Raw genomic sequence first — 69,893 nt, 5'->3', positions numbered from 1 at the left:
TGACAGACCTGTTTGGTTTTAGTTGCTGTTACTGTTTTTTTATGCATATAATATATATTATTTATTAATATACACGAGTACATTTTTTTCTGTTGTTCTTGTTATACGTGGTTACCATGTTCCTTCACATCTGTTCGGATTCCTTCCACTTCTGCTGGGGCATCAACCTTCTCTCTTTCTCCTGGAGCCCACATAAAGTATGTATCTGGGTGTGAGGTGACCCTCTCATAGCCTCTGTGTGATATCTCTGTATCTGAGGCAAAGGAGGTGTCTTCTGTCTCTGTGGAGGCAGTGGGGATGCAGCAGGCACAGGCAAGGGAGACTGCAGGGGGATTCATGTTGTCTTCAGGCATATCTGAACACACCTAGTGCCTTTGGAAATGCTCCATAATCCTTCCAAGCACCTTGCATATCTAAAGACCCCTGGGGAAGGAGTTTTGGCAGCACTCGTTCCCATCCATCTGGGTTTTCTCTCCACCCTGACCAGCATGGCCAGAACAGAGTCAACCAGGAGCACTCAAAAAGATCAGAGGAGGGATGGGGACTGATACGGTGATATGGGCTTTAAATTGCCTTGGAGAGGCAAGCATGACCCAGGAGCCTTATCAGTCTGCTGCTGTTCCTCAGTCCCTGTCCCTAGCACATGTCCTTGAGACAATCTCCACACCCTGAGTGCTTGCCAGTACCCCAAACATAACCCTTGGGCAAGGCTGGAGGCACTGGGGTGAATCTGGAGGGCCATGGTCCAGTTGTGACCACGGGCAGGACAAGCCCTCTTCTGGATCCTCTGCAGGGCTGGCAGCCTCTGTGAGGCCCACGAGAGGAGGGAGCAGACAGAGGAGGTCCTGGGGCCCTGCAGACCATCCTCATGCCCAAGGGGCTCTCAAGCAGCATACCTCAAGGCAGAGATCGTAGAATCACAGAATCATCGAACAGCTTGGGTTGGAAGAGACCTTAAAGACCATCTAGTTCCAACCCTCCTGCCACGGGCAGGGATGCCGCCAACTAGATCAGGTTGCCAGAGCCTCGTCCAACCTGGCCTTCAACACCTCCAGGGATAGGGCATCCACAACTTCTCTGGGCAACCTGTTCCAGTGCCTCACCACCCTCTGAGTGAAGCATTTCCTCCTAATCTCTAATCTAAATCTCCTCTCTTTTCCTTTAAAAACAATCTCCCTTGTCCTGTCATTATCCTTTGCTTATGCAGCCCAGGATGCAGTTGGCCTTCTGCGTTGCAAGCACAAACTGCTGGCTCATGTCGAGCTTTTCATCCACTGGAACTCCCGAGTCTTTCTCTGCAGGGCTGCTCTCAATGAGTTCTTCACCCAGTCTGTCCTCATGCCTGGGATTGCCCTGACCCAGGTGCAGCACCTTGCACTTAGTCTTGTTGAACCTCATTAGGTTCACATGGGCCCACTTGTCTAGCTTGTCCAGGTCCCTTGGATGGCATCCCTTCCTTCTGGTGTATCGCTGCATCACTCAGCTTAGTGTCATCTGCACACTTGCTGAGGGTGCACTCGATCCCACTATGTCGTTGATATTGATATTAAACAGCACCAGACCCAAGACAGACCCTTGAGGAACACCACTCGCCACTGGCCTCCACCTGGACATGGAGCCAACACTTCTGGGCACAGCCTTCAAGCCAATTCATTATTGACTGAATGCTCCACCCTTCAAATCCACCGCTCTCCAACTTGGAGATCAGGATGTCATGTGGGACCGTGTCAAAGGCTTTGTAGAAGTCCAGGTAGGTGCCATCTTCCCTTGTCAGCTGATGCAATCACTCCATTAGAGAAGGCCACCAGATTGGTCAGACATGATTTGCTGTGCTTCTTGTAGCAGGAAAAAAGGAGAAACTGCCCAAGAAAGCTACCACCAGCCCCAGCCCCTCATGCCAGTAGTTCCCAGCACCAGCCTTCCACCACGGTTTGGGGAGGGCCGACTGCTGAAATGTGAGCACCTCCATCCTCCTGCTGGGCTCAGGGCCTGTACCGGGGGAACGGCCAGCCCAGCCTGGTCCCTCTCCGGGCCCAGAGCCCAGCCAGCCCCAGGGCAGGGCTGTCTGCGAACCCCTGTGTGGGACATGCTGGGGCTGGGACAAGGCTGGGTGAAGGGGGGAGGCTGCTAAAGCAGGAGGGCAGTGGGGGCTGGGGCAGTGAGGGCTGGCAGGGGGCTGTGCTGGGGGAATATTTCCTTACCTCTGCACGCATGCTGCCCCATGTGGTGACTGCAGAGAGGTCCCAGGGGGCTGCAGGTGGGACAGTGGGGCTTGGTTGTTCTGCAGAGGGGAATGCGCATAAAGGCATAATAGTACAGGAAGCTTCCACAGTGCCAGGACCCCCAATTTACCCCAAAACTCAATGCCCAGCTTCGGTGCGTTAACCTTGGCTGTCTCCCAGGTGCCCACCACGCTGCTCTCTCAACACCCCTCCTCAGCAGGATACAGGGAGAAAATACAAATAAATAACTCATGGGCTGAGGTAAGGACCAAGAAATGGCTCACAACTACTGTTGCAGACAGGACAGACTTGGGGAAGATTAACGTCATTTATTGCCAGCACATAACAGTGTAGAGCAGTGCCAAGTAAAGACAACTAGAAACAACTTTATCACCACTCCACTTCTTCTACCTCCTCCCAGCAAGAGGTGCAGGGTGATAAGGAATGGGGGCATCAGTCCATGGTGCTTCGTCTCTGCTGCTCCTTCCAGGTTACTCTCTTCCCTTCTCCAGTGTGGGGTCACTCCCATGGGATGCTGTCCTGGTTCCAGTTAGGACAGAGTTAAGTAGCTCATAGTAGCTGGTAGGGTGCTATGTTTTGGATTAGGATGAGAAGAGCGCTGATAACATGCTGATGTTTTAATTGTTGCAGAGCAGTGTTTACACCGGGCCAAGGACTTTTCGGCTTCTTGCTCTGTCCTGCCAGCGAGCAGGCTGGGGGTGCAGCAGGAGCTGGGAGGGGACAGACCCAGGACAGCTGACCCAAACTGGCCAAAGGGGTATTCCATACCATCTGACGTCATGCTAAACAATATATAGGGGTGGCTGGCCGGGGTGGGGGGCCGGCTGCTCGGGAATAGGCTGGGCATCGGTCAGCGGGTGGTGAGCAATTGCATTGTGCATCACTTGTTTTCTTACACATTATTATTGTTAATACTATTACCATTATCACTATTATTATTATTATTGTTATTATTATTTTCCTGTCTTAATAAACTGTCTTTATCTCAACTCACAGGCTTCACTTTCCCGTTTCTCTCCCCCATCCCAGAGAGGGAGGGGGGAGGGTGAGCGAACGGCTGTGTGGTGTTTAGCTGCCAGCCGGGTTAAACCACAACAGTCTTTTTTGGCGCCCAACGTGGGGCCCGAAGGGTTGAGATATCGACAAATCTGACCAGAGTGTGTTAAACTAAAATTGGTATAAGTATTGGACCTGCTTAATAGTTGCTAGTCACGATGTTGATTGCCTTAATCTCCAGTCTGCTGTACCTGTATTCCAAATTGAGTTTTATGGTGCGTTACTTTCTGTATGTGCTCCCTGTTGCACTGTTTATCCTTTCCGGGCCCTGGTTTAAGATTGTTATGGTACTGTGCGGTGTAGCAATGGCTTATGAAATGATGAGATATCTGGTCATGACTTTAACCTGGTATTTGTACTCAGCACTGACATCGACTCTATACTTTGGAACCCATATCTCGGAAACTATTAGCAATTACACCTATTGCCTGTTTTCGTTAGGGAGCCAATCTGTGAAGGGGACAGGGGAAGACATGTTTCCCTACCTGTTCACTCTCCCTTTCTCCTTCACCACCACCCTCTTATCCCCCGAGTTAGTTACGGTGGTTCTCCGAGATGTTGAATATCCTTGGGATACTCAGACCAGCCTGCTCTTGTTGTTATGTCTCCTGAATGCGCTTCAGATTTTGTGGAGGGTTAAACAACTACTTAGGAATCTCATCCGGAGATCTGTCTTGAGGCGGGATAGTTGCGAGTGGCAGGGAGTGTGGGAGGATATGGGCAGGTTTCTAGAGCAGTGGTCACCTCCAGTGTTTTGGACATTCACCCCTGAACAACTGCAAAATCCTAAAAAGCTGGCAGAATGCTTGAAAAAAAGGTGTCATGACTCTGGCAGTTCCAAAGTGACACAAATCACTGTAGCTTGCTGGGGTCTGGCTTGTGCCTATCGAGCTGCAATTGATGCTATTAGCAACCTAGCTCCTGCAGCCGCTCCAGCTCCAGCTCCTGCAGCCGCTCCAGCTCCTGCAGCCGCTCCAGTTCCAGCTCCTGCAGCCGCTCCAGTTCCAGCTCCTGCAGCTACTCCAGCTCCAGCTCCTGCAGCCGTTCCAGTTCCAGCTCCTGCAGCCGCTCCAGCTCCTGCAGCCGCTCCAGTTCCAGCTCCTGCAGCTACTCCAGCTCCAGCTCCTGCAGCCGCTCCAGCTCCTGCAGCCGCTCCAGCTCCTGCAGCCGTTCTGGCTCCTGCAGCCGCTCCAGCTCCAGCCCCTGCAGCCGCTCCAGCTCCAGCTCCTGCAGCCGTTCTGGCTCCTGCAGCCGCTCCAGCTCCAGCCCCTGCAGCCGCTCCAGCTCCAGCTCCTGCAGCCGCTCCAGCTCCTGCAGCCGCTCCAGTTCCAGCTCCTGCAGCTACTCCAGCTCCAGCTCCTGCAGCCGCTCCAGCTCCTGCAGCCGCTCCAGCCCCTGCAGCCACTCCAGCTCCAGCTCCTGCAGCCGCTCCAGCTCCAGCTCCTGCAGCCGTTCCGGCTCCTGCAGCCGCTCCAGCTCCAGCCCCTGCAGCCGCTCCAGCTCCAGCCCCTGCAGCTGCCCCAGCTCCTGCAGCTGCCCCAGCTTGTGCAGCTGCTCCCACTCCTGTGGCTGGGTCAGAGAAACGAGCTGTAGCAGTGCAAGTTGACCCCGCAGAGGGTATTCCAACCCCTGTGGCAGACCCTGCGTCTGGGTCAGAGAAACGAGCTGTAGCAGTGCAAGTTGACCCCGCAGAGGGTATTCCAACCCCTGTGGCAGACCCTGTGGCTGGGTCAGAGAAACGAGCTGTAGCAGTGCAAGTTGCCCCTGTAGACAAGGTGAAAAAATGGTATAGAGGCTCAGGTCGTTTAAAACGCAGACAGTCTTCTGCTAAGTCTGGGCGTAGTGAAGACGAGGCTGGGCCATTAAAGGTGCAGGAGACTGAAGATGAGGATGAGGATGGCGAAAAATCAACAGTAACTACCCGGACTCCATACCAGCCATCAAAGGTGCAGGAGACTGAAGATGAGGATGAGGATGTCGGAAAATCAACAGTAACTACCCGGACTCTACACCGGCCATCAAAGGTGCAGAAGACTGAAGATGAGGATGAGGATGTCGAAAAATCAACAGTAATTACCCGGACTCTATACCAGCGTGAGCTACGAGATGTGCGAAAAGATTTTGGTCGCTGTATAGGCGAGCAGCTTGTCACCTGGCTGCTCCGGTGCTGGGACACGGGAGCCAATTATGTGGAATTGGAGGGCAAGGAAGCCAGGCGGCTGGGATCCCTTGCTAGGGACGCATGCATTGACAAAGCAATTGGAGATGGAGCACAATCTCGCAGCCTCTGGAGGCGTCTCCTGTCAGCTGTGAAGGAAAGGTATCTCTTCAAGGAAGAACTTGTATGTTTACCAAGCAAATGGACCACCATGGAGAAGGGAATTCAGTACCTGAGGGAATTGGCCGTACGGGAAGTAATTTATAAGGACCTAGACAACGCACAAACATCCGCAGATCCAGATGCAGTCCGGTGTACACTACCCATGTGGCGGAAGTTTGTACAGAGTTCCCCATCATCATATGCCAACTCATTGGCAATACTAGCCTGGAAAACGGAGGAGAATCCCACAGTGAATGAAGTGACTAAAATACTCCGGCAGTACGAAGGAAATCTCTCCTCTTCCCTAAAGGCCTGTGTCTCAGCTGTGGAGAAACTCTCTGAAGAGGTCCACCAACTTAAAGAGAATTTATCTTCCCCTCCACCTGAACGAACCAGTGTCCACCAGCTAAAAGAGAAGGCTTTAGAGAAACTTTCTGAAAAGATCCACCAACTTGAAGAAAGATTATCTTCCCCTTCACCTGAACGAACCAGTGTCCACCAGCTAAAAGAGAATGCTTTGGAGAAACTTTCTGAAAAGATCCACCAACTTGAAGAAAGATTATCTTCCCCTTCACCTGAACGAACCAGTGTCCACCAGCTAAAAGAGAATGCTTTGGAGAAACTTTCTGAAAAGATCCACCAACTTGAAGAAAGATTATCTTCCCCTTCACCTGAACGAACCAGTGTCCACCAGCTAAAAGAGAATACCTTGGAGAAACTTTCTGAAAAGATCCACCAACTTGAAGAGAGATTATTTTCCTCCCCACCTGTACAAACCAGTGTCTCAGCTATTAGGGGTAAACGTTCATCTATGCAAGGAAGACAATATGGTGGGCACACACACCGTGCCACCCTGTGGTTTTACCTACGTGACCATGGAGAGGACATGAGAAAATGGGATGGAAAATCTACTGCGACCCTAGAGGCACGGGTACGTGAATTGCAAAGGAAAACAATTGGGAAAAAGGAGTTCTCTGAAAGGTTTGCTGCTCCAACTTCCAGCAGGCAGTCCTTTAAACACAGAAATGAAGATTCTGACCAGGACTAGAGGGGCCCTGCCTCCAGCCAGGGGGAGGAAAGGGACAATCGAGTTTATTGGACTGTGTGGATTCGATGGCCTGGCACGTCAGACGCACAGAAGTATAAGGCTTTGGTAGACACCGGTGCACAATGTACTCTAATGCCATCAAGCTATAAAGGGCCAGAGCCCATCTGTATTTATGGTGTGACGGGGGGATCCCAGCAGTTAACTGTATTGGAGGCTGAAGTGAGTCTAACCGGTAATGAGTGGCAAAAGCACCGTATTGTGACTGGCCCAGATGCTCCGTGCATCCTTGGCATAGACTATCTTAGAAGAGGATATTTCAAGGACCCAAAAGGGTTCCGCTGGGCTTTTGGCATAGCTGCTTTGGAGACAGAGGACATTAAACAGTTGTCTACCTTGCCTGGTCTCTCAGAGGACCCTTCTGTTGTGGGGTTGCTGAGGGTTGAAGAACAGCAAGTGCCGATCGCTACCACAACTGTGCACCGGCGGCAATATCGCACCAACCGAGACTCCCTGAGTCCCATCCATAAGCTAATTCGTCAACTGGAGAGCCAAGGAGTGATCAGCAAGACTCATTCACCTTTTAATAGTCCCATATGGCCAGTGCGAAAGTCTAATGGTGAGTGGAGACTAACAGTGGACTATCGTGGCCTGAACAAAGTCACGCCACCACTGAGTGCTGCAGTGCCGGACATGCTAGAACTCCAGTATGAACTGGAATCAAAGGCAGCCAAGTGGTATGCCACAATTGATATCGCTAATGCATTTTTCTCCATCCCTCTAGCAGCACAGTGCAGGCCACAGTTTGCTTTCACTTGGAGGGGAGTCCAATATACTTGGAATCGGCTGCCCCAGGGGTGGAAACACAGCCCTACCATTTGCCATGGACTGATCCAGTCTGCGCTGGAGCAGGGGGAAGCTCCTGAACACCTGCAGTACATCGATGACATCATTGTGTGGGGTGACACTGCAGAAGAAGTTTTCGAGAAAGGGAAGAAAATAGTCCAAATCCTTCTGAAGGCCGGTTTTGCCATAAAACAGAATAAAGTTAAAGGACCTGCACGAGAGATCCAGTTTTTAGGAATTAAATGGCAAGATGGACGTCGTCAAATCCCAATGGATGTGATCAACAAGATAACAGCTATGTCTCCACCAACTAGCAAAAAAGAAACACAAACTTTCCTAGGTGTCGTGGGGTTTTGGAGAATGCATATTCCAAATTACAGTCTGATTGTAAACCCGCTCTACCAAGTAACCCGTAAGAAGAATGCTTTTGAATGGGGCCCTGAGCAACGACAAGCCTTTGAACAAATTAAGCAGGAAATAGTTCATGCAGTAGCCCTCGGGCCAGTCCGAACAGGACCAGATGTAAAGAATGTGCTCTACACCGCAGCCGGAGAGAATGGTCCCACCTGGAGCCTCTGGCAGAAAGAACCTGGGGAAACTCGAGGTCGACCCCTGGGGTTTTGGAGTCGGGGATACAGAGGATCTGAAGCCCGCTATACTCCAACTGAAAAGGAGATATTGGCAGCATATGAAGGAGTTCGATCTGCTTCGGAAGTGGTCGGTACTGAAGCGCAGCTCCTCCTGGCACCCCGACTGCCGGTACTAGGCTGGATGTTCAAAGGAAGGGTCCCCTCCACGCATCATGCAACTGATGCTACATGGAGCAAGTGGGTTGCACTGATTACTCAGCGGGCTCGAATAGGAAACCCCAGTCGCCCAGGAATCTTGGAGGTGATTATGGACTGGCCAGAAGGCAAATACTTTGGGATATCATCAGAGGAGGAGGTGGTTCGTGCTGAAGAAGCCCCCCTGTACAACAAGCTACCGGAAAATGAGAAGAAATATGCCTTGTTCACTGACGGGTCCTGTCGTATTGTGGGAAAGCATCGGAGATGGAAAGCTGCTGTATGGAGTCCTACACGACGAGTTGCAGAAGCTGCTGAGGGAGAAGGTGAATCGAGTCAGTTTGCAGAAGTAAAAGCCATTCAGCTGGCTTTAGATATTGCTGAACGAGAAAAGTGGCCAGTTCTCTATCTCTATACTGATTCATGGATGGTAGCAAATGCCCTGTGGGGGTGGTTACAGCAATGGAAGCAGAACAACTGGCAGCGCAGGGGCAAGCCCATTTGGGCTGCGGCATTGTGGCAAGATATTGCTGCCCGGGTAGAGAACCTGGTTGTAAAGGTACGCCATGTAGATGCTCATGTGCCCAAGAATCGGGCTACTGAAGAACACCAAAACAACCAGCAGGTGGATCAGGCTGCTAAGATTGAAGTGGCTCAGGTGGACCTGGACTGGCAACATAAAGGTGAATTATTTATAGCCCGATGGGCCCATGACACCTCAGGCCATCAAGGTAGAGATGCAACCTACAGATGGGCTCGTGATCGAGGGGTGGACCTGACCATGGACACTATAGCACAGGTTATTCATGACTGTGAAACATGTGCTGCAATCAAGCAAGCCAAACGGTCAAAACCTCTTTGGTATGGAGGACGATGGCTGAAATATAAATATGGAGAGGCCTGGCAGATTGATTACATCACACTCCCTCAAACCCGCAACGGCAAGCGCCACGTACTTACAATGGTGGAAGCAACCACTGGATGGCTGGAAACATATCCTGTGCCCCATGCCACCGCCCGGAACACTATCCTGGGCCTTGAAAAGCAAGTCTTATGGCGACATGGCACCCCAGAGAGAATTGAGTCAGACAACGGGACTCATTTCCGAAACAACCTTATAGACACTTGGGCCAAAGAACATGGTATTGAGTGGGTGTATCACATCCCCTATCATGCACCAGCCTCTGGAAAAGTTGAACGATACAATGGACTGTTGAAGACTACACTGAAAGCAATGGGTGCTGGGACATTCAAAAATTGGGATACACATTTGGCAAAGGCCACCTGGTTAGTCAATACCAGGGGATCTGCCAACCGAGCTGGACCTGCCCAATCAAACCTGTTACGCACTGTAGAAGGGGATGAAGTTCCTGTAGTGCACGTAAGAAACATGCTGGGTAAAACAGTCTGGGCTACTCCTGCCTCAGGAAAAGGCAAACCCATTCGTGGAATTGCTTTTGCTCAGGGACCTGGATGCACTTGGTGGGTAATGCAAAAGAATGGGGAGGTCCGGTGTGTACCTCAAGGGGATTTGATACTGGGTGAGAATAGCCCATGAGTTGAATTGTAGTATGTTAATTATTATATAATAATGTATGTCATCACTACCATGATTGCTATATATCATAGATGAAAATGGTGATTAATTAGAATGTATTGGACAGAGTGTAACCTGAGCATGACATAAATGGTATGGAATAAGGGGTGGATATCTGTCCTGGTTCCAGTTAGGACAGAGTTAAGTAGCTCATAGTAGCTGGTAGGGTGCTATGTTTTGGATTAGGATGAGAAGAGCGCTGATAACATGCTGATGTTTTAATTGTCGCAGAGCAGTGTTTACACCAGGCCAAGGACTTTTCGGCTTCTTGCTCTGTCCTGCCAGCGAGCAGGCTGGGGGTGCAGCAGGAGCTGGGAGGGGACAGACCCAGGACAGCTGACCCAAACTGGCCAAAGGGGTATTCCATACCATCTGACGTCATGCTAAACAATATATAGGGGTGGCTGGCCGGGGTGGGGGGGCCGGCTGCTCGGGGATAGGCTGGGCATCGGTCAGCGGGTGGTGAGCAATTGCATTGTGCATCACTTGTTTTCTTACACATTATTATTGTTAATACTATTACCATTATCACTATTATTATTATTATTGTTATTATTATTTTCCTGTCTTAATAAACTGTCTTTATCTCAACTCACAGGCTTCACTTTCCCGTTTCTCTCCCCCATCCCAGAGAGGGAGGGGGGAGGGTGAGCGAACGGCTGTGTGGTGTTTAGCTGCCAGCCGGGTTAAACCACAACAATGGTCTTTTTTTAGTTCGCTTTTAGTTTCTCACTGTTCCAGTCTTCTAGTAACACTCAATAAATTATCTTAATCTCCTTACGCTAAGTACGCTTTGCCCATGACTGCAATTGGTGAGTGATCTGCCTGTCCCTTAAATCAACACTGCAGCCCTTTTCCATTCTATTTTCTCCATCTGTGCCTTTGAGGATGGGTGGTGAAAGTGGCACTATGGAGTACAGCTGAACATCATTGTGAAACCACCACACCACTTGGCCTTGTTACTGGCACCAGCTTTGAAAAAGGAGAGACAGTTTCAAGCAATTTATAGGGGTGATCATGTTTTATTAAACAGATGGTAAGAAAGAGTCAATCCTGACATACAGACGAACAAAATAACACTTTGTTGTTTTATTCCTCAAAGTACACTAGATAAATATTTTTTTTCTAAGAAACTAATAAAAAGAAATGACACTGAAGATAAAAGTAAGAATATATAATGATAATGAAACAAATACTCAGGAAATCACTTGTGGAGAAAAAGGGGAAATTATCAATTTTCAGAAACAGCCATGAAATCTTTTTCCTAACAGCACCCTTGAGCTCCTGGTTCCTCATGCTGTAGATGAGGGGGTTCACTGCTGGAGGTACCGCTGAGTATAGAACAGCCACCACCAGATATAGGCATAGGGAGAAGATGGAGGGGGGCTTCAGGTAGGCAAATCTGCCAGCGCTGATAAACAGGGAGACTACAGCCAGGTGAGAGAGGCACATGGAAAAGACTTTGTTCCATCTCTGCTCAGAGGAGATCTTCAGCACAACCCTAAAGATCTTCACATAAGACAGTATGATGAATACAAAACACCCCCAAACCAGAAAACAATGAAATCAGAGAACCAGAAAACAACCACAGAACAATGAAAACAAAACATTCAAACACCAACAAGGAACAAACTATGAGAAGCCCAGCTTCCCTGAGGTAGGAGTGTGAGCAGCAGAGCTTGAGGATCAAGGGGATTTCACAGAAGAACTGGTCCACAGCATTGCCTTGGCAGAGGGGCAGGGAAAATGTATTGGCAGTGAGCAGGACAGCATGGAGAAAGCAACTGCCCCAGACAGCTGCTGCCATCTGGGCACAAGCTCTGCTGCCCAGGAGGCTCCCGTAGTGCAGGGGCTTGCAGATGGCAACGTAGCAGTTGTAGAACATAATGGCGAGAAGAGAATATTCTGCTGATATCAAGAAGACAAACAGAAAAACCTATGCAGCACATCCTGCATAGGAAATGGCCTGGTGTCCCACAGGGAATAGGTCATGGCTTTGGGGACAGTGGCAAAGATGTATCCCAGGTCTAGGAACAGCAGAAGCACAAAAAATACAAAAAATAATAATTACAAAAAAAGTATGTTAATATAAAACAATGAAACACAAGGCTAGAATGGGATATATTGAGAGTCACTTTGGGAGAGAGATGGGAACTTCACGATTACTGAAAAATATTTGTAATAACACATTCCAAATGGCATTCTTTAGCTCCTGGTTCCTCATGCTGTAGATGAGAGGGTTCACTGCTGGGGGCATCACTGAGTACAAAACTGTAATCACTAGATCCAGAGATGGTGAGGAGATGGAAGGGGACTTGAAGCCGGCAAATGCAGCAGTGCTTATAAAAACGGAGACCACAACCAGGTGAGGGAGGCACGTGGAGAAGGCTTTGTGCTGTCCCTGCTCAGAGGGCATCCTCAGCACGGCCCTGAAGATCTGCAAATAGGAAAAAAGAATGAAAACAAAACACCCCCAAAATACAAAACCACTAAATGTGAGAAGCCCAACTTCCCTGAGGTAGGAGTCAGAGCAGGAGAGCTTGAGGATCTGGGGGATTTCACAGAAGAACTGCTCCACAGCATTGCCTTGGCAGAAGGGCAGGGAAAATGTATTGGCAGTGAGCAGCAGAGCATGGAGAACCCCACTGCCCCAGGCAGCTGCTGCCATCTGGGCACAAGCTCTGCTGCCCAGGAGGCTCCCGTAGTGCAGGGGCTTGCAGATGGCAACGTAGCGGTCATAGGCCATGACAGTGAGAAGAAAATACTCTGCTGATATCAAAAAGACAAACAGAAAGACCTGTGCAACACATCCTGCATAGGAGATGGCCCTGGTGTCCCAGAGGGAATTGGCCATGGCTTTGGGGAGAGTGGTGGAGATGCAGCCCACGTCGAGGAGGGCGAGGTTGAGGAGGAAGAAGCACATGGGGGTGTGGAGGCGGTGGTCGCAGGCTACGGCGGTGAGGATGAGGCCGTTGCCCAGGAGGGCAGCCAGGTAGATGCCCAGGAAGAGCGCGAAGTGCAGGAGCTGCAGCTCCCGCGTGTCTGCGAATGCCAGCAGGAGAAACTCGGTGATGGAGCTGTTGTTGGACATCTGATGCCTCTTGGCCTTGAAACCTATCCAAAGACAAAAGGACATGGACTGGCTACCTAGGAAAGGCCGTGACACGTTCTGAAACCCATAGTTTAGTTCACATGCAGTGTACCTGTAGTACAGAGGGGTTGTTCAACATCTTCCAGCAGGAGAACCTCAGGGACATTGCTGGATTATGTTAAATCAGTGACTTCAACAGAGCCAGCTCATTTCCCAGCCCTATGCACTGCAGTGCCCAGAGCCATATTGGCTAGAACAGCTTGAGCACTTTGCTCCCAGTGACATACCTACAGAGCAGGACTCGTTATTCTGATGTTTGAGCATTGGCTTTAATCCCACTGCCCAGAGAGACTGAGGGGAAACCAAGGGCAGGATGGCTGGGAGGAGAAACAGAGAGAAATGCCCCAGTGCTCCTGCTTCCAGGGACAGGAATGGGACTGAGAGATTGGCACTTGGGGGGTTCTCTTTTTCTGAGGGTCCTGCTGCTAAAGGGACAACAGTCAGAGACCCCATGGTTTTGGGGCAGAGGCTTTGCTGGATTTGAGCAGAGACCACGTGGTTGCTCTGGGTAAGGTGTCTGCACTGCATGGATGTCAGGGAGGTGCCCAAATCGCCCCTACCACGGAGTTTCTGGGAGCAGCTCCCGCTCACTCCCTGCCCATGGCTCTGCTGCCTGCAGCTGTCCCTGCCTGCAGCTGGGTCTCTGTCCCCACGCCTCCTGCCTGCAGGTCACAGCCCCCATCCCACCCGCTGGGTGCTCAGCTCTGCCCTGCAGACAACTCCTGGCAGCAGGGCTCTGCCCAGGGGCAGCTCGCTGGGGGCATGTCCTAGAGACCAGGTCACACAGACCCTGCTGACACTGCACGTGTGGTGGTGGAGCTTTCTATGGGCAGGAAAGAGACTTCCTACGGTCCTTGGAATGCTCCTTATTAGGGCTTAGGAATGTCAGCCTTTTCTTAAAAATAACAGCCTCTATTTCTATTTCCACAGGGACAAAGAAGAGAAAACTGAAAGCAGAGGCTCAGGAAAGCGGAGATGCAAGCATCTAACCCCTGATTGGCTTCTTGCCTTGGATACAACCTGGGAGTGCTTTGGAGCTGTGAGCAGGCTGCCCCAGGCAGCAGCCTCCCGCCAGCAGCAGGACCCTGCCCTGCCGGGGGGGCTCCTTCCACCCGCAGCTTCTCCCCGCAGCGCCCTGGGCAGCTCCCCGGGCAGGCTGAGTGCTGAGCCTGGCAGGCGGCAGAGGCCCTGCCCCGGCACACAGCCCCTGGGGCACAGCAGGGACCCTGCTCTGCACCACAGCCCTGGGCACCCCTGCCTGCACGCGCGGCTTCTCCTTCCTCCAGGAGCTGCGGCTGCATTGCCCTCCAGCCAGAGACTTACCGGGGTCAGGGCTGGCAAGTGTTCTCCCCCAGCGAGCTCTGTGCATCCTGCCACTTCTGCCTGCCTTTACCCACTCTGTCTCTGCAGGCAGTGCCCCCAGCCCTGCTGCGCTGGGCAGAGGAGCTGCTCCTGGGCAGAGCTGGCTCTCTGCAGCGCTGCGCGCTTGCCAGGAGCTCCCCTTGGGCCCAGGAGCCCGGCCCAGCTCAGCAGCACAGGCCCAGCCCAAGGCCTCCCTTGCTCTGCCCCCCACCAGGCTCCCTGCCCATGGCCCTGGGGCTGCAGGGGAACCTGCTGGGAAACAGCCTGAAGGGATCCCTGGGCTTCCCTCCCTCCCCTGGTCAAACACACTTCTTGACAGCAGGATCATTTCTCCTTTTAGGCTATAAATCGTCTTTCTTTATTCTGTTTCTTTGTCCTGTTTACAGGCAGGACACACAGTCCAGATGTGCCACAATGCCCTCAGCCTGGGGCACAGGCAGGAGGAGATGGATCCCAATCTCCTGTCACAGGGCTGTGACATTGAAAGAAGGGCTGATGAGGTGTTGGGGGACAGGTCCCTCAGCTTGGGGCGCTGTGCTGGATAGGGACATATGGATGGGGGGCCGAATAACAGGGTATTGTCCTCCATTTGAAGGAGCTACTCCTCTATGGGATGGGCAGCAGGTTGGGGGAGCCCTTGTGGGTGAAGCTCAGAGGAGAGCCAGTCAGGGTGACAGTGTGGTCGTGCTGGGTGGGTGCAGATTCTTCAGAAGAGACAAGTGGGGACGATCAACAGGGGGTTGCCCTCCATGTGAAGGATCTGTCTGGATGCATGGAGCTCCTCTATGGGATGGGCAGCAGACTGGGAGGATCCTTGTGGGTGAGGGTCAGAGCAGAGCCAGTTAGGGTGACAGTGTGGTCGGAGGTAAATGCCTGCAGTCAGGCTGAAGAAGTGGACAAAGTCTTGTGGAAGCCATTGGACTAAGCTGAGTTCACTGACTCCATGTCACCCTGGGGGCCTTTAATCACTCGGACGGTCACAGGAAAGGGACACTGCTGGGTGCAAACATTCCCAAGGTTTCTGTGGGTTCTTGGAGACAGCTTCTGTGCAGAGCTGCCAGATGGGCCAACCTAGGTGATGTTCACCGGGATCTGGGACTTGCAAACAGGAAAACTTGTGTCTTGACACTTCTCTTGCCAAATACATGCTGTAGTCCAGCTGCTTTTCAGCACATGGAAAGAGATGAGGTTTCGGGGCCCAGCCCTACATCCAGCACTGCACATTCTCACTCTTGTCTTTCCCTGCAGCCCACTTGACGTGGTGAAGCTGACACGGGACCAGGTACATAGGTGTGCAGTACAGTCAGGGGCAGTAGTCCTGCCTTCAGCATGCATCAGGTCTCCTGAAATGAGAGACTTGGTCAAGTTCTGAGAGAGAACCCAGAGTAGATCCTAAATCGGGATGGGTTCCTACTTCATTGTGGACACAAAGACACAAGTGGTCTCCTGCAGAAAGATCTGGCAGCCCAGCTGCAAGGGGCAGGCCGCCTCTCCACCTCAACCTCTTCATGGGCGCCTTCTCCTAGAGGCTCATGGCCATGGCCAACGCGTAGCAGCCTTGAGGAGTGCACCACGTCTGTCACAGACCATTTTCCCCACTCTCCTCTCCATCTGTAGTGCTGCCATACTCTTCTCCCTCACAATGATGTGCTGAGGGTATGTTTGCCATTCCCTTGTGTACCACCTCTGCCTCCTGCATGGCAGACCAGGGGATGATGCTGAGGCCATCTCTAAGTACAGAGCCCCATGGGCTGTCCCAGAAGGAGGATCCCAGCGTGTGCTGCAGTTCCCTCCATATAACACATCCTACTTCTACAAGTGAGGGACATGCAGTGAAGAGGAGTTCAGGCACACTGAGGGGATGCTCCATCCCAGGTGCCTTCGCTCCTGTCTTTTGAGAAAATCCCAGCCCCAGGACAAGCCTCAAACCCAACCCTCCTGGGAAGGCTCTCAAGAGCAGAGGCGTGTTGGTGCAGGAACACAGCGGTGACTTCTCCAGCGCTCCACTTCTTATATCCAATGGCCTTTGTCACCATTTGGAGATGTTTCTGGTGGACTTGTCAGGAAATGCTGGAAAGGAACTGGGCAGAAGGGAGGTGACAGTTTCTCAGGACAAGAAAGGAAATCTCTCGTCTCTCTCCCGAGCTGTGCCATCTCCATGCTGCTGACCTCACAGGCCTTCAAATGACACATGCTGATGTCACAGGGGGATGGATGCACTGCATCACCAGGATATCGTCACTGGAGCAGCGGCAGTGCCGGCACTTCCCTGCAAGGCCTGGTCCCTGCTGGGCACTGCTTGGGTGCTCCCCACCGCTGTCCTTCTGTGGCCAGGAGTGGGGGCAGCAGGCAGCAAGGTTGCACTGGGTGACCCTCGCTGACGGGCGGAGGAGCAGGGGCACCTTGCAGAGGAGCTGTGGTTGAGGAGCCAGGGCGGGCATCCCTTGTCGTGAGCTGAGGGCCAGCAGCAAGTGAGATGGAGGGCTGCTGGAGGGCGACCATCACCTCCAACCTGACTTCCCTCTTTTCAGTGCTCCTGCAGCTCTCCTCCAAAGGTGAGGGTGTCAGGAGCCCCTTCCCGACGGGTTGCCCAGGGGCTGTCAGCTGTCCAGAGCTCCAAGTCCAGGGCTTTGGGAGGAGACTGAATAGGGCTGATGGCTGCTGCAAGAGCCCTGCCTGAGGGTCCCGCTGGGCTCAGGAGATGATGTAGCAGCCAGGACCCCTGGGTCCTGATGCCAGGGCTGTCCTGAGGCCCAGGGCTCCTCTGGCCATGGCTCAGAATTCTCCTGATGGGGACAGTCCAGGGCCAGGTTTCCCTGGGAACTGGTGCCTCTTTGGGATCTGGCTCTGGGAGGAAAGATGTCCGGTGTCCCAAAGACTGGTGTGGCCTGCAGCTCCCACAGGTCTCTCAGGAATGTTCCAGCAATGCCTGTGTTGGAAATCAAGCCTTCCTCTTCTACTGCTGTCCTTCAGGGGAACCTCTCTTCATTCCTGTTTGTGTGGCCAAGCTGGCAGAGCATGTCCTGGATGCTGAGATGCCATCTCCGGAATGCCGCAGCCCTAGGTCTGAACACTTCCCATACCCCTACATGATGGATTTACCCTGCTACGCAAGTGACCTCCTCCACCCCACTCCATCACAACCCCTCCCCAGAGGAAAAGGGGAAGTAAATATTTTTTGTGTGGTCTTTTGGGGTCCCAGGAGTTGGAGTCTTGTTCAGCGGTATCTCTCCATGGGCCGCAGCTTCCTCCAGGCCAAATCCACCTGCTCCACTGGGGGTTCCTCCATGGGCTGCAGCGTGGAGATCTGCTCTGCTGTGGGACCCATGGGCTGCAGGGGGACAGCCTGCTTCTCCATGGGCCTATCCATGGACTGCAGGGGAACTTCTGGTGTCTGGAGCACCTCCTGACCTTGGTGTCTGCAGGACTGGTTCTCACTCCTCTCCCTCCCAGCTGCTGTTTCCCAGCATGTTTATTCCTTTTTAAATCTGCTCTCACAGAGGTGCAACCAGCATCACTCATTGGCTCGGCTCCGACCAGCAGCTGCTCTGGCCTGGAGCGGGCTGGACATTGGTCAGCAGGTGGTGAGCAATTCCACTGTGCATCACTTGCTTTGTGCATTCTACTATCATCATCATCAACAACAACAACAGCAATAACATCTTTATTATTATTATTTCCCTTCATTTTCTCTCTTATTAAACAGTCTTTATCTCAATTCATGAGATTTTATCTTTTTTCCCCTCTCGATTCTCTCCCCGTCTCAATGATAGGGTGTGGAGTAAACGGCTATGTGGTGCTGAGCTGCCTGCAAGGTTAATCCACAACACTCCCTTTGGCACATAACATAGGGTCCAAAGGGTAGAGATAATGACAGATCTGACCAGAGCATGTTAAAATAAAATTGTTATAAGCTTATTATTTGCTGAAAATAATGTTGATTTTTTGGGGGGATCTCAGGGTTGTAGTTGTGTTTGGTCTCTGAATTACGTTGGATAGTACATTACCAACTGTGTGTTCCTTGCAGTGCTGTTTATCACTTCTGGGGGCTGGTTTAAGGTTTTTATTTTGCTGTAATGTGTAACACTGGCTTATGGTATGATAAAATTTTTGGAAGTGAGACTGATCTGGTAGTTGTACTCAGCATTGCTGTCACCACTGTACTTCAGGAACCATCTATCAGAAACTATTCTGATCTTGTGAAGCCCCACTTGGAGTACTGCATCCACGTCTGGGGTCCCCTGTACAAGAAGGATGTCGATCTGTTAGAATGGGTCCAGCGGAGAGCCACAAAGTTGGTCAAAAGGCTGGAGAACCTCTCCTATGATGTAAGGCTAAGAGGGCAGGAAATGGTCAGCCTGAAGAAGGGAAGGCTCAGGGGTGACTTCATTGCAGCTTTTCAAATTTTAAAGGGAGCTTATAAAAAAGATGGAGAGTGACTTTCTCCTTGGGCAGACAATAAGAGGACAAAGGGGGATGATTTTAAACTAAAAGAGGGGAGATTTGAAGTGGAGAGTAGGAGGAAATTCTTCATGGTGAGGCACTGGAACAGGTTGCCCAGAGAAGCTGTGGATGCCTCATCCCTGGAGGTGTTCCAGACCAGGTTGGATGACACCCTGAGCAACCTGTTCTAGTAGGTGGCATCCCTGCCCATGTCGGGGGGTTGGAACTAGATGATCTTTAAGGTCCCTTCCAAGCCAGGCCATTCTATGATTCTGTGATTCTCTTCTGGGACTTCCTGTGGTCACAGTTTCCCTTCAGTTCTCCAGGTGGACCTGAGCTGAAGAACCTTGTCTGGGGGTGATCTTTGGGGTAAGGGCCAGCACATGGGTTGGGAGAGACTGTCTCAGGGATATGTGCTGCATGTCTACATGCAGACATGCATATGTGCTGCATGCTACATGGATGTGTACAGCAGGAGAGCAGGAAGCTCACATGGCTGCTGGGTCATGCTTCCATCAATGCAAACCTTGACACGGGATCCCAGCCTTGCTTTCCAAGACACCCTTCACAAAGGGCAATGGCATTAAGAGATTGGCAGGTTAGGGCACCAGTCCTCCTTCAGTTACTCCTCATGTCAGGTGGTGCACCAGGAAACCATAGACTTGTGGTTCTGCATGATGAGCATGAGTTAGGGTACACACAGTCCAGACCTTGTCTTGGATGAGATGAACACCAGTATTTGAGGCAACTTCTAGTCAAGGTCAGCTCCCATCTGATCTCTCCTCATGCCTCCTCTCTCCTCTCCAGCTCTTCCTGGCCACCTCCCCATGCTCCCCATGTGGCCCTGAGCTGGTGGTGCTATGAGCAGACCAAGCATGCTGTGGTGCCCAAGAGGTGACGGCACACTGGCTGTGCTGCACACGGTGGGAAGTAGACCTATCTGTATTGGGATCACTGCTGCTAAACTCTCACTCTGGATTCAACATCTGTGGCAGATGCTCAGGAAGGCTAGGGAATATTTCCAAGGACTCTAGGGGTTTCCAGGTATTTTATAGATCCAGGCAGCTGTACTTCCCTGAGGATGAGGGGAACCCCTCTCCAACCTTCCTTCTTTGAGCATGCTGGTCCCTCACTGAATCCCACAGGCACTGAGTTCTTGTTTGCCTGGGGACATCAAAATTTGGCACTGTTCCTATGGGTGACTCCCCCTTGGGCAATCTCTCACTTTGTAGGGCTCCAGGCACTGCCCACCCCTGGGACATGCTCCCTAGGGAGAACCCCTGAGCTTCCCAGGCAGCTCCACATTAATCTCCTAGAGGATGTTCTCTGCCCTGCCCCATGTGGGACAGACACGGGGATGTACCTCAGTGACCATTCACCACTTTCACTGTCATCAGACACCAACAGGTTACTCCTAAATCCTACCCCTGATTTCTCACAACTCATATGATGGTGATGAGCTTTTTGTCTCCCAAATGCACAGAGTTACAGGCCTTCTGAGGTGCAGCAGCTTGTATTGGGCTTACGTGTCACTGTTTTGGTAGCAGGGGGGATCTAGGGCTGGACCCTGTGAGCAGAGTCCAGAAGCTGCCCCATGTTAAAGAAGAGCCAGTTACAGATGGCTCCAGAAGTGACCCATTGCTGGCCAGAGCCGAGGCAATGGGCGATGCTGGGTTGGCCTCTGTGAGAACAGATTTAAGGAAGGGGAAAAAAAATCTGCTCTGAAGCTGCAGCTGGGAGAGAGGAGTGAGAAAATGTAGTGAGAAGCAGTCCTTGGTACAGACACCAAGGTCAGTGCAGAAGGAGGGCAGGAGGCGCTCCATGCACCAGAGCAGAAGTTCCCCTGCGGCCTGTGGACAGGCCCCTGGTGGAGCAGGCTGTCCCCCTGTAGCCCATGGGTCCCACATGGAGCAGATCTCCACGCTGCAGCCCGTGGAGAAGCCCCCGGTGGAGCAGGTGGATGTGGCCTGGAGGAGGCTGTGGCCCATGGAGGACCCCTGCCGGAGCAGACTCCAGACTGCACTGTATCCCATGGAGAGGAACCCACGCAGGAGCTGGGGGCCTGGGGGGATCAGTTCGGGAAGGATGGCATCCATGGGAGGCACCCCAGACTGGAGCAGGGGCAGAGGGTGACCATGAAGGAGCGGCAGACACAAAGTGTTATAGACTGACTGCAGCCCCCATTCCCCGTTCCGCTGCACCACTGGGGGGAGGAGGTAGAAGACAGTGGATTGGGGTGAAGGTGTTTTTATGGCCTTTAGTTTCTCACTGCTCTCGTCTGTTAGTAATGCTCAATAACTTACCTGAATCTCTCTACAAAGTCTGTTAAGACCATGACTGAAATATATCAGTCATTTGCCTCTCCCTTAAATCAACCCTGGAGTCCTTTTCCGCTCTTTTTTCTCCAGCTTTTCCTTTAGAGGGGGGTGAAAGAGCAGTGTGGAGGACTTCAGCTGCCCATCTATGTGAAACCACCACACTGCTCAGCCATGTTATTGGCAACATCTTTGAAAGAAGAGACAGGATTTCAGGCAGTGCACTGGGGAGATTCCATTTTATTAAGCAGATGCTAAGAGAGAGTACTGGCATCCAGGTAGACAAAAAATGTCCAGAGAAAAAAAAAATAGCAATTTCATAGCTCGGGAGAAGTGGGGTGAATAAAATACTTTTTTCTACGAAAGTAATACATGGAAATGACACTGAAGATAAATATAACATCATGGTAATGAAAGTAAGTACCAAGCCTCCAAGAAAAACCAAAGGAAGTCACTTGTGGAGAAAGAGGAGAAATGTATCAATCTGAGGAAAAATCCACGTAATCACTTTCCTGATAGCACGCTTGAGCTCCTTGTTTCTCATGCTGTAGATGAAAGGATTGAATATCAGGGGCACCACTGAGTACAGAACTGCCACCACCAGATCCAGGGATGGGGAGGAGATGGACGGGGGCTGCAGGTATGCGAAAAAGCCAGTGCTGAGGAACAGGGAGACCACAAACAGGTGAGGGAGGCACGTGGAAAAGGCTTTGTGCCGCCCCTGATCAGAGGGCATCCTCGGCATGGCCCTGAAGATCTGCAAATAGGAGAGCACAATGGAAGCAAAACACCCCAAAAACAGAACACTACTGAATGTGAGAAGCCCAGCTTCCCTGAGGTAGGAGTTAGTGCAGGAGAGCTTGAGAATCTGGGGGATTTCACAGAAGAACTGGTCAATAGCATTGCCTTGGCAGAGGGGCAGGGAAAATGTACTGGCCGTGTGCATCAGAGCATAGAGAACCCCACTGCCCCAGGCAGCTGCTGCCATCTGGGCACAAGCTCTGCTGCCCAGGAGGCTCCCGTATTGCAGGGGCTTGCAGATGGCAACGTAGAGGTCGTAGGACATGATGGTGAGAAGAGAATACTATGCTGAAAACAAGAAGACAATCAGAAAGACCTGTGCAGCACAAACTGCATAGGAGATGGCCCTGGTGTCCCAGAGGGAATTGGCCATGGCTTTGGGGAGAGTGGTGGAGATGCAGCCCAGGTCGAGGAGGGCGAGGTTGAGGAGGAAGAAGTACATGGGGGTGTGGAGGCGGTGGTCGCAGGCTACGGCGGTGAGGATGAGGCCGTTGCCCAGGAGGGCAGCCAGGTAGATGGCCAGGAAGAGCGCGAAGTGCAGGAGCTGCAGCTCCCGCGTGTCTGCGAATGCCAGGAGGAGGAACTCGGTGATGGAGCTGCTGTTGAACATCTGATCCTCCTGGGAATTGGGATCTGCTGCTCTGGATAGGGAGGCCTGTCCAAGGAGGAAAGAGAATTAAATTGTTAGGGTAGACCTCTGTGAGGAAAACCTAGCCTATTTTATTATTATTATCTTTTTTTTTTTTGAAACCATAAAAAACTGCCTCTTCACTTCTGGGAGGACTGGTCCTCTGCTTGATGTCAAAGTGGTGCTGCCTGAGGGTGCTACTGGGGGCAAGTGACTCTGCAGGAGACAGTGCTGACCTATAGCAAGAAGTAAATGGGACATGGGGTGGTCTCAGATGAACTGTGTTTGATGTAACAAGGAGTTTTGGAGTACACTTTCTCAAAATTCACCCAACTGCAGAGCAGGGCTTTATGCACAATGCTTTGGTTTGTTACTTTATACGCATCCCCCTACACCTGAGGAGTGCATTTAAGGCACAAATCCTTGGCACATTTACTGCCCACCAAGTGAAACCTTGGCCTCCTGGGAGGCAAAGGGACCGTCCCTCAGGGCAGAGTGAGGACAGCTGGTGTGTCCATCCATCCTGGTCTCAGCTGCCCTGTGCAGGCACCTCTGGAGGATGGTCGCACTCAGGTGTTCCCCTGAAAAGAACCTGGATGCTGCTGAGAGCAGAGGAATCCAGGTTCAAAGTGCAGATCCCCAAACCCCTCACCCATCTCATCGTACCTGAGGAGGATCTCAGCTCTCTGCTCTTCTCCAGGGGCAGGGAGGGATCATAACAGCTGCCAATATACAGCCATCCACCAGCATTTCTATCGCCTTAGGACTGAAGTTTCTTCTCCATGGGGATGCTAGATAACACAGGGCTGCTAGGGAAGAGCTGTGCCCTTGTGCAAGGCAGCCTGCAGCCCAGCAAAAGCCCCAGTGACATTAGGGCTGGAAGTCTATGGTGTGAGAAAAAGGAGAGTGGACAGTGGCTCCAGGGGAGGCATCTGCAGTACAGGGATGGCAGGGAAGTGCTCAAATCTCCCCTACCATGGAGTTTCTGGGAGCAGCTCCCGCTCACTCCCTGCCCATGGCTCTGCTGCCTGCAGCTGTCCCTGCCTGCAGCTGGGTCTCTGTCCCCACGCCTCCTGCCTGCAGGTCACAGCCCCCATCCCACCCGCTGGGTGCTCAGCTCTGCCCTGCAGACACCTCCTGGCAGCAGGGCTCTGCCCAGGGGCAGCTCGCTGGGGGCATGTCCTAGAGACCAGGTCACACAGACCCTGCTGACACTGCATGTGTGGTGGTGGAGTTTTCTATGGGCTGAGGGGAAGGAAAAGGACGTGGTACAGTCCTTCTAATACTTGTTGTGAAGGCTTAGGAGAGTCTGACTTCTCTTGGAAATAACGGCATCTATTGCTATTCCCACTGAGCCAAAGAAGACAAAATGGAAAGCTCAGCAGGCTCAGGAACACTGGGACTGTAGCTGAAATCCCGTGCCTGATCCCTTCTCTTGCAATGTCCCCTTGAATACATCAAGGTTGTGCTGTGGATCTGTGAGGAGCCTGCCTGAGGCAGCAGCCACCCTAGGTGCCTGGGTGCCTGTATATCTCTGCAGGTAGAAAAGGACCTGTGAGAAAGCTCTGACAGGTTCAGCAAAGTTGATGCTGTTGCTTTTGATAGGAAGAGCAGAGGTTGCAGGCATTCTCAGGGCTTGCTCACAAACATACTGATCATAAAAGTTACAGTTCAGGAGTCTCGGCAATATGCTCATAATTGCTCACAACTGACAAAATTGCTCAGGTCTCCTTTTCCATTTCTCCCTGTTCCCACCCCTCCCGTCCCTCCCCTGGTCAAGTAGAGTAGGTAACTGAAAATACTGTAGAAAATCCCTGTTTTGACCTTTCTTCTGAAAAAAATGCTTGGGAAATGCCCTTGCAGTGCTGTGGAGCCATGAGCAGGCTGCCCCAGGCAGCAGCCTCCCACCAGCAGCAGGACCCTGCCCTGCCGGGGGGGCTCCTTCCACCCGCAGCTTCTCCCCGCAGCGCCCTGGGCAGCTCCCCGGGCAGGCTGAGTGCTGAGCCTGGCAGGCGGCAGAGGCCCTGCCCCGGCACACAGCCCCTGGGGCACAGCAGGGACCCTGCTCTGCACCACAGCCCCGGGCACCCCTGCCTGCACCCGCGCCTTCTCCTTCCTCCAGGAGCTGCGGCTGCATTGCCCTCCAGCCAGAGACTTACCGGGGTCAGGGCTGGCAAGTGTTCTCCCCCAGCGAGCTCTGTGCATCCTGCCACTTCTGCCTGCCTTTACCCACTCTGTCTCTGCAGGCAGTGCCCCCAGCCCTGCTGTGCTGGGCAGAGGAGCTGCTCCTGGGCAGAGCTGGCTCTCTGCAGCGCTGCGCGCTTGCCAGGAGCTCCCCTTGGGCCCAGGAGCCCGGCCCAGCTCAGCAGCACAGGCCCAGCCCAAGGCCTCCCTTGCTCTGCCCCCCACCAGGCTCCCTGCCCATGGCCCTGGGGCTGCAGGGGAACCTGCTGGGAAACAGCCTGAAGGGATCCCTGGGGTTCCCTCCCTCCCCTGGGCACACACACTTAACAACAGAGTCATTTCTCCTAGCAAAAAATGAATTAGCTGTAACAATAAATTCTTTATGTCCCAGTATCAGTTTGGACATGAAGTCATGGTGGGGGACATTTCTTCTTCCTCGTGGCCACTTCCAACCTTCCGAGATGCACTTTGAGCAGTGTTTTTTGCTTTTTTTTTTTTTCCTCTTGCTGTTCCCTACTACCAAAGAAAGCTCCATCAAGGTTGAAACCTCTTCTAAAGTAGGCATCCCAACATATCAGCATACTTGCTGCCTGTCAACCAGCCAGACAGGAGTCACCTCACCAGCATCTTCCAAGAAATGGGGCTGTTGCTGTCCTTGCACTTCTTGGCTGGACACACCCAAGCCTTGTGCCTCCTGCTGTCCAGTCATGGACTCAAGCAGAAGGGACAGCACAACCCATATGCAGGCCTTCTTTCTGTCTGGGTCCTCCTGGGTATGGAGGCAGAGGGGATCCCACAGTCAGCATGCCAACCAGGTGCCTTCTGCTGGCCTACCAGGGCCACTGGCAGATGCCAGCCAAAAAGTACAGATCCCAGGGAGAAGTCAAGGGTGACCTGTCAGCTACTTCAGACAGAAGTGACCTCACAGTCCCTTTCCGTGACATGTTCCTGCTGATGCCCTATCATCTGCAGAGACAGAAGTGACCTCACAGTCACTGCCACCGTCACATTCCTCCTGCTGGGGCAGGAGATCCTGAGGCAGAGCTGAGCTCATCAGAGCATTCCCACCCATCTCCTCCTTGTGTTTGACGAGCTGATCAGATCCACGGCCCCTCACATTCATCTTTGAATGCCATGTGACTGCACAGCAACCTCACGGCTCCTGCCCTGCGCCAAGGGGGTAAGCGCCTAAAGTTAAGGGTCAGGAGAGGGGTTGAAGGTGAGGAGGTTAATGCACAGGAATGGGGGCTTTGGGGTGTTAGTTGTTCATGTATGGCATTAGTGACTAGAGCTCACTTTTCTGGGTTAGAGATGAAGCAAAATCTAGTGGAAGTGTTTGGTGTTCTGCTTGTGGTGTCAGGTCTGTGGTTAGGGTATGGTCAAGCTCTGTGGTTTAGGGTTTTATTTAGGTCTGCAAGAAGACTAGGGTTAACTAGAGCATTTTAATGCTAGTGTTAAGGGCAGGGATCAGGGTGAGCAAGAGTGTAAGGGTAATGGAAAAAGGCTATGGACTAAGTTTGGCTTCAAGGGATATTGTGGTCAAACATTAGAGAAGTGGATTCCTGTCAGGGTGTGGAGAAGCATTTAGGTTTAGGGATTAATGGATATGTCCAGACCTTGTCTTGGATGAGGTGAACACCAGTATTTGAGGCAACTTCTAGTCAAGGTCAGCTCCCATCTGATCTCTCCTCATGCCTCCTCTCTCCTCTCCAGCTCTTCCTGGCCACCTCCCCGTGTTCCCCATGTGGCCCTGAGCTGGTGGTGCTAGGAGCAGACCAAGCATGCTGTGGTGCCCAAGAGGTGACAGCACACTGGCTGTGCTGCACACGGTGGGAAGTAGACCTATCTGTATTGGGATCACTGCTGCTAAACTCTCACTCTGGATTCAATATCTGTGGCAGATGCTCAGGAAGACTAGGGAATATTTCCAAGGACTCTAGGGGTTTCCAGGTATTTTATAGATCCAGGCAGCTGTACTTCCCTGAGGATGAGGGGAACCCCTCTCCAACCTTCCTTCTTTGAGCATGCTGGTCCCTCACTGAATCCCACAGGCACTGAGTTCTTGTTTGCCTGGGGACATCAAAATTTGGCACTGTTCCTATGGGTGACTCCCCCTTGGGCAATCTCTCACTCTGTAGGGCTCCAGTCACTGCCCACCCCTGGGACATGCTCCCTAGGGAGAACCCCTGAGCTTCCCAGGCAGCTCCACATTAATCTCCTAGAGGATGTTCTCTGCCCTGCCCCATGTGGGACAGACATGGGGATGTACCTCAGTGACCATTCACCACTTTCACTGTCATCAGACACCAACAGGTTACTCCTAAATCCTACCCCTGATTTCTCACAACTCATATGATGGTGATGAGCTTTTTGTCTCCCAAACGCATGGAGTTACAGGCCTTCTGAGGTGCAGCAGCTTGTATTGGGCTTACGTGTCACTGTTTTGGTAGCAGGGGGGATCTAGGGCTGGACCCTGTGAACAGAGTCCAGAAGCTGCCCCATGTTAAAGAAGAGCCAGTTACAGATGGCTCCAGAAGTGACCATTGCTGGCCATAGCTGAGCCAATGGGCGATGCTGGGTTGGCCTCTGTGAGAACAGATAAAAGGAAGGGGAAAAAAAACCTGCTCTGAAGCTGCAGCTGGGAGAGAGGAGTGAGAAAATGTAGTGAGAAGCAGTCCTTGGTACAGACACCAAGGTCAGTGCAGAAGGAGGGCAGGAGGTGCTCCATGCACCAGAGCAGAAGTTCCCCTGCGGCCTGTGGACAGGCCCCTGGTGGAGCAGGCTGTCCCCCTGCAGCCCATGGGTCCCACACGGAGCAGATCTCCACGCTGCAGCCCATGGAGAAGCCCCCGGTGGAACAGGTGGATGTGGCCTGGAGGAGGCTGTGGCCCATGGAGGACCCCTGCCGGAGCAGACTCCAGGCTGGACTGTATCCCATGGAGAGGAGCCCACGCAGGAGCTGGGGGCCTGGGGGGATCAGTTCGGGAAGGATGGCATCCATGGGAGGGACCCCATACTGGAGCAGGGGCAGAGGGTGACCATGAAGGAGCGGCAGACACAAAGTGTTATAGACTGACTGCAGCCCCCATTCCCCGTTCCACTGCACCACTGGGGGGAGGAGGTAGAAGACGGTGGATTGGGGTGAAGGTGTTTTTAGGCCTTTAGTTTCTCACTGCTCTCATCTGTTAGTAATGCTCAATAACTTACCTGAATCTCTCTACAAAGTCTGTTAAGACCATGACTGAAATATATCAGTCATTTGCCTCTCCCTTAAATCAACCCTGGAGTCCTTTTCCACTCTTTTTTCTCCAGCTTTTCCTTTAGAGGGGGGTGAAAGAGCAGTGTGGAGGACTTCAGCTGCCCATCGATGTGAAACCACCACACTGCTCAGCCATGTTATTGGCAACATCTTTGAAAGAAGAGACAGGATTTCAGGCAGTGCACTGGGGAGATTCCATTTTATTAAGCAGATGCTAAGAGAGAGTACTGGCATCCAGGTAGACAAAAAATGTCCAGAGAAAAAAAAATAGCAATTTCATAGCTCGGGAGAAGTGGGGTGAATAAAATACTTTTTTCTACGAAAGTAATACATGGAAATGACACTGAAGATAAATATAACATCATGGTAATGAAAGTAAGTACCAAGCCTCCAAGGGAAAACAAAGGAAGTCACTTGTGGAGAAAGAGGAGAAATGTATCAATCTTAAGAAAAATCCATGTAATCACTTTCCTGATAGCACGCTTGAACTCCTTGTTTCTCATGCTGTAGATGAAAGGGTTGAATATCGGGGGCACCACTGAGTACAGAGCTGCCACCACCAGATCCAGGGAAGGGGAGGAGGTGGAGGGAGGCTTCAGGTAGGCAAACATGCCAGTGCTGAGAAACAGAAAGACCACAAGCAGGTGAGGGAGGCACGTGGAAAAGGCTTTGTGCCGCCCCTGCTAAGAGGGCATCCTCAGCACGGCCCTAAAGATCTGCAAATAGGCGAGTACAATGGAAGCATAACACACCAAAAACAGAACACTACTGAATGTGAGAAGCCCAGCTTCCCTGAGGTAGGAGTTAGTGCAGGAGAGCTTGAGGATCTGGGGGATTTCACAGAAGAACTGGTCAATAGCATTGCCTTGGCAGAGGGGCAGGGAAAATGTATTGGCAGTGTGCAGCAGAGCATAGAGAAAGCCACTGCCCCAGGCTGCTGCTGCCATCTGCGCACAAGCTCTGCTGCCCAGGAGGCTCCCGTATTGCAGGGGCTTGCAGATGGCAACGTAGCAGTCTTAGGCCATGATGGTGAGAAGAAACAAATCTGCTGACATCAGAGAGGGAAAGAAAAAGACTTGCGCAGCACATCCCGCATAGGAAATGGCCCTGGTATCATGAAGGGCATTGGCCATGGCTTTGGGGAGAGTGGTGGAGATGCAGCCCAGGTCGAGGAGGGCGAGGTTGAGGAGGAAGAAGTACATGGGGGTGTGGAGGCGGTGGTCGCAGGCTACGGCGGTGAGGATGAGGCCGTTGCCCAGGAGGGCAGCCAGGTAGATGGCCAGGAAGAGCGCGAAGTGCAGGAGCTGCAGCTCCCACGTGTCTGCGAATGCCAGCAGGAGGAACTCGCTCACTGAGCTGCTGTTGGCCATTTGCTGTTTTTGGTCATTTGGTCCTGCTCAAGGAAGAAAAAGCACTGCCAAGTTACCGCAGACTTATCTGAGAAGTTATGGCAGACTTAGTGAGAAAAACTCATTCTATTTCTCAGCTTAAACCCCCCAGAATTCTTGTTCCCTTCCAGGCAGACAATTGGCAGGTGCCTTTCAGGAGTTCTGATTCTTGCTGCCTGAGGGTATCCCTGGGAGAAGGGGACTCTGCTGTAGGCAACAGAGGAGTAAGTCCTGCCCTATAGCAAGAGGCAAAGAGGAACATGGGGTAATCTCAGATAAAATTTAGTGATGATATCAAAGAGTCTTACCCCTTTATTGCTCACAGTTCCACCAATTGCCGAGCAGGACTTTGGGGATTTATTTTTTTGTATTTTTTGTTATTGATACCTCCCCAGCGTTTTAGTTCTTTTTCTGAGGCAGAAATCCTGGGCATTTGTACTGCACTCCAAGTAAAATCCTGTGGATCCTCAGAGGTAAAGGGACTGTCCCCTTAGTGCAGAGTGTCCTTCAGGGAGGACAGCCAGTCTGTCCATCAGTGCTGGTCTGAGCTGCCCTGTGCTGGTATTTCTTTGAGCTGCAGGACAACTGCAATCAGAGTTTCACCTTAGCAGGACCTGAACACTGCTGAGAGCAGAGCAATCCAGGCTCAAATTGCACATCTCCAGACCCCCCCACCCTGTCCCCATACTCTCCTTCCCCCATGCACACCGAGGGCTCACTCCATGGGCATGTGAAACCCCCATCCCCAGCCAGCCTGGAAACAAGAACAGCAGCAGCACGGCCAGGTGGAGAAGCCAGGAGGAATGGCAGCGTGCTGCTGCCAGGGGAGGCAAGGCCAGGGAGGGACAGACAGACACTCAGCAGACCCTCCTCTGCTGCAGCTCTGCCTGCAGAGGAGACTGCTCATGCTCGTTGCAAATACTGTGTGTTCTGTTCTGGCAGGAAGACACAAAGGCAGGGCCCTGGGCATCAGAGGGTTTCCAGCTCCTAAAGATCAGCTAGGATAAAACAGGAGAGGACCACAAAGATAGTGTTGGTGCAGCCTGTGGGCTGAGGTGTGGAAAGGGACTTCATGAAGTCCATCTCTGACACATTATCTCCCATTGCAATGCTCTAGGTGTCTCAGTCTCCTGTACAATCCCAACAACCCATTACCATGAAACCTGCCTGCCTTCCACTGCAAGAATCTGCAAGCACAGACTGCAGAAAAATTCTTACCCTTTGGTTAGCCCCTGCTTTGGTCTTTCTCTTGAAAAATCCAATCACCGATGCCATTCTCTACAGCATCTTCTACTCTGTGCTGGAGAAACAAAAAGAGCCGCCCTGAGAGATGCTATCAGCGATCAGATGTGCCAGCTGTAGAAGACCCCTTTGGCAACCCCATCTGCATTGCCCTGCTGCCAGAGACTCATGGTGTCAAGAGGCTGCAGATCTGTCCTGCCACACGCTGCCCTCTGTTGTTGTGCTCCTCGCTGCCTCCAACACCTCTCTCCTTCTCTCCTCTCCCCGTGCCACCTGTGGTCAGAGCCCCCAGCCCTGCTGCACTGTGCAGAGGAGCTGCTCCTGGGCAGAGCTGGCTCTCTGCAGCGCTGCCCACTTGCCAGGAGCTCCCATTGGGCCCAGGAGCCCGGCCCAGCTCAGCAGCACAGCACACAGCACCCGATGATGGCATCGCTTGCTCTGTGCCATTGGGCTCCCTCGAGGTGTCTCCAAGGCCTCAGGGCTGACAGCTCCTGAAGGCAGCAGGGTCTCTCCTGGGGTATGGTGTTTGGAGCAGACTGAAGTCATCACCAACTGCTCCTCACTGAACACAGAAGAGACTGATTTTAGAAGTGTGATTTGTGCTGTTGATGTGCAGTTGTCAAACATGACGTTGTGGTTTAACCCAGCCGGCAGCTCAGCACCACACAGCTGTTAGCTCACTGCCCCTGCAGCTCCACACCTGTAAAGCTCATGGGTTGAGATAAAGACAGTTTAAAAGGACAGAAAAGGAAGAGATTAATAATAACAACAACAATAACAACAGTAATAATTAGGTGTACAAAGCAATGATGTACAAAGCAATTGCTCACCACCCAACGATCGATGCCCAGCCCATCCCCGAGCAGCGGTCCCCCCGACCCTGGCCAGCCTGCATCAGGATCCAGTGTTGCGGTCCCTTGACATTTGTTTGAGGGTAAAACCAGCTTTCAGAAGGATTTGGTTATTTCTTTCCCTTTCTCAAATACTTCTGCTCAGTTGCCCCACATGACAATGTCACCAAGGTATTGCAGGTGTTCAGGAGCTTCCCCCATTCCAGGGCAGTCTGGGTCAGTCCATGGTAAATGGTAGAGCCAATTGCTTTGTCAGTCACCCCTTCCCTAGAGGGGGATCCCAGCTGCTTGGCTTCCCTGCCCTCTAATTCCAGGCTATTGGCCCTGTTCTCCCAGCACTGGAGCAGCCAAGTGACAGTGTGCTCACCTAGATGATGACTGAAATTTTTTCATAAATCTCATAGCTCGCCCTGGGATAAGGGTCTTGTAGGTTACTGATGCCATTCTGATCTCTTCCTCTTTGCCCTCCTTCCTTGGTGGCCCAACTTTGTTGAAGCATTCCTTGTCTTCTTCCTCCTTTCTTGTCTGCATAGGAGTTTCTTTCCTTTCTAAGAAAAAAATAAATAAATGTTTTTTACATCCATAATTGTCTCTTGCATATAGGAGCAACCAATAGTGGCACAGGTTGGTTCTCTGGCACAGCAATGGGGCCCATCAGAGAGGCTGGAGTGGCTGCAGGGCCTGTCACAGGGGTTGGAGTGGCTGCAGGGCCCATCCCAGGAGTTGTTGTGGCTGCGGGGCCTTTCAGAGGAGTTGGAGTGGCTGCAGGGACCGTCACACAGGTTGGAGTGGCGGCCTGTCACTGGACTTGGAGTAGCATTGACTGTGTCTTCTATACTTAGGAAAAGCCCCAGCATGTTGCAGTGATTTGTGTCTTTTCACAAGACTTTTTCATGCATTTCATCAATTTTTTAGGATTTTGCACTTGCTCAGGGGTGAAGTTCCAAAGCATTGGATGTGCCCACTGCTCTAGGGGCCTGCCAGTGTCCTCCCATGCTCCTAGCCCCTACTAAATCTCCTGCCTCGGGGCAGACTTCTGGATGGCATTCTCAAGTACTTGTTTAACCTTAAACAAAAGCTGAAACACATTCAGGAGACATCACAATAGGAACAGGCTGGTTTCACCATCCTAGGGATATTCAAAGCTTTGAAGAGCTATTGTAACTAGCCTGGAAGAGAAAGGGGAGGTGAAGGAGAAAGGGAGAGTGAAGAAGTTGTGAAAAGTGTCACCCTTTTGTCAGCTCCCTGTCCCTATCTACCAGCTCAAGGGCTGAGTACCAGGGGAACAACTGGTCTTGCTGCTAAAGGCTGAGGCAAAGAAGGCATTAAATACCTCAGTCTTTTCCTCATCTCTTCTCAAAATGTTTCCCTCCACATCCAATAAAGTATGAAGATTCTCCTTAATCCTCCCCTTCTCGTGTATTTCTAAAAACATTTTTATTGTCTTTGATGGTAACAGCCAGACTGATCTCCAGTTAGGCTTTGACCCTTCTAATTTTGTCCCTGCAAAGCCTTGCAACATTTAGGACAAAGCTCCAAACAAAATGACAGAAGGCATGAGAAGGAAGCACAGAAAAGGTGCCTTCCATGCTCTAGCCTTCTGTGAGTCTGTGCTGCAATTCCGTTCAACTAGTTACTCCTGTATTGTCCAAACTCTCCTGCAACTTCTGATGCTGCTATCTTGTGAGAGACAGCACAATCAGGGGGAGCCCTCTGCCTACAGACATTAACAGCTGACACAACGGAGCATCTGTCCAGGGGAACCTTGAGAAACAGTAGGATGTTGCCTACAGAAACCTCTTGACATTTAGAAAGAGAAAAGCCTAGTCCTGCAACAGAAGAGGAAGAACCCCATGCATCATGGTAGACTGGGACCCTGCTGAGTGAGCAGTGCCCAGGAGGAGGAGGGCCTGGGCACCACGAGGGATGCCATACGAGCAGTGGTGCCTGCTCACCAGGAACCAGGCCGGCTTCCTACAGAGCTGCCTTACAAGGACCATGGCCACCAAGAAAATCTGAGTCATCTTACTCAGCTCAGATCTGGTGTGACATGACACGGACAAAGGTCTACAGCCAGCAGGGAAAGAGGTGCAGGTGTGGGAGCTCCTAGGAAAGTCTGGTGTGGAGAGGAGCAAGGGCTGTGGCAAGGCTGAAAGTCCCAACAGGACCCACGCCTTTGTGTCCATGGCTATGGCTGTGGTCTCTGCCACTGAGGCCTATGAGGAGACAGCTTATCGTTAAAGCACCAGGGCCTCATTGCCTCCTCGCCCCCACCCATGAACCAGGCAGGGACTGTACTATTCTCCTGCACTTGGCCATGCACATCCCCATCTCCTACTGCCCCAGGAAGAGCCCTGAGCAAGGTGTGAAGGGAAAGGATCTCCCATTTCCAGGGGCCGGGGATCAAGGCTCAGCCCCTGTGCTTGGTGAAACACATCCAGGTTGTCTACACATCAGTGTCACCTTCACATTGCCTTTATCTCCTTGTCCTCACTGCCTCCAATGTTCTGCTCTAACGAGCTCCAAGGGAGGCTGTGTCAGTGCTGGCCCTCGGGGGACACTGCAGGAAACTTGCATCTGACTTGGACCTCTTGAGAGATTTCTTCAGTTTGCTCTCAGTGCCAGAGGTTCATGGGTTCATCACCAAAGCCCCCAGAGGGGTGATTCCAATGCCTTGGGCTGGGCCTCTGGTGCTGAGCTGGGCCAGGCTCCTGGGACAGAGAGCTCCTGGCAAGAGGGCCCTGGTGCAGAGAGACAGCTCTGCCCAGGAGCAGCTCCTCTGCACAGCGAAGCGGGGCTGGGGGCTCTGACCGCAGGTAACACACGGAGAGAAGAGAAGGAGAGGGGTTGGAGGCAGTTGGGAGTGGGAGGATGCTGAGAGCTGACTGCAGGAGAAATCTGCACAGCCCTTGACAAGGTAAGTGTCTGGCTGCACGGCCATGCAGCTGCATGTCCTGGAAGGGTCTCCTCCTGGGTCTTGTTTCTGGGAGGGCAGGGGGCAATGCAGTGGGCTTTGAGAGTCCTGCTGGATTGCACTGCGAGGTGAGGAAGTCTGGAGGAAGCCCTTTGCAGTGCCCTAGCCCAGGTGCTCCCAGTCAGCCCAGGACACCCTGCCCTGGCTGGCCATGCCGGGCTCTCTGTCAGCTGCCCTGTAGCTCCTGCAGCCATGGAGGTGCCCCTTGGCAGTGCCCTGTTGGGTGGCAGGGTGCTGCAGGGCAGCACTGAGCACAGCCGCGTGGGATGGGGTCTGTGAGCACGGGCGGGGGAAAGAAGAGGTGGGCGCAGAGCAGCAGCTCCCAGCAGGGACAGCTGCAGGCAGCAGAGAGAGGGGCAGGCGGTCAGAAGGAGCTGTTGCCAGAAACGCCGTGGCAGGGGGGATTCGGGCACCTCGTGGCCATGCCCTGCAGTACAGTCCCCTTCCCCTGGAGCAGCCCCTCCCTGGCCTCCTCTCCCCCCTGCAGCCCATGGGCTGTGGGGCAGGCATGGCCAGCACAGCAGGCAGAGCCCAGATGAAGAGAAGCTCCCAACCTCAGTCTGCCTCAGAGCTTCACCCAGAGACAAGGTGAGGATGCTGTCCAGCTGCACTGGGACTGGGGCTTCTCTGCTCTCAGCTGTCTCCAGTTTTGTCTCAGGGAAACACCTGAGTGGGATGCTCCTGCAGCTCACAGAGGGGTGACAAAGGGCAGCTGTGAACAGGACTGCTGGGCAGAGCTGCTCTGCTCAGTCTTCACCAAGGGACAGTCCCTTTGACTACTGGCACCCACAGGATTTCACCAGGACTGCACAGGAAATCTCAGGGAGTTCAACCACCCGATACGTCTCCTAAGGATTATAGGGGCAAATGGAATAAAACACAGCAAACAAACCCCCTGAAGCTTTGCCTCTGCATTCACATGAGCTTTTTGTAACAGCTATGCAAATCTCATGGATCTGACAAGTGGACCGAAATTGAGTTTTCCCCGTGTTCCTTTTTCCCTCCTGATGCACAGCAGGAAGTACTCCACAGCAGCCCCTACTCCCAGTGCCACTCTCAGCTAGCATCATCTTGAGCTCAAGAGAGCTGCATAAAGGTTCTTTGCAAAGAGAGGCTCAGGCTGGGGGTGATCTAAGACTTCCAATAGGTTTTCCTCAGAGAAGTCTGTTCTGACTTTGTTCTGCCTTCTCCTTTTTAACAGGCAACGATTTCCATTGTCAGCAAATGTCCAACAGCAGCTCCATCACCGAGTTCCTCCTGCCATTCGCAGACACGCGGGAGCTGCAGCTCCTGCACTTCGCGCTCTTCCTGGGCATCTACCTGGCTGCCCTCTTGGGCAACGGCCTCATCCTCACCGCCGTAGCCTGCGACCACCGTCTCCACACCCCCATGTACTTCTTCCTCCTCAACCTCGCCCTCCTCGACGTGGGCTGCATCTCCACCACTCTCCCCAAAGCCATGGCCAATTCCCTCTGGGACACCAGAGCCATCTATCAAGGGTGTGTTGCACAGGTCTTTTTCTTTCTCTTCTTCATATCAGCAGAAATTTCTGTCCTTACTATCATGTCCTACGACCACTACGTTGCCATCTGCAAGCCCCAAGCAAGTTCTTTCAGCGTCTCGGTCGTTCAAAAAGCACCTCTGTGAAGCATGCAGAGACCTCTCTGGAGTACCCTAACTTCTCCCTGGGGTAGGAGAGGTAGATCCCCAGGATCCCCAAGCATCACTCTGTGTCACCCATCACAGCCTTGGTACGCACAAGCACCTCCCCTTGCTGCACAAGCAATTTGCTGAGGCAGCCAAAGATCTCCCCAGAGCACCCGGTCACCTGCGTGGGGTATTCAAGAACCTCCCTGGAGCACCCAAGTCTCTCAGCAAGCCACCCTGGTGTCTCTTGGAGCATGCAAACATCTCTGTGCAGCACCCAAGCGTCTGCCCCAGGCATACTTGGACATCCTAGAGCATTTTCCTGGAAACACAAGCGCCTCCCTGGGAGCACCCAAGCATATCCCCAGGCCACCCAGACACCTTCCTGAAACACCCAAGCATCTTCCTGTGGCACCCAGGCGTCTCCCTGGGGAAACCAAGCACGTACTTGGAGAGCCCAAGCATCGTTGTGAGTCTCCATCTTTTGTGCGTGAGCAAACCAAGGGGCACCAAAGGATCACCTGGGGGCACCCAAGCATCTCCATGGGGCACCCAGGATCATCCTTGGAACACCCAAGCACCTGCACACAGCAGCCATGCACCTCCCTGGAGAAAGCATGCGTCTCCCTGGGGCACAGAAGCGTCGTCTTGGAGCTCCAGAACATCTCCCTGCATTGTTCAAGCATGTCTCTGGAGCACACAAGCAGCTTCCCACATCCCCAAGCATTTGAGCAGGTCACTCAAGCACCTCCCTGGATCCCACAGGCATCTTCCGCAGGTAGCCAGGCGTTTCCCAGGCATCTCCCAGAGCACTCCAGCATCTCCACAGGACACTGAAGCACTTCCCTGGTGAAGCTAAGCACTTCCGTGGAGCACCCAGGCATCACCCCAGGGTACCCAAGCACCTCTCTTAAGTTGCCAAGCATAGCCACAGGGCACTAAAAAGATCTCCTTGGATGACACAAGCATTTCCTCAGAGCAAACCAGCATCTCCCTGGAGTGCCCAAGAGCCTCTGGAGTGCCCATCCATCGCCCCAGGACCCCAACTCTTCCCCTGGTGCTCGCAAGTAATTCCCTTTGCACCCAAGGAGAAAGTCAGGGGAAAAAAGGGAAAGCGTCCCAGGGCACCCAAGCACATAACCCTAGAACGCAAGCTCTCACTTTGAGCACTGAAGCATCTCCCCATGCCATGCAAGCCCCATTCTGGAGCACTCAAGCATCTTCTAGGAGACGGTCTTAAACTACCAGAGCATTCATTTCCATTAGATATTAGGCATGTTCGTGGAGCACCCAGGCATGTCCCAGGGCAACCAAGGTTGAAATGGAGATTCCAGGGTGCTCCAGGGAGGTGCTTGAGTGCCCTGGGAAGAGCCTGGTGTGCCCAGGGAGCTTCTTGTCTCCTCCAAGGCTCTGCAGGGCTGATCCCGGGAGGTGCTTGTGTGCGCCAAGGCCATGCTCGGTTTCCAAAAGGAGGAAATTGCATGTTGCAGAGGGATTATGTCGAGTTCAGGGCGGCAATGTAGAGATTCAATCCAATGACAATTCAGGCAACTGTGGGGCTGGGACATACTGGCTGATAGAGTTCCAATAGGGTGAGGCTTTGGAAGAAGCCTGATGTGTCGTGGGGAAACCAAAGGTATTGGGAAATCCTCAGGAAAACACAGGTTTGTGTTTGAAGCCAAAGCTAGTAAGGATGGAGAGAAATTAGGAGAGCTTTGGCAATCATGGGGTCAGAGGGAGGTGGGAATGTGAGTGTGTGGTAAAAGTCTGCAGGGATGCAAGCACAGATACAGGAAAATGTACGACATGATGTGGAGGGGCATGGCGGAGGGACACTGTGGGGCTGGAGGCCCCCAATGGAACCGGTGTCTTTAGGGCTACAGCTGCAGCCTCTTCCACTGAGGCCCAGCAGAGGACACCGGTCCCTTACAGCCCCTGGGCCTTGTTACCTCCTCAACCCCACAGAGCCTGGCAAGTGTCCTACCAATGTCCTGCACTCGGAATTGCACACCCCCACATCACACTGCCCCTGCCAGAGCCCCGAGCAGCCCAGGAAGTGCAGGATGCCCCTTTCCAGGGGATGCGCTCAGGCCTTGGCCATCCCCCTTGGTGAAACACATCAAGGGCTTTCAGAGCCACATCCCCACTTGATTTTCCACCTGTAACCAGTGCCTCTGATTTCCTCCTTCACCATCTCCCAGGGACAGGCACCTTGTCCACTTGTTCCCATCGTGGTCTCTTCAGGGATGGCCCTCAGTGGAGCTGGCCAACACCCTCAAACAGTTGGAGGCTTGCTCGTCTTTTACTTCTTCAGAGGCTTGCTCCAGCTTTCTGGTTCTGCAGTTCAGGAACTTGGCAGCAGAAGGCCAATCAACATGCAAAACTCCCTCAGAAGCCAAGACTCTGGGCATAACTCTCCTGAAGTCTTCAATTCTTATGGGTTAATTAGGGAGATGCCAGGAGTCTTCTTAAAGGGAAAGAATTTAATAATAATAATAATAATAATAACAATAAAAAACCTTCTAGGAAAGAATCTCTTCTTTCTGCCTTTTTTTTTTTTTTTAGTTGTCCGCCTACAGATAAAATGATATCAGCGACCTCCAACTGATATTAATTCTGAATGTCTTCTAAGGGACTCTGAAAATGTTTTTTTAAAGACAGAAGGTCCTGTGTTATATATCATAGCCCCAAATGGGTGCTTCAGCTATTCCAGGGTATCCTTGAGGCAGCAGCAACGTCTTTGTGGGCAACTGAATCAAGCCCTGAAGGACATTGTAGGCCAAACTGAAATGTATGTGGAAAATTCCTTAATGTAATAAATTTGTAAGAAGACTTCAATTTCAGAATTTTTTATGCTTGTCTACAAGTTATCATCATTTTTTTAGAAGGTGATGTACATGAAGCAGTGAGTTATGACACTTTCTCCCCCTTTGTGTAAAGAAAAAAAAAATGCAACTCTCTCCAAAAATATGTTTCTTCCCAACACTTGAAAGGGAGATTATGTTCCCAGGACATGCGCATATTGGCACATTTCACCTTTACATCTCAGGTCTAAGCAGAGCAGAGAGCAATGAAGGTTAGAGAGGTTGGACACATCCTGCTTTTATCTCTTTGCTGTCAAGCAGCGGCCACACCTGTGCTAGGAATTCCCTCACACATCCTTCCTGTTTATGAACCAGCCAAATCTTTGTGACAAACTCCAACACCCAGAAGCCCAGAGCACAGAATTATCAGCAAATCACAGAATCATTTAGGTTGGAAACGACCTCTAAGATTATCCAGTCCAACCTTCGACCTAGCACTGCCATGTCCACCATTAAAACATGTCACAAAGCCCTACATTTTCATGTTTTTTAAAGACCTCCAAGGATGATTACTCAACTACTTCCCTTGGCAGCCTGTTCCAATACTTCATAACTCTTTCAGAGAAGAAATTATTCTGAATATCAAACCTAAACCTCTCCTGGCACAACTTAAGGCTATTTCCTCTTGTCTTATCACTTGGTACTTTGAGAAGAGACTGATCCCCACTTCACTATAGTCTTTTCAAGGTGATTGTAGAGCACCATAAGGTCTCCCCTGAGACTCCTTTTTAAGGCCCAGGGCACAGCTGAGGAAAGCAAATGTGACTCCTGTCTTAAAGGAATGCAAGATGGAAGACCCAGGAAACTATAGGCCAGACAGCCTTTCCTCAGTTCCTGGGAATCGGATGGGGTAGCTAAACATGGAAAACATTTCCAAGCACACGGAGGATAACAAAGTGATCAGGAGTCAGCATGGATTCACCAAGAGTTTCTTGAGACTTACCAGCTTGACAGCCAGTGATATCCCTTTTGGGAAACTGGAATTCCTGGGCATCTCCCTGAAGTGCCAGGGCACTGATGTGTATAGTGCGTAGAACAAGAGGAAGAACCAGAGGTGTGTGTGTGGTTACAGAGGTCTCATTTTGGATAGCAGAGATGGTGTGACAGCCCACAACAGGGGTGCATCCAGGGGTGGAGAGGATTGTAAGGCATGGAGGGAGAGCAGACCTTTCAGGGGGAGAGCAGCGGCAACGTAAGGAGCTTTGCCGTGGTTTTGGTGATGAGAACCATCTGGGTCTGGATTAGACGGCACATGAACATGGGTGACCTTGTCGTTGGTGTCACCTAGAGACCTTCTGTAAGGAAGAAGCAGCAGGTATGGCCTTCCTCAGACAACTGGAAAATGCCTCAAGTTTGCAGGGAATGGTCCTCACGGGGGAAGTTGAAACACCCAGATTTCTGCTAGAATACCAGTACAACAGAGCACAAGCCATCTAACGGGTTTCTGGAGGGCATCGATGCTAAATTGATGAGCATGCAGAGATATTGTTAGGACAACCAAAGCCCTCCTGGAGTTGAATCTGGCAAAGGACATGAAGAATAACATGGACATGTTAGGATAATGAAGAATAACAAGAAGGACTTCTACAAGGACATCAGCATTGAATGGAAGGCTGGATAAAATGCAGACTCACTGCTAATTACAGAGAAGGCCCAGGTGGCAGAGGACAGAGAGAGGGCTGAGGCACTGCTCACTGTCCTCTTTGCTGCATTCTTTCCAACCTTGGCTTCTGGAACGGCAAGTCCTTGAGATCAGAACAAAAAAAGCCTGAAGCAAGGAAGTCGTACTTTGTGAGGTGGAGGACCTTGTTAGGGAACCCTTGGGCAAACCGGATTCCAAAGAAGTGGTGGTTAAGAACATGACTGGGAGGAGTAAGTAGGAATTTATAAAGCGGAAAATGTGTTTAACAAACCTGACTGCCTTCCACTAAAAGATGTCCTCAGATCGTGGAGGCTTGTGGTTGCTCAGGGAAGTTGTGGAGCCTCCATCCCTGGAGGTATTCAGAACCCATTTGGACATGGACCTGGGCAACCTGCTCAGGCTGATCCTGTTTGAGCAAAGGGGTTGGCCTAGGCAATCTCCAGAGCTCCCTTCCAACCTTCAACATTCTGTCGTTCTGTGATACCTGGCAGTGTTTCTGAGAACTTTTCCGTGGTACCTCAAACCAGTCTGAGTCCTGGTGTCCATAGAACAGAGTTTGCTTTTAGGATGACCTCACTCACTAGGTAACCCTGATGAGCAGAGATTACAAAAGCAGGCAGAGTCTCAACCCACAGTAGTATTCCCAGGTCCAGACTCCACTGACCAGCTCCTTCTTCCTTGAGGATTATGAATTGGAAGAACCTTTGGAGGCCTGTACCTTGGCCTGCCCTCATCTGGGATAACTTGGCAGCTAGATCACATTGGTCAGTGCTTGGTTCACCTCTCATGCTCAGAGGTGATTTTTTTTCCCTCTTTTATTTGATATCTCTCTTTCTGCTTTTTCTATCTTCTCTGCCCCAACTTGTGCCCCTGCCAGATCACCACACCTACTCAGACCAAGGGCAATCCCAGCCTGCTCTTGAAGCACAGCCTCACCAGGATCCCCTGGGACTCTGCAAGCAGGCTGTGAGGGCCTGCTCCAGGAAGAGATGCACTGCATGAGACCAGAGGAGGGCACGTGAGAAACCCAACAGCCAGTGCAGAGGGACAGTGGCAGTAATTGTGAGCTGATGTGGGGCCAGAGCCAGGGGCTGCAGAGATCACCAGTGAAGCCCTCCAGCAGCTCCTTTCCACACCCATGCAGGGAATAACACACCCAGCGGTGCTCCTGAGAGAGGTCAGGACACGGGACAGGAGGCACTGTGAGCTGTGGTGCCAGGCACTGACGCTCAGCCCTGGCTCTGGGGTCTCCCAGCAGGTGCTGCCAGTGCCTGCAGCCCCCAGAGCCCCTGGCCCTGTGGGCAGCACTGAGGCCCGTCCTGACCTTTGGGAGCTGCTCTGGCTGCAGAGGGGCTGCCAGGAGCGCTGGGGCTGGTGCTGCCCACCCACACATCCTGCCCCAGGTGTCTCCTGGTCCCTGCAGCCACGGCTCTGACTGAGGGGAGAGGCCGGCCTGGCTGGGGCCTGGGGCTTGGCAGTAGTTTGGGGGTGGTGGCCGTGTGAGAACTTGCTGCAGTGCTGTGGCTCCTGTCCACAGGCCTGTCTCTGGGCTGGCCCAGCATCACTGCCCCACTCACAGCCACGGATCCCAACAGGAGGAAGGAGTCAGACATTTCCAAGACCAGCTCCCACCTGGGATTTTGTACTTTCCCTTTGGTTGATGCCACGAATAGTGAGCTTTAAACTAAAAGCTCAGCCATCAGGAAGTGAAAAAGTCCCACTTAATTTATATACAGCTATTACTTTGCTACGAGAAAGTCCACATTGATACACACTTTTAAACAGGCTTGGACAGGCTTCATCTGACACAATGCATGTTCATTCCTCAATGGCAATGGTAGGAGTGAAAATATTGGGGGGGATGAAAAGCAGAAGCACAAACAGTTAAAAACAATGAAATATGAAAACAAGACAAAATATAATAATGGAAAAGAAGGAAACACAAGGTTTGAATAGGATATACAGGGCGTCACCTGTGGAGAGATATGGGACATTTATGATTCCTGAAAAATGTCCATAAAAGCACTTTCACAATAGCATCCTTTAGTGCTTGCATCCTCATGCTGTAGATGAGGGGGTTCAGTGCTGGGGGAACCACAGAGTAAAGAACTGCCACCACCAGGTCCAGGGCTGGGGAAAAGATAGAGGGGGGCTTCAGGTAGGCAAACATGCCAGTGACGATTAACAAAGAGACCACGACCAAATGAGGGACACATGTGGAAAAGGCTTTGTGCCGTCCCTGTTCAGAGGGCATCCTCAGCACAGCCTTGAAGATCTGAACGTAGGAGAGAACAGTGAAAATAAAACAACCCAAAAACAGAAGACTACTAAATGCGAGAAGTCTAAGATCCCTATGGTAGGAATGTGAGCAGGAGAGCTTGAGGATCTGGGGGATTTCACGGAAGAACTGGTCCACAGCATTGCCTTGGCAGAGGGGCAGGGAAAATGTATTGGCAGTGTGCAGGACAGCGTTGAGAAAGCCACTGCCCCAGGCGGCTGCTGCCATCTGGGCACAAGCTCTGCTGCCCAGGAGGCTCCCATAGTGCAGGGGCTTGCAGATGGCAAAATAGCGGTCGTAGGCCATGACTGTGAGAAGGGAAAAATCTGTACCAGCCAAGAAGGCAAAGAAAAAGACCTGTGCAGCACATCCTTGATAGGAGATGGCCCTGGTGTCCCAAAGGGTATTGACCATGGCTTTAGGGAGAGTGGTGGAGATGGATCCCAGGTCGAGGAGGGCGAGGTTGAGGAGGAAGAAGTACATGGGGGTGTGGAGGCGGTGGTCGCAGGCTACGGCGGTGAGGATGAAGCCGTTGCCCAGGAGGGCAGCCAGGTAGATGGCCAGGAAGAGCGCGAAGTGCAGGAGCTGCAGCTCCCGCGTGTCTGCGAATGGCAGGAGGAGGAACTCGGTGATGGAGGTGCTTTTGGACATCTGATGCCTGTTTTGTATGGAGATCTGTACATGTAGTAAAAGGCAATGAAAAGTTAGGACAGGTTTCTCTGAGTGAACCCTGTGCCATTCCTTGTAGACCTCCCCCTGCCATACTCAAATGCTTTTTGTTTCTCTGCTGGAATCTTTCATTTAGCTCCATGACATGAGCTTCGTTTTTAAGGTTCAGTGTGCAATGAGGAGCAGGGGCCTCTGCTGCTGGTCTCGCGAGGGAATCAGTCCTGACCCAGTGCAGGGAGTACACAGGAACATAGCAGGAGGCCAAGGTTTTATTTTCAGATTTTGTCAGATGAAATCCCTTCTTACACAAAAGAGCATAGAATCACAGAATGGCTCGGGTTGGAAGAGACCTTACAGATAATCCATTTCCAAACACCTTGCCATGGGCAGGGATGCTACCCACTAGGTCAGGATGCCCAGGACCTCATCCAGCCTGGTCCTGAACACTTCTAGGAATAGGACATTCACAGCCTATCTGGGCAATATGTTTCAGTACCTCGCCTCCCTCTGAGTGAAGAATTTCCTCCTAATCTCTAATCTAAATCTCACCTCTTTTAGTTTAAAAACATTCCCCGATCCTGTCATTATCTGATCGATCAAAAAGTAGCTCTCCACCTTTTTTATAAGACCCCTTTAAATACGGAAAAGCTGCAGTGAGGTCACCCTGCTCAGCCCCAACTCTCTCAGCCTTTCTTCGAAGGAGAGTTGCTCCAGCATGCTGATCATCTTCATGTCAGCATGTTAATATCTGCATTCCGGTGCTACATAATGTAGTTGGCAGAAAGGAGTTTTAGGGGCAATTTTTTATACACATTCTCTTCCCCCTCTTCATGCCCAAACAGTGTTCTCTGAAGTCAGAAATCCTGAGCATTTCTGCTGCACTCACAGGGAATGGTTGTGAGACCTGAGAGGCAAAAGGATTCCCTGTGGCTCAGAGCGGAGTGAGGGAGCTGGCTGGACTTGTCCCCAGCTGCCTGAGCTTTTGTAGATGGAGGGCAATCACATTTATGTTACCCTGAAAAGAAGCCAGATGCTGCTGAGACCAGATGAATCCACTGCCAATCTGTCAATGCCCAGCCTTTCTCAAGGTGCTGAGACCTTGTTCAGGTACCTCTAGTCCACACCTCTAGTCCAGGACACCTATCATTCGTTTCACCAACCCAACAGTTGCATGTAGCATCTCTCTGCTTCTTCCCTGGGTTTCACATAACACAGAGATGCTATGGAAAAGATTTGCATCCTGCAGGACAGCTCACAGATTGAAAGGACACCCCAAGGAGATAACCAAATGGCCTAGTGATGGTCTGTCGTGAAGGGAAAGTCAACTCTCTCCCCAGCCTCAAAAACTGCATTGCCCACGACCCCCAGGCAGCTGACCCCCTCTGCAGTTGTAGCACAGGTGGAAATGGGCGCATGGCTGGAGAGATGCACCTCTGCTCTGCTGGAGCTCTGGCTGCAGAAGACATGCCCCATGCCTTGGACCCATGGGCATGAGGGCAGAGGGTTTTCTGGGTGGGAGAGGAGGCAAGGGGGCATGTTCAGAGGAAGGGGTCTGCACTGAATGGAAAAAATATGGAGTTTTCTGATGAATTCTCCCTCTGACAAGATTTCTGATTAACTTTCCCCTCATTCCTTGATCATATCCCTGATGCCTGAAGGTTTTATTTCTGGGAGTTGTTTCCCTGTCTCATGTCTTATTCCTGTTTCTGCTCACAGCCTCAACCAAATCTGTGTGCAGTAATCTTTGCCCTTCAGAAACCTGCCTGTATGCAAGAGACTGCCTAGGTGCATGTGCATCTTTGCAGGTGGAAAAGGACCTGTCAGAAAGCCCTGCTGGGTTCAGCAAAGTTGATGCTGTCGCTTTCAATATGAAGAGGAGAGGCTGAAGGTACATTTGGGGCAGCTCACAAACATACTGATCCTCAGAGTTACAGTTCAGGAGTCTCAGCAATGTGCTCAAACTTACAGCTCCTCTTCCACTTCTTCCTGCTTCCTCTCCTATCCAGTAGAGTAGGCAATTGAAAAGAGGGCAGAAAATCCCTATTTTGACCTTTTTGCTTAGAAAAAATTGCTTGGGAAATGCTCTTATCGTACAATGGAGCTGTGAGCAGGCTGCCCCAGGCAGTAGCCTCCTGCCAGCAGCAGGACCCTGCCCTGCCGGGGGGGCTCCTTCCACCCGCAGCTTCTCCCCGCAGCGCCCTGGGCAGCTCCCCGTGCAGGCTGAGTGCTGAGCCTGGCAGGCGGCAGAGGCCCTGCCCCGGCACACAGCCCCTGGGGCACAGCAGGGACCCTGCTCTGCACCACAGCCCTGGGCACCCTTGCCTGCACCCGCGGCTTCTCCTTCCTCCAGGAGCTGCGGCTGCATTGCCCTCCAGCCAGAGACTTACCGGGGTCAGGGCTGGCAAGTGTTCTCCCCCAGCGAGCTCTGTGCATCCTGCCACTTCTGCCTGCCTTTACCCACTCTGTCTCTGCAGGCAGAGCCCCCAGCCCTGCTGCGCTGGGCAGAGGAGCTGCTCCTGGGCAGAGCTGGCTCTCTGCAGCGCTGCCCGCTTGCCAGGAGCTCCCCTTGGGCCCAGGAGCCCGGCCCAGCTCAGCAGCACAGGCCCAGCCCAAGGCCTCCCTTGCTCTGCCCCCCACCAGGCTCCCTGCCCATGGCCCTGGGGCTGCAGGGGAACCTGCTGGGAAACAGCCTGAAGGGATCCCTGGGCTTCCCTCCCTCCCCTGGGCACACACACTTCTTCACACCAGGCTCATTTCGCCTAGCAGAAAACCAATTAAGTGGAACAATCTCATCTTGTTGTCCCAGTATCAGTTTGGACATGAAGTCATGGTCAGGGACTGATCTCCTTCATCCCCACTTGAGGAAGGAATTCAGCAGAGTCAGTCGAGGCATCTCATGCTGCTTGTTATTCCTGGGGCTGGAAGAGGGTCTCAGCTCCCTCCCATGTCTGCCACAGACCCACAGGACCCTGGATTCCTCTGGCCTCAGTTCAGGTGTCCACAACATAGGCAGCTTAATGCGAATTACTGAGCCACAATAGTTCCTTAGTGGAGATGGAGGACAGGCAGGAGCTGTTCAGATGCAAACATCTGGAGAAATTTGTGGCTGATGCTCTGCGAGTAAGGTGCAGGCATATGTCCTTTGGGTAACTGAAATGGCAGCAGATGCCACATGTAGGACAACTGAAGTGTCCCTACTCCTTATGTGCTGGGCAGCCTGCAGAGGCTGTCAGCAGAGCAAGAGGAGTCATGTGTCACAGGGAGAGCTAAACCTATTCTGTTCTCTTCTACATGACCCTTGGCTGTAATGGCTGTTGTGTCTCAGACATCTCCACAGGGCCTCAGCTCTCACCACCAAGGTCTCCCTGCCCTTTGTGCCTTGAGGCAGGACTCTGCAGGGGTACAACAGCTGGTGGGTGGGGACAAAATCAGTGGTTACTTTGCAAAGTCCACCCTTAACAGTTCATGGGACCTTAGGGCGTGCATCCACGGGTACAGGGAGAGTGTTCTGGCCTGGAGGTACTGGTTCCTTATGATCCCAGGAAGGGATCATTTAACTGCTCTTAGAGCTAAGACTGTAAGGAGAGAAGACTATAGATGACCTACTGAATTTGGTGTGACTTCATTCTAGACACAGTACTCCACTGTTAGTTGCAGCTCTCCATTAGACATTTGCACTGACCCTATGGGATTATTAAAGGGTGAGCGAGTTTTGCTGATCAGTCCTTGGCTCTCCAGTAATGAAGCAGCATATATATGGTAATCAGGGAGTCTCGGATAGTGCCATATTGCCACTGGTGCACCATTTGGGTAGCTACTGGCACTTCGACCCTGAGCAACCCCACAACTGAAGGATCCTGTGAGGGACCGGGCAAGGTAGAAAACTGTTTAATGTGCATAAATCACCATAAATCACCTCCAGTGTGGCCAATTCCATCAGATATGGGCTGCCTCTCTCCCTGGTTGTCCATTTGCCTGGGTGACATACAACATCTTCCTTGAAGGGATACCTTTCCTTTACACCTGACAGGAGTTGCCTCAAGAGAGTGAGGGTTTGTGCCCCCTTTCCAACTGCTTTGTCAATGCCCCCTTCCCTGGGGAGAGATCCCTGCTGCTTAGCATCCCTGCCCTCTAATTCCAGGCTACTGGCCCTGTTATCCCAGTATCAGATCAGCCAGGTGACAATGTGCTGGCCTAGATGATGGACGAAATCTTTTTGCACATCTCACAGCTCCCCAAGGAACAGTGATCAGGTGCTTACTGATGATTTTATGTTATCTCACTCTTCATCCACCTGTTCCTCTGACGGCCCTATTTGGGAGTAGCCTGCCTCATCTTCTTCTTCCTCCTTCCCTGTATGAGTAGGAGCTTCTTTCCTTGCTAAACAAGGTGTTTTTTTTCTCACATATACATATGACTGATACAGGCACAGTTTGGTTCTGTGGCCCAGTCGCAGGGATTGGAGTTGTGTAGATTGCAACTCAGTAAGCAAAGGCCAAGCCCCAGCACATTGCAGTGATTTCTGTCTCTTTGGAATTGCCAGGGTGATGACACTCCTTTTTCAAGCATTCTGTGATTTTTTTTTTAGGATTCTCCACTTGTTCATGGGTGAGGTAACAAAGCATTGCAGGTGCCTACAGTTCTAGGTGCCCGTCCATATCCTCCAACATTCCCTGCCACTCATAATTATCCTGCCTCAAGGCATATCACTGTGTGGCATTCTAGAAATAGGTTACCCTAACCTTAAACAAAACCTGAAACACATTCAGGAGAGATAAGAATAAGAAGAAGTTGGTTTGAACATCCCAAGGATATTGAAAGTTTTGAAGAGCTATTGTAACTAGCCTGGAGGAGAAAGGGGGAGGTGAAGGAGAAAGGGAAAGGGAAGAAGTGGGGAGAAGTGTCCCCCCTCATCCCTCCCATAGATTGTCTCCCCGAGGAGAAAAGGTAAAGACTGTTAATTACGAATAGTTTCCAAGAGAAGGTTCCTCAAGTATGGAGGTGACAGCAATGCTGAGTACAGCTACCGGATTAATCTCATGACCAGCAATTTTAGCATAACATAAGGCAGTGTTAGGCTGTAGAGTAAACTGATAACTTTAAACCAGCCCCCAGAAAGGATAAACAGCACGACAGGGAACACACACAGTATGTAATGTGAGATCCAACACAATTCTGAGGCCAAACACAACTACTACACCGAGATTAAAAAATAAATAAAAAAATACACCTTGTGGTCAGCAGCTATGAAGCAGATATAATGCTTGTAACCATTTTATTTTAACATGATCTGGTCATATCTGTCATTATCTCAACCCTTTGGGCCCCACGCAGAACCCATTCAGGAAGGAGGGCATCCCACAGGAGAGACCCAGAGAGGGCAGAGATGGATTGTCAAGGAGCGGTGGAGACAAGCGTCATGGACTGACTGCAATCCCCATTCCCCTGCACCACTCAGGGGAAGGAGTTACAAGAGGCTGGATGGGGGGAATGGTGTTTTTAGTTTGCTTGTGGTTCCTGATGGTTGTAGTCCCCTGGTAATAGGCAATAAATTCTATTAATCTGCCTCTGCTAAGTCTGTCTTGCCCGTGATGATAATTGGTGCCCATGATGGTATTTGGTGGGTGACCTCGTGCTCTACCCCAACCCCTGAGCTCTTGTCATCATATTTTCTCCCCCTTTTCCTTGTAGGTTGGAAGTGAAAGCCCAGTTGCCGTGGAGTTCACCTGCGTAGCTGGATAACACCACCACAGTAATGGACATGGAAAGGGTTCAGCACCAGGACTGTGGCCACCCAGGGATGGCATCTCAACACCCAGGACATGCTCTGCCAGCCTGGCTGCACAGAAGAGAAGGAACAGAGGTTCCCCTGAAGGAGAGCAGTAGAAGAGGAAGGCTTGATTTCCAACTCAGGCATTGCTGGCACATCCCTAAGAGGCCTGTGGGAGCTGCAGGCTACACCAGGCTCTGGGACACCAGAGGTCTTTCCTCCCAGAGACAGATTCCAAAGAGGCACCAGCTCCCAGGGAAACCTGGCCCTGGATTGTCCCCATCAGGAGAAGTCTGAGCCATGCCCAGAGAAGCCCTGGGGCTCAGGGCAGCCCTAGCATCAGGACCCAGGAATCCTGACTGCCACATTGTCCCCTGAGCCCAGAAGGACCCTCAGGCAGGGCTCTTGCAGCAGCCATCAGCCCTATCCAGCCTCCTCCCAAAGCCCTGGACTTGGAGCTCTGGACAGCTGACAGCCCCTGGGCCACCCCTTCGGAAGGGGCTCCTGACATCCTCACCTTTGGAGGAGAGCTGCAGGAGCACTGGAAACAGGGAAGTCAGTTCAGAGGTGATGGTCACCCTCCAGCAGCCCTCCATCTTGCTTGCTGCTGGCCCTCAGCTCACGACAAGGGATGCCCACCCTGGCTCCTCAGCCACAACTCCTCTGCAAGGTGCCCCTGCTCCTCCGCCCGTCAGCGAGGGTCGCCCAGTGCAACCTTGCTGCCTGCTGACCCCACTCCTGGCCACAGAAGGACAGCGGTGGGGAGCACCCAAGCAGTGCCCAGCAGGGACCAGGCCTTGCAGGGAAGTGCTGGCACTGCCGCTGCTCCAGTGACGATATCCTGGTGATGCAGTGCATCCATCCCCCTGTGACATCAGCACGTGTCATTTGAAGGCCTGGGAGGTCAGCAGCATGGAGACAGCACAGCTCAAGGGAGAGACGAGAGATTTCCCTTCTTGCCCTGAGAAACAGTCGCATCCCTTCTGCCCAGTTCTTTTCCACAGGATCTTGACAAATCCACCAGGAACATCTCCAAATGGTGACAAAGGCCATTGGATGTAGGAAATGGAGCGCTGGAGAAGTCACTGCTGTCCTCCTGCACCAACACACCTCTGCTCTTGGAAGCCCTTCCAGGAAGTTGGGGTTTGAGGCTTGTCCTGGGCCTGGGCTTTTTTCAAAAGATGGGAGCGAAGGCACCTGGGATGCAGCAGCCCCTCACCGTGCCTGAACTCCACTGCATGTCCCTCACTTGGAGAAGTAGGATGTGTTATATGGATGGAATTGCAGTGCGTGCCAGGGCCTTCCTCCCTGGACGTCCCACAAGGCTCTGTGCTCTGAGAAGGCCTCAGCAACGTCCCCCCGTCTGCCATGCAGGAGGCAGAGGTGGTACACGAGGGAATGGCAAACGTAATCGCTGTTGATCATCCCCACCTGTCTCTTCTGAAGAATCTGCACCCATCCAGCACAGCACCCCAAGCTGAGGGACCTGTCCCCCCACACCTCAGCAGCTCTTCCATCCATGTCCCAGCCCTGTGACAGCAGGCGGGGATCCAGCTCCTCCTGCCTGTGCCCCACGCTGAGGGCATTGGGGCACATCTGGGCTGCAGCACCTCAGCTGTGGCACAAGGGCCAAAGTCAGCCTTGTCCCAGATCTTGTGCCCAAGCATGGGCATGCAGAGGCTTTCCTTCACAGCAGAGACATGCTTCTGTGGATGGCAGATGGCCATGGGAGGATGAAATGAGGGGCCCGAAGCAGAGCACGCCCTGGTGATCCTGAGGCCAGAAGGAAACAGGCCTGGGCTGTGCTGCCCTGACAGCAGAGGGCCATTTGTGGTGTTGGTGCAGCCCTGAGGGCCAGTGCTGGAGCTGGGGCTGATCTCCGGGCAGGAGAAGGGGCTGCTGCCAAAGTCCTTGGCTATGGGCGTCCTGTGATCCAGGGACACAGAAAAAATCACTGGGCTGGGAATTGGCCATGGCTTTGGGGAGAGTGGTGGAGATGCAGCCCAAGTCGAGGAGGGCAAGGTTGAGGATGAAGAAGTACATGGGGGTGTGGAGGCGGTGGTCGCAGGCTACGGCGGTGAGGATGAGGCCATTGCCCAGGAGGGCAGCCAGGTAGATGGCCAGGAAGAGCACGAAGTGGCTTTGGTGATGAGCCCACGAACCTCAGGCACTGAGAGACAATTGAAGAAATCTCTCAAGAAGTTCAAGTCAGATGCAAGTTTCCTGCAGTGTCCCTCGAGGGCCAGGACTGACACAGCCTCCCTTGGAGCTCGTTAGAGCAGAACATTGGAGGCAGTGAGGACAAGGAGATAAAGGCAATGTGAAGGTGACACTGATGTGTAGACAACCTGGATGTGTTTCACCAAAGAAAAGGACTAGGCCTTGTCCCCAGGCCCCTGGGAAGGGAGATCCTTTCCCTTCACACCTTGCTCAGGGTTCTTCCTGGGGCAGTAGGAGATGGAGATGTGCATGGCCAAGTGCAGGAGAATGGTATGACCCCTGCCTGGTTCATGGTTGGTGGTGAGGAGGAAATGAGGCCCTGGTGCTTTAACGATAAGCTGTCTCCTCATAGGCCTCAGTGGCAGAGACAACAGCCATAGCCATGGACACAAAGACCTGGGTCCTGTTGGGACTTTCAGCCTTGCCTATGTCCTTGCTCCTCTAAAGGCCAGAGTATCCTAGTGTCTCCCAGACCTAGACCTCTTTCCCAGCTGGCTGTAGACACTTGTCCATGTTGTGTCACACCGGGTCTTAGCTGAGTAGCTTGTATGAGATCCCTCACGGTGCCCAGGCCCTCCTCCTCCTGGGCACGGCTCACTCAGCAGGGTCCCAATCTGTCCTGATGTGTGGGGTTCCTCTTCCTCTGGTGTAGGACCAGGCTCTTCTCGTTGTAAATGTCAGGATGTTTCTGTAGGCAGAATCCTGCAGTTTCTCAAGATTCCCCCACACTGATGCTCCATTTTGTCAGCGTTTAATGTCTGCAGGCAGACAGTTCAACCTTCACGTGATTGTGCTCTCTCTGACAAGATGGCAGCATCAGGAGTTGCAGGAAAGTTTGGATAATACAGGAGTAACCAGCTGAATGGAATTGCAGCATAGAGTCACAGAAGGGTAGGGGATGGAATGCTGCCAGGTTCCACCTTTTCTGTTCTTCATTCTCATGCATACTGTCAGTTTGTCTGGAGCTGTGTCCTAAATGTTATGGGGCTGTGCAAGTCAAAATTAGAAGAGCCAAAGCCCAGCTGGAGGTCAATCAGTCTATTACTGTCAAAGAAAACAAAAACTGTTTATATAAACACTTTAAATAAAGGAGGATTAAGGGGAATCATCTTCCTTTATTGGATGTGGGAGGAAACCTGGTGGCAAGAGATGAGGTAAAGGCTGAGGCACTTAATGCCTTCTTTGCCTCAGTCTCTAGAGCAAGAGCAGTTGATCCCCTGGGCATTTCTTCCTCCTCATGGCCAGTGCCAACCTTTCAATGTGCACTTTGTGGCAGTTTTTTCTCTCCTGATCTTTTCTGCCACCAAAGAAAGCTCCATCAGGGTGGAAACCACTCCTAAAGTAGGCATCCCAACCCATCAGCCTTCTTGTGGCCTGTCAGCCCACCAGACAGAAGTCACCTCACCAGCATCTTCCAAGCCATGCGCCTGCTGCTGGCCTTGCACTTCTTGGCTAGACACACCCAAGCCTTGTGCCTCCTGCTGTCCAGTCATGGACTCAAGCAGAAGGGACAGGACAACTCATATGTGGGCCTTCTTTCTGTCTGGGTCCTCCTGGGTATGGAGGCAGAGGGGATCCCACAGTCAGCATGCCAACCAGGTGCCTTCTGCTGGCCTACCAGGGCCACTGGCAGATGTCAGCCAAAAAGTACAGATCCCAGGGAGAAGCAAAGGGTGACCTGTCAGCTACTTCAGACAGAAGTGACCTCACAGTCCCTTTCCGTGACATGTTCCTGCTGCTGCCCTATCATCTGCAGAGACAGAAGTGACCTCACAGTCATTGCCCTAGTCACATTCCTCCTGCTGGGGCAGGGGATCCTGAGGCAGAGCTGACCTCTCTCTAGTCCCTTAGGGGTTAGTGCTCACCTTTCTGGGTTAGAGAGTAAACAGACTTTTACTGGGAAGTTTTGGTGTGCTTCTGTGTTTAGGGTATGGACAAGCTCTGCGGTTTAGGGTTTTGTTTAGGTCTGCCAAGAAGTCTAGGGATAAATAGAGCATTTTAATGCTAGTGTCAAGGGAAGGCATTTGGGTGAGTAAGAGAATAAAGGTAAGGGAAAGGGGCTATGGCCTGAGTTTTGCTTCACGGGATACTTTGAGTTCAAGCATTAGAGTAGGGGATTTCTGTCAGAGTGCTGGAGTAGCATTTAGGTTTAGGGATTAAAACTACTGGTTAAAATAAGGTAAGGGCCATACATGACTGTTTTAAGTCAGTGTTACCGCAATATCTACATTACATGACCCCTCTTACCTCTACAAAATCATTATTTTCTGCTTCCATGCTCCTCTTCCCACCCCAAAATCTCAAGTCTTTCTTGTCCAGGCTGCTCTTAACCTTCCCATGTTTTATTGGGATCAGCTTTCTGATGACATTGATGATCGTAGAGTATCTGTCTCACCTCTGTTGGCTTACTCCATTCCTGAGAAGGAAGTGGCATTGTAGTCAGGAGGGAAAAGGACATACATGTCTTTAGGAGCATCCTCCACAGTGTGTCCATCAGCTCTGCACCTCCACAAAATTGCGCTTCCTACCTACAAGTTTTGTTTCCCAAATGGCTTCTATGGATCCAGGGTTCCTTTTCCCAGGCCCTCACGCATGCTTCAGTTTCGGATGAGCAGGGATGGGACAAGGAAAGCCAAGGCACGGATGGAACTGAGCTTGGCAAGGGATGCAAAGCGTAACAGGAAGGGATTCTATAGATACATTGCTCAGAAAAGAAAGGCCAAGGAGAGTGTACCCCCTGTGACGGATGAGAGGGGTGAACTGGTAATGACAGACACAGAGAAGGCTGAGGTACTCAACAACTTCTTTGCCTCAGTCTTCACTGCCAGTCAGGCTTCCCAAGTCTTTCGTTTCCCTGAACCCATAGATGGAAGCTGGGGGGGCAAAGTCCCACCTGCTGTAAGTGAAGAGCAGGTTCAGGACCACCTGATGAACATAAACACATACAAGTCTATGGGGCCTGATGACTTGCATCCCAGGGTCCGGAGGGAACTGGCTGATGTAGTTGCCAAGCCTCTCTCCATCATATTTGAAAAGTTCTGGCAGTCGGGTGAAGTCCCTGGTGACTGGAAATGGGAAAACATCAATCCCATTTTAAAAAAGGGTAGAAAGGAGGACCCAGGGAACTACAGAATGGTGAGCCTCGCCTCACTGACTGGCAAGATCATGGAAAAGATCCTCCTGGAATCAATGTCAAGGCACTTGCAAGACAAAGAGGTGATCTCAGACAGCCAGCATGGCTTCACCAAAGGGTAAATCATGCCTGACCAATCTGGTGGCTTTCCACAATGGAGTGACCACATCAGAAAACAAGGGAAGACCAACCAATGTCATCTACTTGAATTTCCGTAAGACATTTGACACGGTCCCACACGACATCCTGGTCTCCAAACTGGAGAGAGATGCAAACTGGAGAGAGATGGGTGCACCATTGAGTGGATAGGGAGTTGGCTTGAAGGTCACACCCAGAGAGCAGCGGTCAATGGCTCTATGTCCAGGTGGAGGCTGGTGATGAGTGGTGTACCTTAGGGGTCTGTCCTCGGACCAGTACTTTTTAATGTCTTTATCAATGACATAGACAGTGGGGTCGAGTGCACCTTCAGCAAGCTTGCAGATGACACCAAGCTGAGAGGTGTAGTTGATGCAACAGAGGAAGGGATGCTGTCCGGAGGGTCCTGGACAAGCTTGAGAAGTGGGCCCATGTGAACCTAAGGAGGTTCAACAAGTCCGAGTGCAAGGTGCTGCACCTGGGCTGGGGAAGTCCCAGACAGGAGGGACAGCTGGGAGAAGAACTCATTGAGAGCAGCCCTGCAGAGAAGGATTTGGAGGCTCTGCTGGACGAAAAGCTCAACATGAGCCAGCAGTGCGTGGTTATAGCCCAGAAGGCCAACTGTATCCTGGGCTGCATCAAGAGAGGAGTGGGCAGCAGGTGGAGGGAGGTGATTGTCCCCCTCTGTTCTGCCCTTGTGAGGCCCCACTTGGAGTCCTGCGTCCAGGTGTGGGGCCCCCAGCACAAGAAGCATGTGGATCTGTTAGAACAGGTCCAGAGGAGGGCCAAGAAGATGATCAAGGGGCTGGAGCACCTCTCCTTTGAAGAAAGGCTGAGAGAGCTGGGGCTGTACAGCCTGGAGAAGAGAAGGTTCCTGGGTGACCTCATCGCAGCCTTTCAGTACTTAAAGGTGGCTTATAAAAAAGATGGAGAGTGACTCTTTGTTCAAGGACCTCACAATCCCTGCCCTGCCCAAGGGGACAAACAGCTGAAGTTAGGGGTAGGAGTGGTGTTGAAGATGAGATGTGCTCTGTGTGTAGTGGAGGGCTTTGGGGTTTAGGTGTTCAATTTAACGTTTAGAGATTAGAAGTCAACTGCTTGGGCTAATGGAATGGCTAATGGAATGGCAAGGGCTTTGAGGGAGGGATTGGTGGGATTGCTCAAGATGCCTACTCAAGGTGTAGGATGAGGGCAAACTTTGTGGGTTAGAGTTTTGTTTAGTTCTTGGCTGAGGGCTAGGGTTAAGGCTAGCATTTTAATTCTTGACTAGGCATAATCATCCTTCTGCTTGTGCTTCTAGTAGGAAATGGGTTTGACATCTGCCTTTTCTGAGTCCCAAGGAATGTCATTGATCAATTTGTCCTTTCCCATCTCTTTGAGACAGGTCTTATGACTACGTCAGCAGCTCAACCAGCACCTTTCCCACCCTTCCCACATCACCTCTATTCAACCTGAGGATTGACCAGGAGCATGATGAAGGTTTGGGAAAAGGCTTGCTTAAAATCTCTGAGGAGGGCTATGTTGTGGTTTAACCCGGCCGGCAGCTAAGCACCACACAGCCATTCGCTCCCCCTCCTCCCTCCCTCTCTGGGATAGGGGAGAGAATCAGGAAAATAAAGCCTGTGGGTTGAGATAGAGACAGTTTATTAGGACAGAAAAGAAAGGAAAAAAATAATAATTATAATAATAATACTGATAATAATGTATACAAAACAAGTGATGCACAACGCAATTGCTCACCACCCACTGACTGATGCCCAGCCTATCTCTGAGCAGCTGCCCACCCCACCCCTGCTAGCCACCCCTATATATTGTTCAGCATGACGTCAGATGGTATGGAATACCCCTTTGGCCAGTTGGGGTCAGCTGTCCTGGGTCTGTCCCCTCCCAGCTCCTGCTGCACCCCCAGCCTGCCCGCTGGCAGGACAGAGCGAGAAGCTGAAAAGTCCTTGGCTTAGTGTAAGCACTGCTCTGCAACAATTAAAACATCAGTGTGATATCAACATTATTCTCATCCTAAATCCCAAACACAGCACCATAGCAGCAACTAGGAGATAAAATTAACTCTATCCTAGCCAAAACCAGGGCAGGCTGTTATGGGCTCCGCACTGACAATGATGGCAGTATCATAGAAAACAGTGACACTAGTGAGGACAGAGGAGCAGGTGGATAAGGCCTTGGGCATGCCAACACAGGATGCACACACATGAAAACCACATGAGAAGGAAGAGGAAAATTGGATCCAAAATGCAGATTATGAAGGCAAAGACTATGAGAATCACCGTGGCACTGCAGGAGAGCTCCAGCAAGGGGAAAAATCACAGAAGGGGTCCACAACATTGGGACCACAGAACTGTAGCTGGGAAAAGAATTAAATGGTTTCTGTGCATGAAAGAAATCCCTTGTGTTAAGGTACAGCTGCCTTCTAGAGTCACACCTTCCACTTTCGAGCCTTGCAGAGAACAGGGATAGCATACAGCCCAGGGCTGACCGTAGGACATGGCCCTCAGCAGGAAGCACTCAATTCATGCAGAAGGTGCAGCTGATAGTGCTCCCACCTCTGTGAGCAAAGGAGGTGCTGTCCCCAGTCAGGAAGCTGGCCAGCATCTGGCACAGGGTGGTGGAGCTGTACAAGGTCTGCAAGGAGAACAAATCTCCCCCAGGAAGAAGGCCACAGGCATCTGCAGGTGTTAGCTTGTAGGCACCAGCACAATGATGAGGGTGTTCCACATCCCAGTCACCGTGCTGGTCATGCGAGAGAGGAAGAAGAGATTTGTCTATGGGTAGAGGATCTTCCAGATGAACAGCTGGGGAAACTCAACAAATGGTGTCTTAGTGTCCCACTCCCCTTTCTTCACGGAAACCCTTTTAGAGCATTCTGTTCCCCTATCTCTTGTTAGGACACCAATAAGCAAGATGTTTCTTTCTCAGTTCCTAAAAGAAATGGTGAAGGGTGTTTGAATGGTTAAAATGATCCCTGCCTGCCATTGCTGAGGTGTGCTACCGCACCATGGAAAAGGGAAGGGTTAAGGGAGGGAATCATTTGTACTGTTGTTAGAAAACCACACGCTCCAGCACAAATCACACTTCTAAAATGCTTTTCTCCCATGGTCAGAGAGGAGCAGTCAGTGATGCCTTCAGTCTGCTTCAAACACCACACCCCAGGAGAGACCCTGCTGCCTTCAGGAGCTGTCAGCCCCGAGGCCTTGGGGACACCTCGAGGGAGTCCAATGGCACAGAGCAAGCGATGCCATGGTCGGGTGTTGTGCTGCTGAGCTGGGCCGGGCTCCTGCAGACTCTTGACACCGTGAGTCTCTGGCAGCAGGGCAATGCAGGTGCAGTTGCCAGAGGGGTCTTCTACAGCTGGCACATCCGATGGCTGATAGCATCTGTCAGGACGGTTCTCTCTGTTTCTGAAGCACTTTAGAGAATGGCATTATGAGGGGACATTTCAATAGGAAGATCGAGTCTTGGTTTATCTGAAGGGTAAGGCTTTTTCTGCAGTCCGTGCTTTCAGATTCCTGCAGTGGAGCAGAGCCAGATTTCATGTTAATGAATTGTCAGTATTGTACAGGAGGCTGAGACTCCTGGAGCATTGCACTGAGAAATCAGAATATCAGTGATTAAATTTGTAAAGTACCTTCCCAAACCTCATCTCATGGACTGCACCAACATCATATTTTCATCCTTTTACCCAGCTAAGTTTTATCCTAGCTGATTTTTAGGAGCTACAAACCCCCTGATACCCCCTATCTTTGGGAGGTGTCTGCAGGCCAAAGCAGAGCACACAGCAATTGCAATGAGCATGAGCTGCCTCCTCTGCAGCCAGATGGCAGCACAGGAGGGTCTGCTGAGTGTCCGTCTGTCCCTCCCTGGCCTTACCTCCCCTGGCAGCAGCACGCTGCCATTCCTCCTGGCTTCTCCACCTGGCCGTGCTGCTGCTGGTCTTGTTCCCAGGCTGGCTGGGGATGGGGGTTTCACATGCCCATGGAGTGAGCCCTCGGTGTGCTTGGGGGAAGGGGAGTATGGGGACAGGGTGAGGGGTCTGGAGATGTGCACTTTGAGCCTGGATTCCTCTGCTCTCAGCAGTGTCCTGGTTCTTTTCAGGTAAGGATGTGACTGTCATTGTCATACAGCTGAAAGAGATGCCAGCAGAAGAGACTAGCCTTGATGGACAGATGGGCATTCCCCTCTGAAGGATATTCTGAAGTAAAGGGAGTGTCCCTTTCTCTGAGGATCTAGTTTTCACTTGGAGTGCAGCAGGAAGGAAAATATACAAAAAAGAAAAGCCTGTAGCCCTGCTTCCTTTCAGGTGAATTGGGAACAAAAAATGTGGATAATCACATATCAGGAATGAATTGAATCTGGCATTACCCTTTGCCTGTCTTTATCTGTTGCTGTAGAGCAGGACTGCTTATTGCATTACTAAAGCAGTGTCCTCTGCTTCCAGGGACACCCTCAGGCAGAACTCATGAAGGGGACCTCCATATGCGTGCATGAATTACTCCTTGTCAGATAATTCTGTTGTATTTTCTTACTGCGTTTTTCCCCCTTGGGCAAGACCCCATGAACCAAACCAGCAAATGCCCAACAGCAGCTCTGTGAGCGAGTTCCTCCTGCTGGCATTCACAGACACGCGGGAGCTGCAGCTCCTGCACTTCGCACTCTTCCTGGCCATCTACCTGGCTGCCCTCCTGGGCAACGGCCTCATCCTCACCGCCGTAGCCTGCGACCACCGCCTCCACACCCCCATGTACTTCTTCCTCCTCAACCTCGCCCTCCTCGACCTGGGCTGCATCTCCACCACTCTCCCCAAAGCCATGGCCAATTCCCTCTGGGACACCAGGGCCATTTCCTATGCAGGATGTGCTGCACAGGTCTTTTTGTTCCTCTTCTTCATATCAGCAGAATTTTATGTTCTCACCGTCATGTCCTACGACCGCTACGTTGCCATCTGCAAGCCCCTGCACTATGGGACCCTCCTGGGCAGCAGAGCTTGTGCCCAGATGGCAGCAGCTGCCTGGGGCAGTGGGGTTCTCTATGCTCTGCTGCTCACGGCCAATACATTTTCACTGCCCCTCTGCCAAGGCAATGCCGTGGACCAGTTCTTCTGTGAAATCCCCCAAATCCTCAAGCTCTCCTGCTCAAATGCCTACCTCAGGGAAGTCTGGGCTCTTCTGGTTAGTGCCTGTTTAGGTGTTGGTTGTTTTGTTTTCATTGTGTTGTCCTATGTACAGATTTTCAGGGCCGTGCTGAGGATGCCCTCTGAGCAGGGCCGGCACAAAGCCTTTTCTACGTGCCTCCCTCACCTGGCCGTGGTCTCCTTGTATCTCAGTACTGCCATGTTTGCCTATCTGAAGCCCCCTTACGTCTCCTTCCCAGCTCTAAATCTGGTTGTGTCATTTCTGTACTCGGTGGTGCCTCCAGCAGTGAACCCCCTCATCTACAGTATGAGGAATAAGGAGCTCAAGGAGGCACTGAGGATGTTATTGCAATATTCATTATTTCAATGAGGAACCCATCTTCTGCATGTGATTCCCTGAAATATACCTGGATAAAGCAGAAACATCTTTGTTCATATATTTCAAAAATTGTTCATCCTTTTCAATTTTATTCCAATATGTTAAATATTTTTTTTATAATTTTATTTTATAAAATTAAGATATTTTTCTTCCTCTAACTTCTACTTTTTCTTCTAACCCAAATGCCTCATGTAGAGATGCTGCTAAGCTCTTTCTAACTAACTAAATAAAGGAATTAGCAGGTAGTCAATTTCTGTGGATCTCATTTCTCTTAAATTCTTCTCAGGTACAGCAGTGGTTGTGGGATGAAGATCCTTGCTGCAACGTGGTGGAAAAGCCCTGGTGTCCTTTGGGGCTGCCTTCTTCTGCCCTGGCAGGCACTCCCTCCCTGCAGCCTTTGAGTTAGGGTCGCCACTTTCTTGGACCCACGAACACTGACAGCAGCAGAACACGGTCGTTTTGGTGCTGGTCACCCCTCTCTTCCATACTGTTGTCTTGTAGCACCACTGAATCAGAACTGGCCTTCCAGCTAGCGCCCCTAGAAGTATGGCTTTCAAAAGTGAGGTGGAGGAAGCATTGAGGAAGCAGCCTGATGTGATGTGAAAGTTCTCCCTGCTCAGAGCAGATCTTGGCACTGGAAACCTCCAGAGGTCCCTTCTGACTCTAATCCTGAAGGAAAGAAGGGTCAGTAGAGGGAGGCAGGGGGAGGAAACAGTGCTGTGGGTTGAGGTATTGCTGACATTTGTAATCCCTGCTCCACGTTGTCCTCAGGGTTACATCATGAATGAGTTCATCCTCAAACGATCCTCTGGCCCATGAGCACCTGGTGTCCAGCCGGTTTGGAGATACTGCAGAGAAGTTCTCAGAAACACTGCCAGGCACTGCAGAGTGACAGATTTATTGAGACTGGAGGGGACCTCCAAAGCCCATCTAGCCCTCCCCCACTAGCCAAGCATGGACACATAAACAAGGCAGCCCAGGCCCATTTCCAGTTAGGCATTGGGTATCTCCAGTGATGGGGACTCTCCCACTTCTGGGGAAACATGATCCAGTGCTTGGTATTGCTCACAGTAAAAGTGTTTTCCTGTGTGGAGTTCTCATGTCTTGTTCTGTCACTGGGCACTGCTGAGATTGTCAGAGGAAAAGATCTGATAGTGAACCCATGTCCCATAGCCACTTCATAGCAGAAGACAGAGATGGGTTTGAGGGACTCAATGTTTTCTCTGTATTAGTCTGTACCAAAAAGTTCTCCTAGGCCTATGTATTCAGTAAAAGAGTTCAAGGATGAGAAGAGAATGTACTGAGAGGAAGGCCAAGAAAAGCCACCAGGACAAGGGCCAGTTTCTGCCCCTGCAGGGGACTGACCCTGGGCAAGGCCCAGCTTGGGAAGCAGCCCTGTCAGACGTTCTTGGTGGGCAGTGAGCTGGGAATAAGGCAGCTGTGTGCCCTGGCAGCACAGGAGGGAAGGCTGAGGGGCACCTCACCACAGCCTGCCAGGACCTGCAGGGATGTCAGGAAGAGCCCAGGACCAGGCTCTGCCCTGTGGTGTGCAGGGAGAGGGCAAAGCCACAGGGTGTGGGGCGAAGCAGGAGCTGTTCGGCCTGCAGAGCAGGAAAAGCTTTGCCCCCCAGCTCGGGGCTCGTCTGCAGCAAGGCGGCCACGAGTCCTGCCTGTCCTCCTCCTGCCACACTCCATGTGGTGGCTGCAGCAGAGGGGACCCCCAGCCAGCCCCTGCATGGGGCTCTGCCACCCGCCTCGCCCCGGCCCTCTGCAGCACCCTCCTTGCTGCTCTCTGATGCACACCAGGACCTCCCTGTGTGTGCCGGCCAGCACATCTGCTGAGGGCCAGTGCAGCTGCTGCAGGGGCAGGGAGCTCAGCATGGCCCTTGCAGCCCCCTGCCCTGGGCCTACCTCTCCCCCTGCCCTCGGCCCCAGCCTTGTCTCTGCTGGCAGGAGCGCTTTTGGCTTGCTCTTCCTGGCCTCCCCTCGCCTGTGCACAGCTGCTGCCCACTCAGGCTGCTGGCACAAACGTGTCCTCACAAGCAGCACCACTGATTGGGATGCTTCTGCTGGCCTCCCCCACCCCACTGCCTTGACTGTTTGTCTCTGCTGAGCCCCACCTCCTGCACCGAATTGCATCCCTTGGCTGTCAGCTCACTCTCCCCTGTCCTGTGGGATGACAGTGCTATGGTGGGACGTGTTTCCAGTGGGCCATCTACCAGACACAGTAATGAATACTATGAGCAGGACTAGAGACGTCCTGCTTCCAGCCAGGGGGAGGCAGGGAGGAAAGGGACAATAGGGTTTACTGGACTGTGTATATTTAATGGCCTGGCACATCAGACCCACAAATTTATCAGGCTCTACTAGACACCGGTGCACAGTGTATCCTAATGCCATCAAGCTATAAAGAGGTAGAACCCACCTGTATTTCTGGAGTGACAGGGGGATCCCAAGAGTTAACTGTATTGGAAGCTGAAGTGAGTCTAACTGGGAAGGAATGGTGAAAGCACCCCATTGGGACTGGCCTAGAGGCTATCTGCATCCTCGGCATAGACTACTTCAGGAGAGGGTACTTCAAAGTTCCAAGAGGGCACCGGTGGGGCTTTGGCATAGCTGTCTTGGAGATGGAGGACATTAAACAGTTGTCTACCTTGCTTGGCCTGCCACAGAATCCTTCTGTTGGGGGTTTGCTGAGGGCTGAAGAACAGCAGGTGCCAATGGCTACCACGCTGGCACACCTGAGGCAGCGTCACACTGACCGAGACTCCCTGATTGCCATCCATGAGCTGGTTCATCGACTGGAGAGCCAATGTGTAGATGTAGAACTTAGTAGCATGGTTTAGTGATGGACTTGTCAGTACTAAGGTAAAGTTGCATGACCTGGCTTACACATCCCAGAGTAGTGTAAGGCACAATGCAATTCTTCTTGCCTTCTGCATCTACAGCACAGGAAGTATGACTTTGCCCTACCCTATTGACCGGACAGGTCTTTTCACATTACTCAGTTTAGTTTTCTGTGGCTGGACGATTTCCCAAAAGAGGCTAAGCTCATGGGTACAGCTACAGCTACTTGAAGATACATTTTCTTTACTTTCATCCTGAGTTTTCAACAGAAGACCCAAGAGAGACCATGGATGTCCAGGTGTCTACTAAGTTTCAAGCCGAATTTCTCAGGTTCCAATGGTAATTTCAACTTTTTATTTTATTTTATTTTATTTTATTTTATTTTATTTTATTTTATTTTATTTTATTTTATTTTATTTTATTTTATTTAATTTTCCCAAGGAACCCAGGACTTATCTTAGAAAGGGTTTCATGTGCTGGGCTGGGCTGCAGTTACATGGACAAAGACCACTGCTGGCAGTGGCGGTGTCAGACCTCCAGACTCTGCTTTTCCTCCCGATGAAGGTCTCCAAAGAAGTCACCCTGGATCAACAGCAATAGGAGAATGATGCTCAAAACTGAAATGCAGCAAAATTCAGCCTTTAAAACAAGAAAAGATTTGTGTTAGGTGCTTTTTGAAATCTTCCTTAACTACATCATGCAGGCTCTGCAATTAGCTGTACAAGCTGTGAAGACTTGAAGAAAACTGTGGAAGAGACGTTAGGAGTTTCTGCATTTTAATGAGTTCCATGGTGTACTTTGGTGCTGAGTCTATGAAGCTCAGGTGCTGAGAGGAGAATGATGTAACCGCTTGAGCAAGTAAAGTCAGGAGGAAAAGTTGAAGTGACTTGGAGTATTAATGGGCCCCACTGAGGGCTGTTACTAACAAAGTCTCCCCAGGGGTGCGTTAATGCAGATAATTGGAGGCCATGACTACAGACAGGCAAAGCGCTGTGCTGAGAAAAGTCTTGGTTGGTTTTGGTGAAGCAGAAGAGCCAAGGCCTGACCCCAGCCACTGGGAGAGGAGATCCTGCACCCCCACATCTGGCTCAAGGCTCTTCCTGGGGGTCTGTGGGATGCAGTGGGCAGTGTGATGCCACAAGAAGAACAGTGGTATGCCACCTCCGAGCTGCTGCACAGGGTTGAGAGGAATCAATGAGGCCCCATTGCAATGAATATAACATATCTCCTCATAAGCTCTAGCCAAGGGGACAAAAACTTCAGGGCTGCTGGGTCCTACCCTTCTTACCAGCACGCTCTGCCTTCTCCTCTGCAGGCTTTCCTATGAATCCCAACCCATCAGCCTTCTTGCGGCCTGTCAGCCAACCAGACAGAAGTCACCTCACCAGCATCTTCCAAGCCATGGGCCTGCTGCTGGCCTTGCAGCTTCTTGGCTGGACACACCCAAGCCTTGTGCCTCCTGCTGTCCAGTCATGGACTCAAGCAGAAGGGACAGGACAACCCATATGCGGGCCTTCTTTCTGCCTGGGTCCTCCTGGGTATGGAGGCAGAGGGGATCTCACAGTCAGCATGCCAACCAGGTGCCTTCTGCTGGCCTACCAGGGCCACTGGCAGATGTCAGCCAAAAAGTACAGATCCCAGGGAGAAGTCAGGGGTGACCTGTCAGCTACTTCAGACAGAAGTGACCTCACAGTCCCTTTCCGTGACACGTTCCTGCTGCTGCCCTATCAGCTGCAGAGACAGAAGTGACCTCACAGTCACTGCCTCCGTCACATTCCTCCTGCTGGGGCAGGAGATCCTGAGGCAGAGCTGAGCTCATCAGAGCATTCCCACCCATCTCCTCCTTGTGTTTGACGAGCTGATCAGATCCATGGCCCCTCACATTCATCTTTGAATGCCATGTGACTGCGCAGCAATCTCAAATTTCTGCCCTGCCCCAAAGGGCCAAGTGCATAAAGTTAAGGGTTAGGAGAGGGGTTGAAGGTGAGGAGGTTAATGCACAGGAACGGGGGCTTTGGGTGTTAGTTGTTCATGTATGGCATTAGGGACTAGAGCTCACTTTTCTGGGTTAGAGATTAAGGAAAATCTAGTGGAAGGGTTTGGTGTTCTGTTTAAGGTGTGACCTCTGTGTTTAGGGTATGGACAAGCTTTGCGGTTTAGGGTTTTGTTTAGGTCTGTTAAGAAGTTGTCCAGGGTTAAACAGAGCATTTCAATGCTGGTATTAAGGGCAGGGATCAAGGTAAGCATGAGAAAAAGCATAAGGGAAAGAGGCTATGGGCTGAGTTTTGGCTTCAAGGGATACTTTGAGGTCTGGCATTAGAGTAGTGTATTCCTCTCAGGGTGTGGAGTAGCATTTAGGTTTAGGGATTAAGGTTACTGGTTGAGACATGGGAAGGGCCTCACATGAATTTTTGAAGTTAGTGTTAGAGCAGCATTAACATTACCTGAACTCTTTTCCTCTTCAAAATCATTAACTTCTGCTGCCCTAGGTCCTCTTCCCTCCCCTAAATCTCACATTGCTCCTAGCCAGGGTTTAGCTGACCTGCCCATAGCAGTAATCTTGTTGGGATCAGCTTTCTGATGGCTTTCATGATCTCAGAGTATCTGTCTCACCTCTGTTGGCTACTCCATTCCTAAAACAGAAGTGTCACCTAAGGCAAAATGGAAGAGGACACAAACATGTCTGGGAGCACCTTGCACAATGTGCCCAGCAGCTCTGCACCACCACAAAAGTGAGCTTCTTGCTCTTAAGTTTTGGTTCCAGAATGGCTCCTATGGATTCAAGCTAACTTTTCCCAGGCCCTCATGCATGCTTCAGTTTCCCCCAAGGATCATGGAGGCACTGGCTGACTCTGTGTAGAAAACTGAAAGCAGCCGTGGAGGATGACTTTAGGACAAAGTTGAAATCTCTGACATGACAGCCAGAAGTGCTGCTCTGCAGAGAAAGGGGGCTGTGGTGCCTGGGGCATGGGGGCACTCTGCAGGACTGTGTTGGGCAGGCTGGGAGGCAGACCCAGCTCATGGGGTCACTGCCGTTGCCCCAGGGCTGCAACAAATCACTCACCAGACTCCTTTGCTGGGGCTGCTGCATGCCCTGGGGCTGCAGAGCTCTCCTCTGCCTGCTCACACCAGATTGAGCACTTGAGCTCTGGTCAGTCCACTTTGGACATAACATGGTGCTCAGCAGGAAATACTGGGGTCATCTTTCCAAGACAAGGTGGCAGTTTCTCAGAGATTGGCAGCACAGCGGTCTGCTTGTGGGAACTGATGAGTTACTAAATATTCATCATGTTTGGGGTTGGAATTTCTTTTTCTTTAATTTTTCTTTTCCTTTCCCTTCCTTATGTGTCTATCTCTCTGTGAGTTTTTATGTTCTTTCCCTTCTCTCTCGAGATGTGTTTCCTCCTCTTCCTCTAGAGGAGGAGGAAGCAGGCAGCTCATGCATGTGTAGTTGCTGGTTGGGGTGAGCAAGGAGGAGGCTGGCTATGGTGCAAGGAAATGGAGGTCGGTGAAGCTGCAGGAGCCCTGGTCTCTTGCCTGGGAGATCCCCAGCACAGAGTGCCTGTGCCCCGCAGGGCCAGCCCCGCTCCCCAGGCCAGCACAAGAGGCCTGCCCCAGGCACAGAACTGCCTGCCCCAAGCAGGTCCCTGCAAAAGAGCTTTCCCTTTCTCCTTTACCCATCTGTGCAGGCCCAGAAATGCTGCCCTACTCTTCCCCAGGGCCATCCCTGCTCCCAGAGAGCCTTGCCCAGGGCAGTGTGTCTGTGATGGCCTGGCCGGCCGTTGCTGCTTCCCTCCCGGTGCTCCCCGCAGGGCCCCGAACTGGTGGTGCTGCTGTGCAGAGCCAGGGGCTGTTGTGCCCTGGGACCCCCGGGGGTCTCCCCCCTGCCTGTGCTGCTCAGGGTGGGCAGCAGACCCAATTCCATGGGGATCTCTGCTGCTGAACCCATTTCCATCTGCCCTGATGGCTCAGCAGCACAGGACAGTGCTTGGCAGGGCCACGGGGTGTCTCTAAGGGCACAAAGGGCAAGCGAATGCTGCACCAGACCTCGCCCACAGCACTTCAAAATGGTTATCCTCAATTAATCTGCAGTCTTATGGGCCTTTGCCTGCTGGCTCTTCACCACCTCTTCTGCCATTGCAGAGCCCTCCTTTAGCCCATGCACTCCTCAGATTTGCCTTTTCCTTTACCAGACCCTTCTTTGGATGGTCACTCATTTTATGAGGTTCTAATCACTGCCCACTGAGCACATTGTCCCTGCAGATCCCCTGACATCTGCTGGAAGCTTCAGATTCCTCTCCAGGCTGGCATTGGACATCTACCCCACTTCAGGGGACAGTGTTGTCTATTTGGGCATGTGCTGCCACAAAAGGAGTTCTTGGCCCAGCCCTTGGTTCCTCACAAACCACACTGGGACTTTCAGCCCGTGTCCTTCATTCCATGAAGAACCCCAAAAAATCAGAAGAGCAGGGAGCAACCCCTTGGCTCTATTCCTGATAACACATTTGGAAGAGGTGTCCAGGCTTCTGGATTTGCCCTGAGCAGCCCCTTTTGTTATTTGGAGCTAGCAGGGAGGCCAGCTGTGACCCAGGGCTGCACAGTGCCTGCTGCTGCCTGCAGGGACAGGGATGTCACTGTAGGGACAACAGGACTGTCACCAAGGTACATGAGATCTCACGGATTATCCAAATACAAGAAGCACAATGAGGAAGCCAAAATAGAGCAGCAGTGAAAAGACCAGGTCCTGCTGCTGGCCATGGCCATGGCTCCAGGGAAGCAGCAGCCCCAACCTGAAGGCAGCAGAGAGGCAGAGCCCAGGGGGCAGTGAGGGGCAGCCCCGAGGGCCACCGGGGCTGCTCCTCCATGTGGCAGCTGGACTCTTGGCTCCGAGCCCCTCCTGCATGCTGGGGCAGCTCTCCAAGCTGCAGAGGAGGTGGGAAGAGCGGGATACTGAGACCAATCAGGTTCTGACAGCTTCTCAATTGTCATTATCTACAAGGCAAGCATGGTTCTACAGGTACATGAGACATTTATGTGAAAAAAAAAAAAGAATAATTAAGAGATATGAAAATAAAAATGCCATTATTAAATGAAAATCTAAAGATGCAGTATAATATATTATAAAAGAATTATAACAAAAGACTATCCTAACAATTTTATAGAAAAACAGTGAGTTCTGATTGGATTGTGGGCTTCAATATTACTGATGAAGAAGCATGTATCCAAAGAGTACCCTCACTGCGTCCTTGAGCTCGTGGTTCCTCATGCTGTAGATGAGGGGGTTCAGAGCTGCAGGAAAGACTGAGTACACAAGTGCCACCACCAGATCCAGGGACGGGGAGGAGATGGAGGGGGGCTTCAGGTAGGAAAACATGCCAGTGCTGAGAAACAGGGAGACCACAAACAGGTGAGGGAGGCACGTGGAAAAGGTTTTGTGCCGGCCTTGCTCAGAGGGGATCCTTAGCACTGCCCTGAAGATCTGCACATAGGAGAAAACGATGAAAACAAAACAAAGAAAGACTAAAGAAACACTAACTACAATAAGCCCAACCTCCCTGAGGAATGACTTTGAGCAGGAGAGCTTGAGAATGTGGGGGATTTCACAGAAGAACTGGTCCACGGCATTGCCTTGGCAGAGGGGCAGGGAAAATGTATTGGCAGTGTGCAGGACAGTATACAGAAAGCCACAGCTCCAGGCAGCTGCTGCCATCTGGGCACAAGCTCTGCTGCCCAGGAGGCTCCTATAGTGCAGGGGCTTGCAGATGGCAACGTAGCGGTCATAGGCCATTATAGTGAGAAGGAAATACTCTGCTGATATGAAGAAGAGAAAGAAAAAGACCTGTGCAGCACACCCTTGATAGGAGATGGCCCTGGTGTCCCAGAGGCAATTGGCCATGGCTTTGGGGAGAGTGGTGGAGATGCAGCCCAGGTCGAGGAGGGCGAGGTTGAGGAGGAAGAAGTACATGGGGGTGTGGAGGCGGTGGTCGCAGGCTACGGCGGTGAGGATGAGGCCGTTGCCCAGGAGGGCAGCCAGGTAGATGGCCAGGAAGAGCGCGAAGTGCAGGAGCTGCAGCTCCCGCGTGTCTGCGAATGCCAGGAGGACGAACTCGGTGATGGAGCTGCTGTTGGGCCTTTGATGAGTTTGGACACAGTTGTCTGTTGAAGAGGAGAAGGCAGAATGAACAGATTCCTAAGAAGAAAACCTATTGCAAGACTTAGAGCACCCCCAGCCTGAGCCTCTCTCTTTGCAAAGAACCTTTCTGCAGCTCTCTTGAGCTGTGGCTGGTGCTGGCTGAGAGTGGCACTGGGAGCTGGGGCTGCTGTGGGCTCCAGAGGAGTCCCTCCTGCTTTGCAGCAGGAGGAAAGCAGGAACATGGGGGAAACTCAAGTTCAGTCTATGAGTTTTGCAGTGTTGTTGCAAAAACAGATCTGAATACAGAGCAGAGCAGAGCTGCGGGGATTTTGTTTGCTTTCTTTTTGTTTGCTTTTCTTATCCCAGTTGCCCCATAATGCTTAAGAGAGGCGTTGGATTGTTGAACTACCTGACATTTCCTGTGCGCTCCTCGTGAAATCCTGTGGGTGCTAGGAGGCAAAGGGACTGTGCCTTGCTGAAGACTGAGCAGAGCAGATATTCCCACCAGACCTGTTCTCAGCTGCCCTGTGTCACCCCTCTGTG

The 69,893-nt window shown here is 51.8% G+C and overlaps 4 protein-coding genes across 4 annotated transcripts; 1 reads left to right on the top strand and 3 right to left on the bottom strand.

Moving 5' to 3' along the window:
* Positions 1–12,023: 12,023 nt before the first annotated feature.
* On the bottom strand, positions 12,024–12,983 carry LOC136787195 (olfactory receptor 14C36-like). The gene has a single exon (XM_066984327.1). It carries the CDS (start codon positions 12,981–12,983, stop codon positions 12,024–12,026), a length of 960 nt encoding a protein of 319 aa, XP_066840428.1.
* Positions 12,984–42,612: 29,629 nt separating this feature from the next.
* LOC136787312 (olfactory receptor 14I1-like) lies at positions 42,613–43,404 on the bottom strand. Its single transcript, XM_066984470.1, has one exon. The coding sequence runs from the start codon at positions 43,402–43,404 to the stop codon at positions 42,613–42,615; it is 792 nt and encodes a 263-aa protein (XP_066840571.1).
* A 16,027-nt stretch (positions 43,405–59,431) lies between these two features.
* On the top strand, positions 59,432–60,361 carry LOC136787303 (olfactory receptor 14C36-like). Its single transcript, XM_066984463.1, has one exon. The coding sequence runs from the start codon at positions 59,432–59,434 to the stop codon at positions 60,359–60,361; it is 930 nt and encodes a 309-aa protein (XP_066840564.1).
* An 8,056-nt stretch (positions 60,362–68,417) lies between these two features.
* On the bottom strand, positions 68,418–69,005 carry LOC136787194 (olfactory receptor 14J1-like). Its single transcript, XM_066984326.1, has one exon. It carries the CDS (start codon positions 69,003–69,005, stop codon positions 68,418–68,420), a length of 588 nt encoding a protein of 195 aa, XP_066840427.1.
* Between the last annotated feature and the right edge of the window lie 888 nt (positions 69,006–69,893).

The sequence above is a fragment of the Anser cygnoides genome, chromosome 28 (assembly GCF_040182565.1).
Source record: "Anser cygnoides isolate HZ-2024a breed goose chromosome 28, Taihu_goose_T2T_genome, whole genome shotgun sequence".
Classification (NCBI taxonomy): Eukaryota; Metazoa; Chordata; class Aves; order Anseriformes; family Anatidae; genus Anser; species Anser cygnoides.
Note: the sequence above shows the minus strand (reverse complement) of the source record. Positions and strands in the feature narration are given on the sequence as shown.

Coding starts and splice junctions, on each gene's coding strand:
- LOC136787303 (XM_066984463.1), top strand. CDS start 59,432: ATGCCCAACAGCAGCTCTGTGAGCGAGTTCCTCCTGCTGGCATTCACA.
- LOC136787195 (XM_066984327.1), bottom strand. CDS start 12,983: ATGTCCAACAACAGCTCCATCACCGAGTTTCTCCTGCTGGCATTCGCA.
- LOC136787312 (XM_066984470.1), bottom strand. CDS start 43,404: ATGTACTTCTTCCTCCTCAACCTCGCCCTCCTCGACCTGGGATCCATC.
- LOC136787194 (XM_066984326.1), bottom strand. CDS start 69,005: ATGGCCTATGACCGCTACGTTGCCATCTGCAAGCCCCTGCACTATAGG.